The sequence below is a fragment of the Toxorhynchites rutilus genome, chromosome 3 (assembly GCF_029784135.1).
Source record: "Toxorhynchites rutilus septentrionalis strain SRP chromosome 3, ASM2978413v1, whole genome shotgun sequence".
NCBI classification, from domain to species: domain Eukaryota; kingdom Metazoa; phylum Arthropoda; class Insecta; order Diptera; family Culicidae; genus Toxorhynchites; species Toxorhynchites rutilus.
In genome coordinates, this window is record NC_073746.1 from 215909472 (window position 1) to 215981560 (window position 72089).

The window sequence follows — 72089 nt, forward strand, 5'->3', positions numbered from 1 at the left end:
TCACTTTCCTAAGAAATGGAAGATCCAAAAGTTAGTGTTGCTGCCAAAACCAGGAAAGCCCCCGGGGGTACTAACATCCTATAGGCCTATATGCCTGCTGGATACGCTCGGGAAACTCTTGGAAAGGATTATCCTCAACAGACTGACGAAATGTACGGAGAGTGACCATGGTCTGTCAAAGATGCAGTTTGGATTCCGGAAAGGCAGGTCCACCGTTGATGCTATCCGGACAGTGGTTGAAAAAGCAGAGAAGGCATCACAGCAAAAGCGGAGGGGCGACCGACATTGTGCTATAGTAACGATCGACGTGAGGAATGCTTCCAACAGCGCTAGCTGGGAAGCCATCGCCGAGTCCCTACACCGTATGAAGGTTCCTGGGTACCTGTGCAGAATTCTAGGAAGCTACTTTCAGAACCGCGTCCTAGTCTACGAGACGAGCATGGGGCGGACAACGTTGAATATAACTGCCGGCGTACCACAAGGCTCTATCCTGGGCCCAACGCTCTGGAACGTAATGTATAACGGAGTACTGAATCTGAAGCTTCCCAAAGGCGTGGAGATCGTGGGCTTCGCGGATGATATCGCTCTCACAGTGGCAGGCGAGACACTCGAAGAGGTGAAGATGCTTGCAATCGAGTCCATCGTCTCAGTAGAGAACTGGATGCAAGCAGTGAAACTGCAGATTGCTCATAATAAAACGGAAGTATTGTTGGTGAGTAACTGCAAAGCCGTGCAGCGAGCGGAAATTACAGTCGGGGAACACGTGATACCTTCTAAGCGTAGATTGAAATACTTGGGGGTTATGATCGACGACCGGCTGAATTTCAACAACCACGTCGACTACGTCTGCGAGAAAGCAGAGAAGTCCATGAGCGCGATAGCGAGAATAATGCCGAATAACGCAGGACCTTGCAGTAGCAAAAGACGTCTTCTGGCTGCTGTATCCTCGTCCATACTGCGGTATGGAGCACCAGCCTGGTCTGCGGCTCTCGAAACCCATCGGAATCGTAGAAAACTGGACCGTACGTTTCGGCTCATGGCGATGCGAGTGGCGAGCGCGTATAGGACGATCTCGTTGGAGGCAGTCTGCGTTATCGCCGGCATGATCCCGATTGGCATCACTCTGGCGGAAGACGGAGAGTGCTACAGACGGAAGGAAATCAGAGGTATCCGGAAAACAGCGAGAGTAGAATCACTCTTGAAGTGGCAGCAGGAATGGGACTCGGCGGAGAAAGGTAGGTGGACGTATGGGCTCATACCGGTACTATCGACCTGGCTGATAAGGAAGCACGGGGAGGTGAATTTTCATCTGACACAGTTCCTGTCTGGACATGGCTGCTTCAGGCAATATTTGCACCGGTTCGGGCACCCAACGTCGCCACTCTGTCCGGAGTGTGAAGACGTGGAGGAAACACCAGAACACGTGGTATTCGAGTGTCCCAGGTTCACCGCAAGACGCGAGGGGCTGCCTGCCCTTCATGCCGGGAACATAGTGGAGGAAATGTGTCGCGAGGAGGGCACCTGGAACGCTGTGAACAGTGTAATCGTGCACATCATGTCCGAGCTACAGCGGAAGTGGAGGGTCGACCAGCGTGGTAATAACCCCTGACCGTAGAAGAGAAACAACTGCGAGGGCTGCTGCAACGGACTGTACCCCACGAGAGTCGCTGTGACGGAGTGCGCGTCATGTTGGAGGGCACGCGTCAAGTTGGAGGGCGCTTCCTAATCGGTTCACGTCTCGACAGGTGAGAAACCCCGCGAGGGTGGCTGTGACGGGTTGCGCGTCAAGCTGGAGGGCAATTCCTAATCGGTACACGTCTCGACGGGTAAGCGGAATCTGGAGAGCATGACAACAAAAGGCTGGCAATGCCTGTTGGTGGATTGGATGGAGGAACACTGCGAGGGTCGTCTAGACGAAGCGAGCGCCTAGGAGGGCGTCATCAGATCGGTGTGTACCCCACGAGAGCTGCTGTGACGGAGTGCGCGTTATGTTGGAGGGCACTGCCTAATCGGCGCTCCGTTGGGAAGAGAAATCCTGCGAGGGTGGCTGTGACGGGGCGCGCGTCAAGTTGGAGGGCGCTTCCTAATCGGCTCACGTCTCGACAGGTGAGAAACCCCGCGAGGGTGACTGTGACGGGTTGCGCGTCAAGTTGGAGGGCAATTCCTAATCGGTACACGTCTCGACGGGTAAAAGGAATCCTTTGCAACGGATGTGCGCGGCGGAGTACAACGGATTCGTAAATGAGATATACAGAGAAAAAGGGAAGGATCAACGCTAGTTAGCGTTGAAAACTCGTGAAGTGCATGAGCACAGCCGCCCCCTGAAGTAGTCGCCTAGATGTGGTCCCGGGGGGGAATGAGGCTACGAGTAGAGGGCTTGGTTTTTGTGGGTGCGATCCCCACTCGACGTCTGGGTTATCCCTTCCCAGATAAGGCTGGAAGAGCGTTCCTCACCTCTATAGAAAAAAAAACACACACACACACACACATACACACACACACGCCCGTCTGTCAAAGATGCAGTTTGGATTTCGGAAAGGCAGGTCCACCGTTGATGTTATCCGGACAGTGGTTGAAAAAGCAGAGAAGGCATCACAGCAAAAGCGGAGGGGCGACCGACACTGTGCTGTAGTAACGATCGACGTGAGGAATGCTTTCAACAGCGCTAGCTGGGAAGCCATTGCCGAGTCCCTACATCGTATGAAGGTTCCTGGGTACCTGTGCAGAATTCTAGGAAGCTACTTCGTTTATTGTCTATTCATCAACAGGCTGTGAAGGCCCCAATGATGTTACTTATATCTAAACATGAATGTTACACTACATAAGTTCGTCACATAATAAAACTAACATCGAAACTAAAAACCTATGGTAAATTAAACTAGTTCAGAAAAAAAAGAGCTAAACCTCCGGCGAAGAAGCGTTCGGGATAAATGGAAGTCGTACAACATGGTCACTCTGTTGAATAATCTTTGCAAACCACTAAATCCACCAAACATGCTGTAGTTCGTACGTTGTACGGGCAATCTTAGCATCGCATTATTTCGGAGAGCTCGAGGTCGGACGTTGATATTGATGTTCTCCAAGAGAACGAGACAGTCGATGCGTCCTTGCAAAACATCAGCTATGAACAGAGCTCTGGCTGTATCTCTACGGACCGATAAAAGTTCCAGGTTAATCAACTGACAACGACTCTCGTAACTCGGTAATCGGAAGGGGTCCGTCCACGGCAATCTGCGGAGTGCATATCTCACGAACCTTCGTTGAACAGACTCAACTCTTTCGACGCCATTGTTGTAGTGAGGAGTCCAAACTGCAGAACCATACTCTAAAACAGAGCGAGATAGAGAGCAGTAGAGAGATTTGAGGCAGTAGATGTCAGTGAAATTTTTGGCAATTCTGAAGATGAATCCTAGAGTTCTGGTCGCTTTATTGACAATGAACGAGATGGGCGGTTTGAACGAGAGTTGCGTGTCCAATATTACCCCTAGGTCTTTGACTTCACTAAAGCGCTCGATTTCTGAGTCACGCAAGACATACGTATACAATATGTTCTTTCTCGTGCGCGAGAACGAGATGACGGAGCATTTAGCGGGGTTTACATCCATGCGGTTGAGCATACACCAATCGGCGAAAGCATCCAACTGTCTCTGAAGGAAGTGACAATCTTCAATTGAGCAGACCCGAAGGTAAATTTTCAGATCATCTGCGTATGACAGTCGTGGTCCTTCAATCACCAAATTTACGTCGTTAAAATAGATCAAAAAAATCAGCGGACCCAGATGACTACCTTGTGGTATGCCAGAAGTAGCAGCAAATAGAGAGGATTGACAGTCGCCAATAACGACGGCTAGTCGGCGGCCAGTGAGGTATGATTGGAACCATTGCAGAAGGTTGCCGTTAATCCCAAGCCTGTCGAGTTTGGCAACAGCTATACGGTGGTTCAATTTATCAAAGGCCGCAGTCAAATCTGTAAAAATGGCGTCCGTTTGAGCGTATTGTAACATAGAATTGGTAATGTAGGAGGTGAGACACAGTAAATTTGTGGTGGTGGAGCGACCCGTCGTGAATCCGTGCTGGTCAGTGCTAATGTACGGCTTGCTGAGAGCGTTGAGCGGTTCCATAATAACGAGTTCAAACAATTTAGCCAAAGCGCAAAGCGAAGTAATGCCACGATAATTATTGACGTCCCGTCTATTTCCTTTCTTATATCCCGTTGCGTAGAGGCCACGATTCCATTGAATGCCATAGACGATGGCAAACCGGCTGAATGGCGCTGCTCGTTGACAAATTTCCAAAACTGTTTGGGATGTGATATGAGTTTTCTCTGTACACGACGCTGATAATGTAGGAAAGATTGCTTCGCAACACGTTTATATTCGTGGTTGATTCGCGCATATTGATATTGAAGAATTTGTGTGCGGTGTGTGGTGAAATTTCTCAAGGCGGCCCTCTTCATTGATTTCAGTCGTCGAAGCACACAGGTCTGCCATGGTTTGCGGGGTCTGCCATGGGTCACAGTCGGGGAACACGTGATAACTTCTAAGCGTAGGTTGAAATATTTGGGAGTTATGATCGACGACCGGCTGAATTTCAACAACCACGTCGACTACGTCTACGAGAAAGCAGAGAAGTCCATTAGCGCGATAGCGCGAATAATGCCGAATAACGCAGGACCTTGCAGTAGCAAAAGGCGTCTCCTGGCTGCTGTATCCTCGTCCATACTGCGGTACGGAGCACCAACCTGGTCGGCGGCTCTCGAAACCCACCGGAATCGTAGAAAACTGGACCGTACGTTTCGGCTCATGGCGATGCGAGTTGCGAGCGCGTATAGGACGATCTCGTTGGAGGCAGTCTGCGTTATCGCCGGCATGATCCCTATTGGCATCACTCTGGCGGATGACAGAGAGTGCTACAGACGAAAGGAAATCAGGGGTATCCGGAAAACAGCGAGAGTAGAATCACTCTTGAAGTGGCAGCAGGAATGGGACACGGCGGAGAAAGGCAGGTGGACGTATGGGCTGATACCGGTACTATCGACCTGGCTGAACAGGAAGCACGGGGAGGTGAATTTTCATCTGACACAGTTCCTGTCTGGACATGGCTGCTTCAGGCAATATTTGCACCGGTTCGGGCACGCAACGTCGCCACTCTGTCCGGGGTGTGAAGATGTGGAGGAAACACCAGAACACGTGGTATTTGTGTGTCCCATGTTCACCGCAAGACGCGAGGGGCTGCCTGCCCTTCATGCCGGGAACATAGTAGAGAAAATGTGTCGCGATGAGGGCACCTGGAACGCTGTGACCAGTGTAATCATACACATCATGTCCGATATACAGCGGAAGTGGAGGGCCGACCAGCGTAGTAATAACCCCTGACCATAGAAGAGGAACAAATGCGAGGGCTGTTGCAAAGTGTAGTACCCCACGAGAGTCGTTGTGACGGAGTGCGCGTTATGTTGGAGGGCACTGCCTAATCGGCGCTCCGTTGGGAAGAGAAATCCTGCGAGGGTGGCTGTGACGGGGCGCGCGTCAAGATGGAGGGCGCTTCCTAATCGGTTCACCGGCTGAATGGCGCTGCTCGTTGACAAATTTCCAAAACTGTTTGGGATGTGATATGAGTTTTCTCTGTACACGACGCTGATAATGTAGGAAAGATTGCTTCGCAACACGTTTATATTCGTGGTTGATTCGCGCATATTGATATTGAAGAATTTGTGTGCGGTGTGTGGTGAAATTTCTCAAGGCGGCCCTCTTCATTGATTTCAGTCGTCGAAGCACACAGGTCTGCCATGGTTTGCGGGATGCATGGTGGCATTTCTTTTTCGGCACATATCTATCGATAACATATGCCAGAACGTTGGAGAATGTTAAAGCTGCAGATTCGACGTTAACGGTGTCTAGTATATCGTCCCAGTTGAAGCTAGAGAGTAACTGGCTGATACCACAATGGTCGGCATTACGAAAGTCATAAGAAATTGCTACAGGTGAGATATCGAAATCCTGTGACAACTTAGTACCAACGGTAACCAGCAGAGGTGGATGATGAGGAGTGTGCTTAACAAGAGGAGCAGGAGCTCTGCATAGGAATGGGGCTGTGTCCTGCGCACTCACAAAGCAGAGATCCAGACTACGGTCATTCTGATTGGTAACGTAATTGATTTGCGAGAGAGTGGCTAAGCTGTAATTGTCAAGCAAGAAAGAAGCATTGGGAGGGATGGTCGAATGAGCCAAATCCGGATAAAGGAAGCCGTTGCAGGATTTCTTCCACGAAATTCTTGGAAGATTAAAGTCGCCCATTAAGATGACTTCATCTGTTGCTTTAGCGGTTTCCAAGACAGAGAAAACCGACTGACAATGTATCTCAAAGAGCTCGCGTTCTCGTATTCGGTCGGGAGGAATGTACAACGCACATAGAAATAAAGTACGGTCGCCAAGTGTGATCGCCGTCCACACCTGCTCCAAGCAAATCCATTTTTGATTATCTACAGCTCTCGCTTCGAGTCTGGAGTTCACGGCCACCAGAACGCCTCCGCCTCTAGCCTTACGGCTATTATCAGCATTCCTATCACATCGAAAAACTTCATAATCTTTACCGAACATCTGATGCGAGAGCGTACGTGAGTCTAGCCAAGTCTCTGTGAGAACAACAATATCGTAGCATTGATCCGATACAGCTAGCCGAATATCATCGACATTTCTGTTGATGCCGCCGACATTCTGGTAATATACGACGATTTTCTGATGGCAATTGAACGAGAGAACGTTGGATTGCGAGGTAATAGACGCAGATGGTGAGATCACGGTGATGGAACTGGAATTCAAGGCGGTATCAGGCGACGAAAACACTGAAGTGTGACGGTACTTGCCTGCTGCAGCAGACTGGAAAACCCCCGGTCTACCTCTGCCATCAGGTCCGAGACGACTATGGTGAACATTAACTGGAATAGACACGACTGAGGCAGAGGAGACGGGGGCTTCCAAGATGCAAAACTTCCAGAACCGCGTCCTAGTCTACGAGACGAGCACGGGGCAGACAACGTTGAATATAACGGCCGGAGTACCACAAGGCTCTATCCTGGGCCCAACGCTCTGGAACGTAATGTATAACGGAGTACTGAATCTGAAGCTTCCCAAAGGCGTGGAGATCGTGGGCTTCGCGGATGATATCGCTCTCACAGTGGCAGGCGAGATACTCGAAGAGGTGAAGATGCTTGCAACCGAGTCCATCGTCTCAGTAGGGAACTGGATGCAAGCAGCGAAACTGCAGATTGCTCATAATAAAACGGAAGTATTGTTGGTGAGTAACTGCAAAGCCGTGCAGCGAGCGGAAATCACAGTCGGGGAACACGTGATAACTTCTAAGCGTAGGTTGAAATATTTGGGAGTTATGATCGACGACCGGCTGAATTTCAACAACCACGTCGACTACGTCTGCGAGAAAGCAGAGAAGTCCATTAGCGCGATAGCGCGAATAATGCCGAATAACGCAGGACCTTGCAGTAGCAAAAGGCGTCTCCTGGCTGCTGTATCCTCGTCCATACTGCGGTACGGAGCACCAACCTGGTCGGCGGCTCTCGAAACCCACCGGAATCGTAGAAAACTGGACCGTACGTTTCGGCTCATGGCGATGCGAGTTGCGAGCGCGTATAGGACGATCTCGTTGGAGGCAGTCTGCGTTATCGCCGGCATGATCCCTATTGGCATCACTCTGGCGGATGACAGAGAGTGCTACAGACGAAAGGAAATCAGGGGTATCCGGAAAACAGCGAGAGTAGAATCACTCTTGAAGTGGCAGCAGGAATGGGACACGGCGGAGAAAGGCAGGTGGACGTATGGGCTGATACCGGTACTATCGACCTGGCTGAACAGGAAGCACGGGGAGGTGAATTTTCATCTGACACAGTTCCTGTCGGGACATGGCTGCTTCAGGCAATATTTGCACCGGTTCGGGCACGCAACGTCGCCACTCTGTCCGGAGTGTGAAGATGTGGAGGAAACACCAGAACACGTGGTATTTGTGTGTCCCATGTTCACCGCAAGACGCGAGGGGCTGCCTGCCCTTCATGCCGGGAACATAGTAGAGAAAATGTGTCGCGATGAGGGCACCTGGAACGCTGTGAACAGTGTAATCATACACATCATGTCCGATATACAGCGGAAGTGGAGGGCCGACCAGCGTAGTAATAACCCCTGACCATAGAAGAGGAACAAATGCGAGGGCTGTTGCAAAGTGTAGTACCCCACGAGAGTCGTTGTGACGGAGTGCGCGTTATGTTGGAGGGCACTGCCTAATCGGCGCTCCGTTGGGAAGAGAAATCCTGCGAGGGTGGCTGTGACGGGGCGCGCGTCAAGATGGAGGGCGCTTCCTAATCGGTTCACGTCTCGACAGGTGAGAAACCCCGCGAGGGTGACTATGACGGGCTGCGCGTCAAGTTGGAGGGCAATTCCTAATCGGTACACGTCTCGACGGGTAAAAGGAAGCCTGTGCAGCAGATGTGCGTGGCGGAGTACAACGGAAACGTAAATGAGATGTATAGAGAAAAAGGGAAGGATCAACGCTAGTTAGCGTTGAAAACTCGTGAAGTGCATGAGCACAGCCGCCCCCTGAAGTAGTCGCCTAGATGTGGTCCCGGGGGGAATGAGGCTACGAGTAGAGGGCTTGGTTTTTGTGGGTGCGATCCCCACTCGACGTCTGGGTTATCCCTTCCCAGATAAGGCTGGAAGAGCGTTCCTCACCTCTATAAAAAAAAAAAAATAAAAAAAAACACACACACACACACACACACACACACACAAATACACATCAAATTCTAGCGCCCGCTTTGTCTCCGTTCGTTCTAAGCAAAGCATAAAAACAACAGCGCGCCTCCATTTGAACCGTATGCGCTTGTGTGATGAAAAATACCTCAACAGAGAGAGAGCAATTCAGATTCAAGCGCGCAGTATAGAAATACGGCGCAAATTTCAGCGTAAAACTCAGCTTAAAACTTGGCGTAAGAACGGCGCTGACAACCAAACATTTCATCTGTGTTTCAGAGCGTGCTCATGCGCCAGAGCACATGTCTGCACAATGAGTGGGAGCTCAACTGGGTACAAAAATCTTGTTGCGCATCAGCACCGAGTTGCATTCTGAAGACTGATACCACATTTACGTATTCACGGTTGAAAAGGAGGGCGCTCTCTAAGCAAATATTTATCACACTAATCGCTCGCAAGAAACGTTGCTGAGCAAAGTTCGGTAGTATATTGAGTCCCACAACCCTTTTTTTAGTGACGTTACCCAGCTATAGGCTGGAATTTATTTATTTATTAATGGTTGAAATAAGTTTACGGATGGGATGAAACGGACAGCTGCCAGTGCAAATAAGACGGACCGTAAAATGTTTTGTAACATCTGTTTATTCTATTTCTAAGTAATACATTACATCTATAAGATCACCGAATGTAAGATTGCCAAATGTAAAAAATTACTTGACTTCGGAGATACGAGATAAACATGTTCTGTGGTACGAAAAATACATGGTATCATTTATGTGTAGATTAATTTAGTTGTCGAATATTTAACGGACATTCAAAATGATTTCATACCATAGTTGAATAAAATTATCCATCTCGTGAACGGTCGTCTTCTACGAATAGTATGTTACATTACCTATTCGCCATATCCCCACCATATGTCCGTTTTACTTGCACCACAAAAAATGTTCAACTTTCCGGTCTGCTTTCATTCCAGTAACATTGGAAAACCCTTTTTTTTTGCGACATTTGACAGATTAATTCGGAAAATAGTATGGTATAGTATAGTTTCCACAGATACAAGCAAAGTTCATAACTTGTCCGTATTCCCCCCTGTTCCCCTACATCTTTTCATCGAGCCATCGGATTTGAGAATACAAGATCTACAGATCTACAGATTTGTAGAAATATTCCCAATCGATTGATGCGAAATGGTCAAATTGTAATCGTTCAAAATTCTCCATTATTTGCTGCATGTTTAGTTCTTCAATGCTCATTTTATACCATATATCGTAATGCTTCAGAATACGGACGGCTTTTCATTCCGGACACTTTATCATTATATTCAATACTAGCTGACCCGGCAAACTTCGTCCTGCCCAAAATTTGTTTTTTGTTATCAATACCTTCAAACATTCACGTTTTCTTACTATGAGCAAGTTCATGGGTCCAATCGCAGAACTGTTCATTGATTGATCTTCTATTTGACCCCGTTGAATTTACCTTTTACTATAAAATTTCTAGTATTTCTAACAAAACTCATCATTATAATATCAGATTATTTTCAGACACAATTCTCGTTCAAGATTTTTCAACCACTTGCACATAACATGTTTCTCCGTTATATGGACTAAATGTTTTATACAGAAAATATGATAGAATAGAGACAGCCCTAAATCGGGCAATTCCTTCCTCGAGTTCTGCTATTATCAACACATCCGGCGATCTTTTTTTGGTATAGATAGAAGAAGATATAGGAGTGCGTTTCATCACATTAAAATCCATTTCCAGTTTCCAACAAAGATCAATTTCGCTAGCGCAAACATCAAATGGACCAACAGCACTTGTCACAATGTAATTGTAGAACATATGGAAATTTAATTTTCCAAATTTTCCCTTTTCCTTCAGAGTTTTCCAAAAATTTTCAATTGTCATGTTTGGTTGGAATGTTTTTGGTTGAAATATATGTAATATTTTTATGGGACCCCGTCTCCATTCCAGAGGAGGCAGGGGTGTCATACCATTATAGAAATATTTCTCATACCCAAAACCCTCACAACCCAAATTTGGCTCCATTTGGTTGATTAGCTCTCGAGTTATGCAGAAGTTTGTGTTTCGTTTGTATGACAGCCCCCTTTTGAGAGGGGGGAGGAGTGTCCAATTTGGTTTGCTTTGCTTTATTGATTCTCGTGTAATGCCGAAATTTGTGTTTCATTTGTATGGCAGAAAACCCCGCCCCCCCCTAAGAGAGGAGGGAGGAGTATTTTACCACCGTAAAAATATTTATTGCACCCTAAAACCTCCACATGTCAAATTTGGTTTCATTTGCTTGATGAATTCTCGAGTAATGCAGGAATGTGTGTTTCATTTGTATGGCAGTCCCTTTAGAGAGGGGGTGGAGAGTCTAACCACCATAAAACATTTATTGCACCCTAAAACCTCCATATACCTAATTTGGTTTCATTTGCTTGATTATTTCTCGAGTAATGTAGAAATTTGTGTTTAATTTGTATGGCAGCTCCCCCTTAGAGAGGGGGAGGGGTCTCAAACTATCACGGAAACCTTCCCCGGCCCCAAAAACCCCTACATACCAATTTTCATGTTGATCGGTTCAGTAATTTCCGAGTCCATAAGAATCAGACAGACAGACAGAAATCCATTTATATATTAGGCTGTCAAAAAAGTCCTGCGGTATTTTTTTTGAATTTTCATTTGTTCATAAAATTAGTTACAATCATCTGTTTTAAGTCAAATATGCGCCGTTTTGTTCGATGACTTGTTCCCAACGAGATGCCAACTTCATAATACCCCTGTTATAGAAGCTCGCTTCCTTATTGGCAAAAAACTCGGATAGCCAATTTTCACAGGCCTCTTTTGTGGCTAACTTCTGACTACCTAGCTCGTTCGCCATGGACAAAAACAGGTGGTAGTCACTTGGTGCAAGGTCCGGACTATACGGCGGATGCAAAAGAACCTCCCATCCGAGCTCCCGGAGCTTCTGGCGCGTCACCAAAGAAGTGTGTGGCCTGGCGTTGTCCTGATGGAAGACAATGCGGCCTCTGTTTATCAAAGATGGCCTCTTCTTCATGAGTGCTACCTTCAAGCGGTCCAGTTGTTGGCAGTACAGGTCCGAATTGAGCGTTTGGCCATAGGGAAGCAGCTCATAATAGATTATTCCCGGGTCTGGCAAACCACGGAGAGGCACAAGATGAGAACGATGTGTCACACCAACGCTACATAAGAATATCGAATAACTTTTCACGGTTGGAACACTTCCTACGAAAAAAGATATACACTTTGCGATAAGGTTTACCAACAGACATTGCAAATAGTTGTAAAGTCAAAGTTCAGTAGAAAGGCTCCAGAGTTTAGAAAGTAATTTAATTTCGAATTCAAATAATTTTCTGACACTGATGTGACAGTTGCTTTCCTACGTGATAGCATAATGAATAAACTTCGATTCTGGAATGCGTTACAATACGAAAGGATATCTGCTTTGAAGAAAAGGGGGAAACACGGGAAAAAAGTTTTGACATACTGGATTTGTTTCTATTACTTCCAATCTGCTTGTGGAGCAGTACCTGTTCTCCAAAATGTGAAATCCATACGCACTAATTAGAAATGATGTGGACATTCGTGATTAAATTAAAATTTGTTTCCCAAGACATCAAGCCATTTTTAAATGCGATTCGTTTTCTCTCCTGCATAAACCCTCAATTTCGCCCATTCTAAGATACTAAGATACTACATTGTATCTTGATTCTTGCTTCAACCCGTTTTGATAAACAAACCACGTTATAAATTCATTAATTTTGTGTCACGTTTCCTATAAGCACTCCGTATTGACATTACCGCTGTTGAAATAAATTGGGCGAGCAGAGGTCGGAAAACAAAACATAATGGCTTTTCTATTACCGGTGAGGGCGAAGGCGAGGGTGGGTCCGATGGATATCAGACGTTAAACCAAAACGTGGTGGAAAAGGCAAATAAATCACTCACTTCTTTTGTTCTTTCGATAGCTGCCATCTACTCGAAGCAATTTTTCTCTGGTTTTCAATTTCTTCTCCACTCCCCCGAGGTGGAGATGAAGGAAATGTCCATCCTAGCTTACATTCATTTAGCAAACGATTTGCAATACATCTTGGGTGACACAGGAAAAAAATTGTGTAAAACTAAATGAAAATAAATTATCGTTTTTGAGCTGGGGGGTCATGATTGTTTAATTGATTTACAGTGTTCATAGGACAAAGTTTTTACGAACATACCAAAGTTGTAACAACGTTACAAAATAGGATGCGATGTTTTTCATGCAGCGAATGAGAAGATACTTTATTCTTGGCAAAAGCGTTCTAATTAATCAATGTCATGTGGAAGCACGAATTAACAACTAGTTGAATCAACATCAGAACTATATTATTAATTATTCATCATTTATTCGGAACTGAAAAAACTGGTATGTTTGCACAGACTACGATGTATTCAATCTTACAGTAACCTAATACTCAAACAACAGTATGTTAGGTAAACTTAAACACTAAAACAATATAATTGCGTTATTCTCCAGATTTTCGATGCATAGGATGAAGTAAATAGAACTCGATAATTTTTTTGGCAACATATTTGAGAGATTTTCAGCCTCCTAGGTTGGTTATTCTGTAATTAACTACCTATATAGTGCCGCGGGATGTACCTACATTGGACTTATACATTACAATACTTGGACAGTTTTACCACTGATTTACAATTAACAGTTCCACATAACAAAAAAAAAAATACAATTTTTATCACAGATAAAATGTTGATTTTCCTTTCTTGTACTGTTGCTCGATGGAACTGCTTTCTTCCAATCGTTTGACGAGGATGTCCGCCGACCATGGCCCAGACCCAGGGGAGGGGGACACGTGCCGTTCGAAGATGCCGACTGTTATTGTTCCCTCATACGCAAAAGGGAAGGAAGAAGAATCTTCTTTGTATTATATCCGCTGTTTGTGGTTCAGATTTTAAAGTAGGTTGCAGTTACGGAAGGTTATCGCCTAGGACATTACGTATGCTCTCGTTGATTCTGAAGTTCTCGTTCTTCGATATACACTGATGAAGTTTTCGAACGATCTGGTACAGGTCGCAGAGTGAGTGAAAAGTCCCTTTGATGAAGTTGTGTGACACATTGGCTCTCAATTTGGATAGAATTCTCTGCTTCTGCTGGAATCTCAGATCAGCTTCGATCAACTTACATTCCCCGTATTTTTAACCGAAAGTACTCAAAAGTCAATTGCATGAATAGATACTTCACTGATGGGTCTCGCCTCAATGGATCCACTGGCTTCGGTGTTTTCAATGAAAATTCGAGCGCCTTCCGTAAACTGCAGGAACCTTGTTCCGTTTATGTTGCTGAGCTGGCAGCAATCGACTTCGCATTGGGGATGATCTCCAACAAGCCTGCAGACCATTACTTCATTTTCTCGGATAGTCTCAGTTCGCTTGAGGCTCTCCAGTCGATGAGAACTAGTAGGCACCCATCTTATTTCTTCACAAAAGTGAGGCTGCAGATGAGTGCACTGATCGAAAGATCTTATAAGATAACCTATCAACAATGATCAATATCAACTTTTTTTTTTCCAGTGTTCGTCGTATGTAAACAACGTTGTTTTTCGATCGTGATTTCCATCGCTGTTTACGTGTTTATTTTATCGTCTTAAATCTAATTTCCGTGTTGATATCGTCTAGTGGAGGTCTGTGTTTGAACAGTTACGTTTGTGGATCGATCCGTACAGTTGTTGTGTAGCATTTTCTACTTCCCGCTAGTTTGTGTTTATTCGGTGGAACAAAACAACAAAGGTGCTTTACTCTCCACGTCGATTTTCTGGCTCGAAGCGACATCTACTGGACTCAAACTCAACCTCGCATCTGGTCGAATTTTCAAAAGCTCGGCACGCGCATTGTACTGCATACCCAAAGGCGCATTATCATGGCAAAAAACTGCGCTAAGTGCTCTAATGCTATTTCGGGCATCGATTATGTCGTTTGCCGCGGCTATTGCGGTGCGTCTTTTCACATGAATGCATGTTCCGGTGTAACTCGTGCGTTGCAATCGTACTTCGCATCTAACAGAAACAACCTTTTCTGGATGTGTGATCAATGTGCTGAGTTATTTGAGAACTCGCATTTTCGCGTCATCTCACGCCAGGCCGATGAAAAATCTCCACTATGCACGCTCACGACTGCGATTACTGAGCTGCGGTCGGAAATAAAACAACTGCATTCTAAGCCCGTTGCCCAGTTCTCACCCGCTACAAGCACGCACTGGCCAGCACTTGAGCAGCGCAGAGCATTGAAACGGCCTCGTGAGATCGATTTCACAATCCGAGCTTCTGAGAGTTGCCAAATAGGAAGCAAAAAGCCGATGGCAAATGTTGCTTCTGTGCCAATTTGCAATAATGATGCTGATCATAAATTCTGGTTATACGTATCAAAAATTCGCCCAGACGTCACCGTGGAATCGGTATCGACTATGGTTAAGGCTAATCTCGGGACCGAGGATAATATTTCAGTGGTCAAGCTCATTCCAAAAGGCAGAGAGTTGGATTCCCTCACTTTTTTGTCCTTTAAAATTGGACTGGACCACTCGTTCAGGGAAAAGGCACTTGACCCATCTATATGGCCCGAAGGATTGCTATTTCGTGAATTCGAAAACTACGGTTCACAAAAATTTGGAGTTCCAACGAAGTACAAGAAGTCTACAACGCCGTTGATGCCACCAGAAACGGTATCTTCTCCGACCGCGACTATCATGAATTTGAGTTAGTTCACTGCAGCCCGGGACGCAATAGTTTGAGTCATTCGGAAGGCCCCTCTCCTCCCATCCCAGTCGTGCCCCTCACGCCGTCGGTCAGCAGTCGTCCCGGACCTGCGTTTGGGCTTGGAAAAGGGGTCTTCCAGCCAGTTTGCACAGGCAAGTACAGTTCCTCTGGATCTAATTTCGTTCCTGATTCTCGGTACGTTTTCAGTTGCATTTCTTCAATAAGTATGACAATGTCACATAGCCATTGCCCATTCGGCCAACCGCGGTTACTCCCAACGGAATGCACACAGAACAGCATGATGGAAGCTCCCAAACCGCCCGGCACAGTCGAGCACCACTGTCGTCTCTCCGCTGACTGCTCCTGCCACTCAAGACATTCCGTTCCTGTGTTCGGAGCTGGTGAGGGAGTCTTCCAACTTGCTACCTCAGGCAAGTACGACTACAGTACCGTTCCTTCGCTTTCTGAAATCCGCCCCACTAATAGTGTTGCCTACATCGACGGTGCGGCTGATACCGCACCTTACTCTGATGCTCCCGTCGTTTCTGCTGTTTGTCGGTCATCATTCACCGAATCAGAGGATACATCGTCACCGTCACCGCTGACCGTTTCCAGCCGTCTGTGGTTACTTCCAACGGAATGCGCGCAAAATAGCATGATGGAAGCTCCCAAACCGCCCGGCACAGTCGAGCACCGCTGTCGTCTCTCCGCTGACTGCTCCTGCCACTCAAGACATTCCGTTCCTGTGTCCGGAGTTGGTGAGGGAGTCTTCCAACTTGCTACTTCAGGCAAGTACGATTGCAGTACCGTTTCTTCGCTTCCTGATATTGGTCCCATTGATAGTGCTGCGTACATCAATGGTGTGGTTGATGCCGAGCCGAACCTCGATGCTACTGTTGTTCCAGCTACCACAACCTCGCATTTCAACGCTCTTTCTTCCAACCGTCATCAGGAAATTAGTGTATATTACCAAAACGTTGGCGGTATCAACAACAAGGTCGACGATTTCCGGGTAGCTGTATCAGACCAATGCTACGACATAGTAGTTCTCACGGAGACTTGGTTGGACTCACGTATACTCTCTCACCAAGTGTTCGGCTGCGATTACGATGTTTTTCGTTGCGATAGGAACGCTGATAATAGTCGTAAGGCTAGAGGCGGAGGCGTTTTAGTAGCCGTGAACTCTAGACTTGAGACGAGGGCTGTAGAAAACCAAAAATGGTCTTGTCTAGAGCAGGTATGGACGGCGATCACACTTGGCGACCGCACTTTATATCTATGCGCATTGTATATCCCTCCTGACCGAACACGAGAACGTGAACTTATCGAGATCCATTGCCAGTCAGTTTTCTCCGTTCTGGAAGTCGCTAAAGCAACAGATGAAATCATCTTGATGGGTGATTATAATATCCCAGGAATCTCCTGGAAGAAATCACGCAACGGTTTCCTTTATCCGGATCTGGGTCACTCAGCCCTCCATTCCAACGCGTCTTTCATGCTAGATACTTATAGCTTAGCCACTCTCTCGCAAATTAATCACGTCACTAACGAGAACGGCCGTAGCCTGGATCTTTGCTTTGTGAGTGCGCAGGACACAGCCCCATTCTTATGCGAGGCTCCTGCTCCTCTCGTGAAACTTACCCCTCATCACCCACCCTTGCTGGTTGCCGTTGGCACAAAACTGTCACAGGATATCAATATTTCACCTGTAGTCGTTTCTTACGACTTTCGAAATGCTGACCATCGTAATATCAGCCAGTTGTTCTCTAGCTTCAATTGGGGCGACATATTAGATACCGCTAACGTCGAGTCTGCAGCTGTAACATTCTCCAACGTCCTGGCATATGTCATTGATAGATATGTGCCAAAGAAGAAGTGCCTCCATACGTCCCGAAAACCGTGGCAAACACGCGAACTTCGACGAATGAAATCCATAAAGAGGGCCGCATTAAGAAAGTTCACCAGATACCGCACACAATCTCTTCAATGCCAGTATGCGAGAATCAATTACGAATACAAACGTGTCGCGAAACAATCTTTCCTGAATTATCAGCGCAGAATACAGAGGAAACTCAAATCCCGCCCAAAACAATTTTGGAATTTTATCAACGAGCAGCGCCATGAAGCTGGCCTGCCATCGTCTATGACGTTCAATGGAATTGCGGCCTCTACTCAGCAGGATATCTGCAACCTATTCTCAGAAAAATTCGCCAGTGTTTTCACCGATGAAACATTAACCGACGACTATATCAGGCATGCGGCTAGCTACCTCCCCCGTTCTAGCCAAACTCTGAGTAGGTTCGACATCAATACGGAGATGATTTCAAGGTCATTCTCAAAGCTCAAAACGTCGTTCAACCCGGGACCCGACGGTATTCCTTCAGCTTTTCTCAAAACGCACATGAATGACCTATTGATCCCGCTGCTCCACATATTTCAACTCTCTGTAGCCACCGGTGTTTTTCCGACCTGTTGGAAAATATCGCATATGTTCCCAGTCCATAAAAAGGGAAATAGACGAGATATTAACAATTATCGCGGCATCACTTCGCTTTGCGCTTTGGCAAAACTATTTGAGCTCGTTATTTTGGAACCGCTAGACGCTCTCAGCAAACCGTACATAAGTACTGACCAACACGGATTCATGACGGGCCGCTCCACCACCACAAATTTACTGTGCCTCACTTCTTACATTACCGACAGCATGTTGAAGCATGCCCAAATGGACGCTATTTATACGGATCTGACTGCAGCCTTCGATAGATTAAACCACAGTATAGCTGTCGCCAAACTGGACAGGCTTGGGATTAACGGCAACCTTCTACAATGGTTTCAATCATACCTCACTGGCCGTCGACTAGCCGTCGTTATAGGTGATTGCCAATCCCCTTTTTTCGCTGCTACGTCTGGTATACCACAAGGTAGCCATCTGGGCCCCTTGATATTTCTGATATACTTTAATGACGTAAATCTGGTAATTGAAGGTCCACGGCTATCATATGCTGACGATTTAAAAATTTACCTTCAGGTCAGCTCGATTGAAGATTGTCGCTTCCTTCAACGACAGATGGATGCTTTTGCCGATTGGTGTATTCTAAACCGAATGGAGGTTAACCCCGCTAAATGTTCTGTCATCTCGTTTTCGCGCACGAGACAGACCATATTGCACAACTATGTCCTGTTCGGCACGGAAATTGAGCGTGTCAGCGAAGTCAAGGACCTGGGTGTCATTTTAGACGTGCAACTCTCTTTCAAACCGCACATCACATACATGGTTAATAAAGCATCCAGAACTCTGGGGTTCATCTTCAGGATTGCTAAAAGTTTTACCGACATCTACTGTCTGAAGTCCCTCTACTGCTCCCTCACTCGCTCCATCTTAGAGTATGGTGCAGCTGTTTGGACTCCACACTACAGCAACGGTGTCGAAAGGATCGAATCAGTTCAACGAAGGTTTATAAGATATGCTCTGCGTAGATTGCCGTGGACTGACCCCCTCCGATTACCGAGTTACCAGAGTCGATGTCAGCTGATCAGCTTGGAAACTTTGTCGGTTCGTAGAGACACAGCCAGGGCTTTGATGATAGCTGATACCTTACAAGGACGCATCGATTGTCCCGGTCTTCTGGAAAAAATTAATTTCAACGTTCGACCTCGGGCTCTCCGAAATAACTTGATGTTACGATTGCCCGCCCTACGTACAAACTACGGCATGTTCGGTGGATTAAATGGTCTACAAAGACTTTTCAACAGGGTAGCCCAGCTGTTCGATTACCATTTATCCCGAACGCTTCTTCGTCGGAGATTTAGCTCTTTTTTTACTGAACAAACAGTCACGTGATTATTGTTTTTAAGTGTATCTTTAATATGTGATGACTGTAATTTGATGTAATCAGTTGTAACACGATGTCATTTGATTCATGTTTAGATTTAAATGTAGATTTAGAATTTTATATATCCTTAAGCACATCATTGGGGCCCTTACAGCCCGTTGATGAATTGACAAATAAATAAATAAATAAATAAATAAATAACCTTTGTATGGGTCCCCTCTCATTGCTCAATTCCTGGCAATGAGAAGGCGGACACTCTAGCAAAGGTGGGTGCCCAGGAAGGCGAATTGTTTGATAGACAGATTTCATACGATGAATTTTTCCAATTACTGCGTCAGAGTTCCCTCTTGAGTTGGGAAACCGATTGGGACACTGGAAGTCTTGGGCGGTGGTTATATTCAATTATTCCAAATGTTTCTTTGAGAGCGTGGTTCAAAGGTTTGGACGTAAGTCGTGACTTCATTCGTGTAATGAGTAGACTTATGTCCAACCACTACTCGCTAGATGTGCACCTCCACAGAATAAATCTTGTTCAAAACAATTGCTGTCGGTGTGGAAACGGTTACGATGACATCGATCACGCAGTTTGGCAATGTACGGATAATTACGCAGCCAGAGAGTACCTTTTGAATGCCCTTGAGGTCCAAGGAAGACAACCCTATGTTCCTGTTAGAGACGTGTTGGGAACTCGCGACATCTGCTATATGCAGTTGATCTATATGTTTGTGAAACGGTCTAGTATAAGAATTTAATGCTTTTGTGTTTTTTTTCTTTTTCGTTATTAGTTTGTTTGTCTTGTCCCCTCATCTCACCGTCGCCCACCGTCGACAGCTAGTCGAACACCAGATGCTATCCCTGGTCATTATGCACAATGCTACAGTGCGTGCGGCAACCCTCGGTTGAGACAATGATACCTCATATCCATATCCCTAACCTGACCCGTCCCACAAAAATTGTTGCCCCTCTAACCTCGAGTAAACCGCGAGTAATCGGTCGAAACCTACTAAACATAGATTTAAGATGAAATTTTTGTATAAACAAAACTTGAGTTAGCGGCTACGCAAAGCTTATGCGATTGAGCCTTACAAATAAACGAATTGGAAAAAAAAGTGTTCTCATAATTGGGATGTTGCAGTCTTCAGTGCTCTGTACGTGTGTCCGACATGGGATACTTCATATTGGGATGCAGATGACCGTTAATCAGCAACGCTCCCCTAGTCTGCACCCCATATCTAGCGTGGTGCGTCTTTCTCGACTCGAGGAATCCAGGATAGAATGATCACTAGCCGGCGCAATCATCAGCTCGTGTAGAGTTGTCATGAGCGGTACAACCTTTGGCTCTTGTTGAATCATCAGTGGACAACCTTCAGCCCGTGTATCTGTAAAGAGTGTGTGTATGTATTGCCGCGACTAAGTAGAAGTTTATCGATCGGATAGGAGGGATATGAAACAGGGACACAACGAAGGAAACATCATTAAACGTTGACATCGGCGTCTCTGAGGAACAGGTATAGATGGAGCAGAAGATCAGGATCACGACTACCTAAGATATCCCGGACGGGGATATCCGATTGTCTGCCTTATGCCCTCAATGCTCTGGAGAACTGAGAGCGGATACACGACCAGACAACATGCTCGATGTCGTGGTAGCCATCCCGACAATCACATAGATTGCTTGCTGCGAGCCCAATGCGATAAAGATGCGCGTTTAGGTTGTAGTGATTGGACATAAGCCGAGATATCACGCGAATGAAATCACGACCTACATTCAATCCCTTGAACCATGCACTCGTCGAGACCTTAGGGGTAATCGTGTGTAACCAACGACCGAACTCATCTTCACTCCACATGCGCTGCCAACTTACGAGCGTGTGCTGACGAGGAATGTGGAAAAATTCATTATAAGTAATTTGCCTTTCAAAAAGTGGGCCTTCTGAAGCGCCCACCTTAGCTAGCGAGTCCGCTTTCTCATTCCCCGGTATCGAGCAATGAGAGGGAACCTATGCTAAGGTAATCTTGAATAATTTTTCGACCAAAACACTCAATAGATGTCTTATTCTTGTTAGGAAATAAGATGAGCGTTTATTACCTTTCATTGAGCGGATTGCCTCTATTGAGCTGAGACTGTCTGAAAAAATAAAATAATGGTCGATGGGCAGTGTTTCAATGATCCCTAGAGCATAGTATATCGCACCCATTTCAGCGACATACACGGAACAAGGATCTTTGAGTTTGAAGGAGGCACTGGAATTTTCATTGAAGATGCCGAAGTGTATCTTCAATCCGTTTATGTATGAACCGTCAGTAAAGAACATTTTATCAGATATAACTTTCCCATATTCTGCCGAAAATATCGGCGGAATAGAACCGGAGCGTAGGTGATCTGGGATTCTATGGATTTTTTGTCGCATGGACAGATCAAAAATGACAGAAGAATTGCAAAAGTATGGGAAGCAAACTTGGTTGGAGATGCCTGGTGAAGGGTGCACGTCGTGGGTAAGGTACTCATGGTATAAAGACATAAAACTTGGCTGAGGAGGAGTCAGTTGGAGTAGATTTTCGAAGTTATCGATCACCAATGGATTCATGATCTTGCAACGGATGAGAAATCTGTAGGATAATTCTGTGAACCGAAGAGTAAGTGGGGTTACTCCTGCCAAGACTTCGAGACTCATCGTATGTGACGAATGCAAACACCCCTTGGCTATACGCAAGCAACGATATTGTATCCTCTCCAGCTTGAGAATATGAATCCTGGCAGCTGATCGGAAGCAAAAACTGTCATATTCCAACACTGATAATATAGTTGTTTTGTACAACTTAATGAGGTCTCTTGGATGAGCGCCCCACCATGTTCCGGTAATTGTTTGGAGAAAATTGATTCTTTGCTGGCATTTCTGTTTCAGATACGCAATGTGTCTTCCCCAGGTACATTTAGAATCAAAATATACACCCAGGTATTTGAAAAACTTAGAGTGCATGATCGTTTTGCCGGATAGATGGTGTAGTAATGTAGTGAAGTAATTGTAGTAAGTAAATCTAGATATAAAGTAAGCAATCAAATATAATATTTTCTAGTAAACAAATGAGTATTTTTTGATATTTCATTATTTTTCTCCACAACGAACAATTTCAATGGTACAGATTTTTTGAAGAAAAAGTATAGATGAGAAAGATTTTTCCCTTCTGGTACAGATTAAAATGTGGCAACACTGGTTACCAGTTGATAGAGATTTTCCAGCATGCTGGTTTCGTGCTCAGGAAGTGTACAACAAATTACGTTCTCTCAAGTGTTTCTTGTCAGTTGTAGAAAATCTCGCCAGAGCTCAAACTCGCTCGAAATTGGGTGCATTCATACATCCGAAACGGATACATTCAAATTCAAAGCTTCAATCCTACCGCAGCTGGTCGCCGCTACCAAACGTCTTGTCGTGTCTGAAATGTCCCAGTATTTCGATCCACTTGGCCTCACCTGTAGTGATAAAGGCTGAGGTGCCTGTCTGAGTGCTCTGAACAGAACACATATTGTGGGACGAAGTACTGTCCTTGAAATATACTAAATGGTGGACATCGTACCAGGCTGAGCTCAGTCTGCTTCAGTCGCTCTCCATAACCTCGTTTTTGCTGCAACCGCTTGCACATCGTTCATCGTATGGTCAACATGAGCCGGTCACGGAAATGATCAGAACCTTTTCATCCGTAGAGCAGTTTTATGACTTTGGAGAATCATCACTACGCTTCAGAAACCGAATTGAGAATCCCGATGTATTTAATGTTATGTTTTAATGTTATGTTTTTGTTCGACTATTATACTAATTTTTGTTCATTAAGCCGATTTTGTCAGATGAATGTTATATCTAAACAAATAAACAAATAAACAAATAACACGAACCGCCAGTACAGTCAGCCAACGTCTGCTGCATATAAGTCGTGTCTCGTGATAACTTCTGACTTCTGACATCTGTTGACGTTGTACCCGGCACGGAAATCCATTCCACGGTTGGAACTCTGTGACGTGTTGTTCGGTAGTCAACTCATCGACAATCTGGATCAAACTATCGAGTTCGTCGAACCCGCAATTTTTTGGACAGATTCCAGCATCGTACTTCACTGAATCAAATCGCAGACAAATGTCAGACAGGGGACAGGGGAGGGTTTTCATCTCGAACCGCGTCGCTGAGCCACAACGAAGCCTCTTCATAGGCTGCATATGGAGACACGTTGAAATCTGCGTTGATCGCAATTTCAAGAGGGGTGATGATCGGTCTGATCTGTAAAGATGATTAGTGGTGGCATGGCCCGAGTTTACTCAAAGACCCTCTTGATTTTTGGCCCGAGTGGTTTCGAAGTTCAATGTTGGTGTTCAGGAACTACAGAGAGAAGCTCAGCAAGTAGTTCGCCACATACATCGATTGCGACTCGTCAGAACTCCCGTCAGTTTGGTTGGAAGATGCTTATAACGACAATTAAAATTTTGAAACCATGGGTTCTTCGAGTAGAGAGACGCGCCACGCTAGATATGGAGTACAGACTGGGGGGGGCGTTGCAGATTAATGGTCAGCTGCATCCCAATAGGAAGTATCCCGTGTCGGGCACGTACAGAGCATTGGAGACTTCAACATCCCAATTATGAGAACACTTTGTAATACTAACCTCTAGCCAACCGCTAATTTTATTTTATTTATTCATTTCGTCAAACAAATGTAGACTACACACTTATACACTAATGTTACAATGTTTTCTTAGGTTAAATATTATTTTTGCGGTACATGTTTCTTTTTAGCTGTTTTTTATTCATTGTTGTGTCAATTATTTCGCAGTGCTGATTGTATATACACATCATGCGATTGATAGGGTCGTTATTTGCATAATTTGTTCTGGATGTTTTGGTTAGAAACAGATTTCGTGTTCTTAGTTGACGCCCAGGTACATAGAAATTTAGTTTTTCTAGTAATTCAGCTGACTGTACTCGTTGCGAAATTAGGTCATTAACAAAAGAAAGCATTGCAAATTCACGGCGTTCTTTTAGTGTTTGGATGTTTATGAGTATGCAACGTGCTTCATATGAAGGAAGTGGAAATGAGGTCCAGTTGAGTTTACGAAGTGCAAATAGAAGAAACTGTTTCTGGACTGACTCAATGCGTTCTTCATGTACGACCATATACGGGTTCCAAACGATGTTACAGTATTCCAGAATAGGCCTTACATATGTAATATATTTCCAAATGGTATTGTGTCTTTTTTATTGTTGCTATAAAATTGGACTTTCCTTGTTCCCCTAATTTATGAACTACTGCTGTATTTGACTGAAAATAATGTTCAAACATCTACTGTTCGGAATATGAATCATGCGTCGAAACTTGATTCAAATTCCGAACACTACTTTTACACTAATATGAATGATGCTTTCTGCATAAAAGATCATTTTTTTCATCCATTTATAGTATATTCGTATCTTATCTGGCACTTAACGTGAAAACAGCAAACAATAACTGAAACAATTACAAAAACTGAAAAATTAACGATGCTTGTTTTTCACGAAATTTCCTATCGCAAACATTTTGTCACTGGTTTGACTGTCACTTTTGTTTAGTAGTGTTTAGTATTGTAAAGTATAGACTGTATAGATACCTGTAAATGATGTTAAAATGTAGCCTGTACCCCAAAGAATGTCGGGGCTTCCATTATTCAATTATTTATAACAAAAAGTTCAGTAAATTTACATTCAAAAATGAAGTGTTCGGAATTTTCGACAAAACGGTAGCTGTCGACGTCCAAAACAAAACATTTTCCGTAATATTTCTTTTATCAACCAGCGGCATTGGGATTTCAGCATCGGAATCTGTTCCTCAGTATATTCCGAGGCTCTTTTTTTTTGGCACCTTATTCTGACTCTTTTCAATGTTTGGCAGATGCAGGGTAACACGGGGTGAGTTGGACACACGGGGTGATTTGGACCACCCTTTTATCTCAAAAAGTACGGCTCAACTTGAATTTTTTATAATATCTACTTCTATTGTTGAACCGCATTTAGACGGTCCAAATCACCCCGCATCAAGTTTTTATGTCCAAAAATCATCTCTTTTATTTTATGGCATATTTGGTAATTCGAAGCTTGATATAATGATTAAACATTATTTTATTACAATTCATTTATTTGTAAGGCTCAATCGCATAAGCTTTGCGGAGCCGCTAATTCAAGATTTTATATACAAAATTTCAACTTAAATCTATGTTTAGTAGGTTTTGACCGATTACTCGTGGTTTACTCGAGGTTAGAGGGGCAACAAGTTAAACATTATTGATTGAGAGAAAACGAGTGTAGCTCAGTATACAATGTGACATTTTTTTTATTTAGACCGTATTGGTTTGGAAATATTAGGTGATTTGCTTAGGAGGTACGAATTCCCCCCATTTCTCCTACTGGTGAGAACAGTTGAACTTTTACTTTTTTGAAGGTACGAGAAAGAGAACGAAGTCCTTTTGCTTTTATAATTTTGGTTAGTCTTCCACTACCTTGCTTGCGAGTAGTTGTAGAGGATCTTAGGATATTGTATTCTGCTAGTTGTTGTTGAGTTTATTATCGTCTTCGTTCAATTATGTTTTCAAAAACTTTCGTTGGTATTACACGTTCTTCGTTCCTCACAACAAAACTACTACTTTTAAATTTTTTTAAACCCATAACATTACGATTTGACGAGTACTGATCCTACTAATCCTATTAATAAATAACTTCAACTGTAAAAGAAATGTCAAAATGTGTAGCACTGCGTCAGTTTTAAGTGATTGTTAATGCTTGATCCAACATAAATTCATATTTTTCCTAAACAACACACAGAAAGATTTAGATTCAGTCAAATATATCCCGGGAATTTATAATTTTAAATATTTCCGCTGAACATTTTTATTATTTTTTTTTTATCTTAATGTTAGTTTTGAACGCGAATGCGCGATCTGTCATTCACATTTAGTTTGTTTACAGTCTATTGTTCAATTCTATTGGTCAAAGATATTATGTTAAATTTTGTATTGCAAACTAAATTTCTAGTGCCGTAACGTTGGAAATAACGTTGGTGACTCAACTATGTCGAAAAAAACGAGTGTATGAATGTTATTAGATGTTCAAAGACGGCCGAGAAGAGATAAACGATTTACCACGTCAAGGACGACCATCCACCTCTTCAACTGATGGAAACATCGACAAAATAACAGGAATGGTGCTCCAAAATCGTCATTCAAGTTTTAATGAATTAAATTTCTCTCACGAGACCGTTCGTCATATTTTGATTGATGTTTTGGGCATGAAAAAAATAGCAGCATGGCAAGTACCAAAAGAGCTCAATTTTCTTCAAAAATTGCATCGCAATCAAGTTGCTGAAGACATGCTCGAATGAGCAAATTATGATCCCATGTTCATCCAACGCATAACTACTGACGACGAGACATAGGTCTACGAGTATAACATGTAAACGAGACAACACTCATCAGCATGGACGGCTGCAAACCAGTCGAGACAGAAAAAAAAACACGTCAAAGTCGATTAAAAGTGAATGTAATGCGGACTGTTTCCTTCGATATTCGTGGTGTTGTCCATTTGTAATTTCTTCTGGAGGCCCAAACCTTGGCGTAATGGACCGTTCGAAAGTGAAGAAAATTCTTCGCAAACGGCCAGATTTGTGAAAAGATAACACACTTGGATTTTGCACCACAATCGATCATTTTCACCAAAAATGGCACGAATGTGATTGAACAAGCACCGTACTTTCCAGATATGGCTCCATATGACTTTTTCCTATTTCATAAACTCAAACTACCGCTTCGTGGGACTCGTTTTGACAGCATTGAGGACATAAAAACGAATTCGCTTCATGAAATGAAGGCAATTCACGAAAACAGTTATTAAAAGCCATTAAATGACTGGATTGTTCATTGAAAAAAGTGTATTGCTTCAGAAGGGTCCTATTTTAAAGTCGATAATATTAATTTGGACAAAAATAAAGTATTTTCTTTGAAAACACATATTCCCGGTATATATTTGACAGAATGTATGTACGTTCATGGTATGCAAAGTGCTTGGTTTTCAGAAAACGTGGAGAGTAAATTAGAAAGTACTGCAGAAACTGTCAATGTAGAGAAGGTAGAAATATGGGCCGAGTTCTACGAATGAGTGATTTCAAATTATCTATTATATGATTCGAATGTGTTCATTGAAGACAATAATTTCCTTATTATACCCTCATGCACCCTCACGAAAATTTATCCAAACTACGAGAGGGGAAGAACATTCAAGCACATGTATTAGATTACTTTTATGTTGTTACAACCAGAATTCCAATGGGACTTGTTCGGAAAATAAAACGTTCTCAGTGACGATCTCATTTATGGGACACCCGTTCCAATTCCTAATCGTATTTTCCTGCGTCAGTGTTAATAGTATTTGATAAGCTCATGGGAACGTTCTGATATACCTCTTTTCGTATACACACGCACATGCCTGCTCCCGGCTCCCGGCTCTTGGCTCACGGATCTTGTGTACCTAATGTGGACAATCAATTTTGCTTAGCGCAGCATCTAACCGGGCAGTTCAATGTTTTTCTTCCAAATGTGCCATCAGTCTTCTACGTGTTTGGGAAATCAATTTTGTCGGTCAGTCAAATGAGTCCAAATCTCATTTGGTCTTCTCTGCACATTCCGATACAATCAATATCAATTTGCCTTTTGGGCGGCATTAAACGAAAAGTCCGTCAGTAACCTAACGGAAGCAAAGGAATATATAAATAAGACGAGGGCTCAAGCCCAACTCCAGAATTGTTTGATCTGTTTGTTTCAATATGTGGAAGAGTTGCAGATATATTAAAACACAACGAATAGATGAAAATCCATTTTTTATTTAGATTTTTTGTGCACGAAGTATTATCTATAAGTGATATCATAAATAATCAAACGAAATGTATTCAACTTGCGGCAATGCCGCAAACGAATTCTGTTATACTCTTGTTTAGGTTTTGAAAATTAGTAGACCTGGACAGTTATCTACTACATTAGCTACCATTCCATCGAGTGCAGGTGTTTTAATCGATGTCAGCATAAAATGAAAAGCTCATTACTTTGATCAGCGAGCTGCTTCCGGGGGGTTGATGCTGGCAAGTGATGCTTACGTGATAACTTCCTTTAGGAATTAGCTTCAACATAGAGTGGCCATCTTCGAAGCTGAAATCATTCACGGTGTAGTGACCCTGGAACAAAAATTGTGATTTTATGAATGCTTGATTGAACAATAAATATAATTAATATAATATTGCTTCGTATCATACTACCGCGTTTATAAAGCTCAATAATAATTTACAGTCAAACCTGTTTTGTGTAATGTGTTTTTGATTCGATGTTTCACATGTATTTCATCGCAGTTATTGTGTCAGTCAATTACCAGTCTCGTGCTTTGTTCTGTTTGTTATGACGTGTAAGTAGGAGCTTATTGAAGGGAGCGAATAGTTGGGTTCAGTTGTAATTGAATTGAATCATAAATTGTTCGTAGCTGGCAGTGCGAAAGGAGCAAGTTTGCATCCAATTCTTCCACTCCTTAAATAATTCCCATATTTCCATCAAATGCAATATGTTGTGCATGACACGATTTCTAATAGCAACAAGTTTTGACATACAGCAGAAAGCACAGCAAGTTTCAACGCGCAGTTTTGTACGACTTTTTCATGCGATTTTTTGTGCGGTTCCCATCTCTCGCCCGAAAACAGGCTTACATTTTCTTTCCATATGTTTCTATGTTTCGAATCCGAATCAATTACTTAACTCATCCTGTATGGAGTCTCATGGGAACATGGAATCATTGAGAAACATTATTGCCGGTCGCATCCCCGGATAAATGAACAGCGTTAGAGTGACTAGGTCCAATCTCGGTGAAATATTGTTAAGAGCAACTTAAGCTTAGGGATAAATTCCAGAGGGACTTAAAATGTGCTGTCGCAGATGAAACCTGTATGCTCCACTCTCCACAATAAAAGCCGTTGGTGTAATTTTGATTATTGGCGTTACAGAAACCCCTATCTTCAAGAATTATGTTTTTTCGTTCTTCCGTTTTCTGGAAAATGACGAAAAAACGAAAAATCTCCGAACAAATACTTTCGCCAAAATCTACATTTTTGTTCCTGAATGAGGTTCAATCTAATGATTTTTTCCTACATCACAATGTGTGATCTTTTATCCAATTGAGACTGTAGAAAACTTCACATATTTTTGAATTTTATAAGGTTTTGTTTTTTGTTAGGTTATGTGAGGTTATATACTTTCCGCACATAGTTGCTTTGAACCGATTTTTTTGCCCAATAAAGTTATACAAAATGGAATGAAATTGATAGTAAGTGGTAGCAAATTGTCTAAGGTTAAATTTGATGCCAAAACCTCACCGTTTGGTTCCTCTCCAAAGCCATGAAAAATTACCAAAGTTGATGTTCGATCTCCCGAACGCTAGGCATAAAATGGGTTAATGTGAAGCTCTGGCACAATGGAATATTGTTTCTCTAGCTTCTTGTGGGACGCAAATGAAGAAAAAGAAAATAAAAATAGAAGGAAAGGACGAAAACATAGCATTAATGGTTCTAGTCGAATAATTGAAGGGAAGGCAGGTATCTGTTCAGTTACTAGCAACACCTCAAGTAGCCTCAAGCCTATTGGATATGACGCAGACACGGACACGATGCACTACTCAACACCTAGCAGGATCTCGAGCGGCTTCAGAACGGCTAGGTACGAGATAATTTAAACGCAAATTCAGATCGAACAGTCTAAAACGGCCCTGCGGCTTAGTTTAACCAGAATTGAATTAAGGGTAGCTATTCGATATCACTTTGACTCGGATCGTATTGTTGACAAATATGTCCCTTTGCTTCGCAATTGATTTTATAGATTTGAATATAAAAATATGAAGTGGTGTTCTAGGCTCCGAACCGATACATATTATAGAGACATGTCACATTCAGATCGACAGCATGTACTTGAAATGTTCAACGAACTGGTTGTGGAGTACAGGATAATTAAATACATTTCACGAGATTTTTGGCCAGAAGTTACCGATGTTCAAACTCCACTATGACGAGAACAATCCATCCCCTTGTTATTGCATCTCACAGGGGATGTGTATAAATTGCCCGAAAACCATTCACCCGAAAAACATTTACCTGAAACACATTTACCCGGATGTAACAAATACTCGAATGCAACGTTTATCCGAATGAAGAAGGAAAAATTTCGACAAATCAGATTATGGGTACAGAATACGGTATAACATAAAAAATTGTAATGACGAAATTTAAAAATGATGTGGGAGACTTTGCTGATTGATTTTTAGAAATTATTGCAGACACGAATAATATGGCTTCTTTTTTCCTCCTTTTCGTATTGCTCTTTGAGGGTAAAAAATAATTCATAAATTTACATAGGCTTTGGAACTTTTTTTTCTGGAAAATGTAGCAGGTAGTATCAACATAAAATAATTAAAGCATAAATCTCCTGAAAATGTGAAAAGAATTGGTAAGAAAAATAAATATTATTTTACGTTTATATTTTCGCTTTAAATAACTCAATTAGATTTACCAAATGTATGTATTTGGATTCAATAATTTCAGAAATTATCCCTTCTTTGACAAATTGGCTTAACTTTCACGTGGTGCTCAAATGAATCTATTTCAATATATTTTTCTCATTCGAGATTGTTTATCATTCGGATGAATATTCTATCCGGATAAACGATATTCGAGTGACCTTGTTTTATGTGAATGTTCTAGAATTTCACTATTTTTTTTTATCCAAAATATATATTTTTATTAAGGCTCATATGGCGTCAACCTGACGGGGCCGGGAGCTCAATATTTCGACAATGATTGCCTTATAACTATGTTAGTAATATGTAACCGATTACTCGCGGTTGGCTCGAGGTTAGTATTACAAGTGTTTTCGTAATTGTGATGTTGCTGTCTCCAATGCTCTGTACCTGTGCCCGACACGGAATACTTCCTTTTGGGATGCAGCTGACCATTAATCAGCAACGCCCCCTAGTCTGTACCCCATATCTAGCGTGGTGCGTCTTCTCGACTCGAGGAATCCAGGATAGAATGGTCACTAGCCGGCGCAAACATCAGCTCGTGTAGAGTTGTCATGAGCGGTACAACCTTTGGCTCTTGTTGAATGATCAGTGGACTGCACAACCTTTGGGCCGTGTATCTGTAAAGAGTGTGTGTATGTATTGCCGCGACTAAGTAAAAGTTTATAGATCGGATAGGAAGCATATGAAACAGGGACACAACGAAGGAAACATCATTAAACGTTGACATCGGCGTTTCTGAGGAACAGGTATAGATGAAGCAGAAGATCAGGATCACGGCTACCTAAGATATCCCGGACGGGGATATCCGATTGTCTGCCTTTTGCTCTCAGTGCTCTAGAGAGCTGAGAGCGAGCAGCATGGAACCGGATACACGACCACACAATATGCTCGATGTCGTGGTAGCCATCGCCACAATCACAAAGATTGTTTGCTGCGAGCCCAATGCGATAGAGATGCGCGTTTAGTTTGTAGTGATTGGACATAAGCCGAGATATCACGCGAATGAAATCACGACCTACATTCAATCCCTTAAACCAAGCTTTCGTCGAAACCTTAGGGATAATCGTGTGTATCCAGCGACCGAACTCATCTTCACTCCACATGCTCTGCCAACTAACGAGTGTGTCCTGACGAGGAATGTGAAAAAATTCGTTATAAGCAATTTGCTTTTCAAAAAGTGTGCCTTCTGAAGCGCCCACCTTAGCTAGCGAGTCCGCTTTCTCATTCCCCGGAATCGAGCAATGAGAGGGAACCCATGTAATAATGAATAATTTTTCGACCAAAACACTCAATAGATGTCTTATTCTTGTTAGGAAATAAGATGAGCGTTTATCAACTTTCATTGAATGAATTGCTTCTATTGAGCTGAGACTGTCTGAAAAAATAAAATAATGGTCGATGGGCAATGTTTCAATGATCCCTAGTGCGTAGTATATCGCACCCAGTTCAGCGACATATACGGAACAAGGATCTTTGAGTTTGAAAGAGGCACTGGAATTTTCATTGAAGATGCCGAAGCCAGTGGACCCGTTTATGAATGAACCGTCAGTAAAGAACATTTTATCAGATTTAACTTTCTCATATTCTGCCGAAAAAATCGGCGGAAAAGAATCGGAGCGTAGATGATCTGGGATTCCATGGATTTTTTGTCGCATGGACAGATCAAAATTGACAGAGGAATTGCAAAAGTATGGGAAGCAAAATTGGTTGGAGATGCCCGGTGAAGGGTGCACTTCATGGGTAAGGAAATCATGGTACAAAGACATAAAACTTGACTGAGGAGTCAGTTGGAGTAGATTTTCGAAGTTATCAATCACCAATGGATACATGATCTTGCAACGGATGAGAAATCTGTAGGATAATTCTGTGAATCGAAGAGTAAGCGGGGGTACTCCTGCCAAGACTTCGAGACTCATCGTATGTGTCGAATGCAAACACCCCATTGCTATACGCAAGCAACGATATTGTATTCTCTCCAGCTTGAGAATATGAATCCTGGCAGCTGATCGGAAGCAGAAACTGCCATATTCCAACACTGATAATATCGTTGTTTTGTACAACTGAATGAGGTCTCCTGGAAACTCACTATGTTATAATACTGTTTTCCTATATCCGATTGATTGAGTTCAAATTATTGAGTTGTAGGCCAATTTACTGTTGCTATGATTCAATAGTTAATTTTTATCAATAAATAAAATCATTTTCACGTTCTTTGTAGTGAAATAGAATGTGTCGTTTTATTGGCCGGATGAAATCCACAAAAGAAAAGGGCCCAACGGAAATAACAGAATTAAGTGTGATGAGTGTGAGTGTGAATATGAGTGTGAACATTGTCAACATATCCTTAAATCACTTCATTTTCCTGAAGAAAATATGTCACCCTTCTAAACTCGAGTAGACCGCGAGTAATCGGTTTTCTGCTTTATTAACATTAGAATTAAGGAAAAATGTTTATATATACTAGTAAAAATTCAGTTAGGAGTTAGCTCATTTAAACTTATGTAACTGAGCCTGTAAAAATAAACAATTTAATAAACAAAAAAACGGAAATAACCTCACAGATAAAACATAATGTCCCAAAAGCCTACTAGAAATAATTCCACGCGGAAAAAAATCTCATGGGCGTAAATGCAGCACGGAAAAGCGCAAGTTTTGACATAGGACAATGTCTTTGATTTCTATATAGGGGGGTCACTAACGAAAAATGTAACGATTTATTAAGAGTTTTCAAACGCATATTACTCAAAATGGTTATTGCGACATATGTTGTGTTATATATCATTAGACAAAAAAAAAATTATCCAAATTATTTTTTGTTTGAAACATGAATAGTGAATATGGTAAAAAAAGTTAACAATTTGACGATTTAAGTGCGATTCACATACAACATACACGTCACGTTCACGTCCCGTCACGTCACGATACGTCAATGATTCTACAATGCAATTCTCATGAAAACATTCACATACACCAGCAACGTAACGACCCGTCAGCATACGTTCAACGAAAACGACCGGCAGGGTTTGTAGAAGAGAATAATTGACGGAGGCGGACGGCTCGTTTGGTTTTTGTCTGGGCTTTGTGTCTCGGCTTTTGTTTTGATTTGGTTGTACAGTAATTTACATCTACATCGACATTAAGCTAATTGAACAGATCTGTGATGCAACACGTTTAATTAGACATTTTTACCTCTAGTTGGACATTTTTGTAAACATTGAGTTCGGGGCCCAAATTATGGCCCCACATTGAAAGTCGCCACCAGTCGCAAATGTCCAATTACCGGCCAAAACCGACTCCAATGCGACACTGAGTGGTGCCTCAGCATATCGCTTTATAAGTAACTTACTGTACCTTTTATGCCAACATATCTCTTAGCTCCAAATTTCGGAGTGGAAATCATTCGCGACTAGTTGAAAGAATTATTCTATTTATTATTATTGTTGCATAAGGGTCGGACTACGGGGTTTAAGCATTTAAATAATTGAATTCAATGATTCTCATTGAATTTTTCAAAATTTAGAACTGATTCTAGGCATGCTGATTTGAAAGAGGGCATTGCAATTTAAAATTGTTGTAGGTGGCGACACCATGAATAAAATTAAATAAATCATTCGTTTGGCATTTGACGTGACGGTGCTGGTGGAAGCATTGACTGCATGTGTGAATTGGTGGAGACGTTGACGGAACGTAGACGTTCTTCTCCGTAACGTGCTATGTGAATCGCACATTAATTGGATATGTTTTCTTTCGATTGCACTATTCACTCGCTTCCTCTCCGACGCAACGAGCAATCTTTTTGCCTAAATTCGGGCGTTAACTCATAATTTGAGTTGATGCGTAAAATGAATTATTCTCCATTTACCGATAGTTTTATATTATATTGTATGTTGTCCAATCAATTTGTGCTCAATTCATGTTTTTATCGTATAGGTCACACTACTAACAATTTGTGTAATTGTTGCCCAGGATGTCATAATATCGAGTATGTTGTTTGGTTTTGTAAAAATGCAATAAATGAATTTAAATGGCTGCTGATTTAGAAGATCGAAAGGGTATACCCACGTAAATCAGATTATAATAGCTTGAGTAGTCGCGATCTTACAGGGCTATAAAGTTATTACAAACAATGTTCCTCACAACGTGGTAACAAAGGAGATAATGCTATTTTTATCTATAATATATTTTTGTAGTCATAGATTGATTTGACTTAGTGTAGCTTATGTAGGTCTTAACTATTTAGACTTGTGTTTAAAAATGACACATGATGACTCTTTGTCTTCTTCTGCATGATTGAATAAACAGAAGAAAAGGTTAGTAATGGCTTTAATGGTATTTTTGTGTACATTTTTGAACAGAATGCGGTACCGAATTCTACCACGTTATGTCATATAACCCGGTCGGTCGCCAACCCGCCGTCGGAAGCGGCGATCTCTCGCAAGTAGACTTACTTAGGATACTGGGGAGATGACGCTTTAGTAAGGTTCGACCTAGCTTCAGCGAGCGTCGGTCTGCATACGCTTGCCTGTTGCGTTACGTATACTAGGTTGATTTTTGCTTTGGAGAATATCATTCATTGCAATTCAAAACTATTGCTTCATGATCCGAAGAAATTTCCACAGTTATAGGTACTTCGGTTTGGAAATTTAGTTATTTTTGGAAATGTTAGTTAATAAAAAAATTGCGCTTTTTCCGTACGGCATTTATACCCATGAGGTTTTTCCGAGCAGGAATATTTCTAGTAGACTTTCGTGACATGACACTTTATCTGCGATTATTTCCGTTGCTCTTTTTTCTTTTGCTAGTTTTCCCGGGAATACTCAAGAGTTTAGTTGCTTTGGATTTCAAAGAATCACCGTTCGAAATTATGGTATCATTCGAGACAGCTATATTGGAAGTATTTTTAAAAAATAATTTAACTAAACGCAGTAAAAATGTAGCCTATTTGCAACAAGTATGTCAAAATGTATTTTTTCCATTTTCAATTTTATCCATATTCCACTGAGACTTTAGAAAAATTCCGGTATTAGCAAAATTCCATCAGAATTTTAGTTAAATCTCAGCTTGACCTCAGTTAAATATTTGACTACTTTTCACTCAAGTTTCATAATAAGAACCCCGATTTCCTTTACTCCCCCCTTGGGTGATTTTTCGATTTTCAAAAAACTCAAACTTTGACCGCAAAGTGGTTCTTTAAGTTCAATTGAGCTGATGTTTGGCATAGTGTGTTTTTTCGAGATGGTGAACTTTTTTTTTTTTAAATTCGTGATGACCATTTTCATTGGCACCCTAATGAACAACCTTAACCCACATCGTGTCGAGCTGTAATATTTATGTTTTTGACGAAAGCCATTTGTGTAATTTTGATCACTGGCGTTAAAGAAATCCCATTGTACAAAATTTTTGTTCTTCCAAACTTCCATTTTCTGTTTTGTTATTAGTTTTGTTATTATTCATATTACGACTTAGCTTCACGAACTAAAATTCGTATTCAAAGTTATTTGCTATTTGCGAAACATGTGATTTTTTTCGGTGCATTGCAAAAAAGAAATCGTGGGTATCAAAAATCTGCGAATTTAAAAAAAAATCTATGGATTTACACAAAACAATTTGTCGTCCCTGTTCGCGATACGTTTGGAGCATTCCGATAGAATATTCCACACATTTGCGTTTTGGATCGAACGAAGTTGTAAACAAATGGGTCAACAAAAGGTTTATACGTGCGGTATCCGAAATATATCTAACTAACAGCTGAATGTAGTGTGTGGGGCATTTATATAATTCATCTAAACAGACTGTGTACATTGACATTGACTTTTCTGGAAAACTTTCTTTAAGTAAACTAAAAATATTGCGAAAGTCGATAAACATTTTTGGAAATCAAAACATTCACATATATTGGTTGGTAAGAAAGTTTGGACATCTCTTCAAACCGTTACCGAAAGTGGATTAAGATGTAATGAAAAACTCACCGGTTCATAGGGGCACTTCAATCCGAAGGTGACGAGTTTTTTCACTTCTGCTGAAATGAATCGAACCACAGGATTCTCGGCCGAGCTGGGATCTTCTTTACACGTGTCCAGTTTTATATCAGTGAGCGGTATGTAAGCATCTTTGATTTTCTTCGAGAGAATCGGGGTAACCTGTAATGTTGTTGATAAGTTTTTCACTGGCTGCAACAGTAACTTATAGCGACGCTTTATTTTTAACTACTTACCCAAAAGTTACCGTCAATTTTCTTCAGCAGATCGGAATTCATTCCAACCGAGTACACTCCATTATCCATTTTAACATTGACTGTCCCCTTGACGTAGTCCGAACTGAGTTCGTATGATAAGTTGGTAAAACGCACAGATCCGATAACCTGAAATCGATTATTCTTTGAATGTTGCTCAAAAAAATAAACACCCAGCTTGTTGAGTACCGTTCTGATAAACAGGCCAATAAATATAATCAAAATATTTTCGCCCCTCATTGTTGCACTGTTCACTTTTCACTAAATGCTTGACATAAGGTGGCCCGGTTTCGGTTTTATAGAACTTCCAAAGATTGTATCACTACTAATTGTTATATCAGCATCGGTAGCTTGTTTAATTGGCATCCGGTTGGGTGGTAATTTTGTTTGACCATCATTGACAAAATTTAGCGTTTCATGTTGCATTTCATCAGATTCAACAATTTGTCATTATGGGCCATGACATTACCTCAGTTTATATTATGGTTCCGTTTTACACTGATAATATCGCTTTAAAAATTAATGACCTCCCATGCCATCTGACGACAAAAGCAATTACATTGTTTCGGTAGATTAATGAATGCTGTCATTGACCTTGCCACTGAAACACAATACTTCGACTTTGGTAGCCATCCATTTAGTCATAGCTCACATTCCGAGTGGTCTGCGAACAGGAATAACACATTCGCAGAGCCTCTCTTCGGTTTCTTCTCTCGTTTACCTTTATTTTATAACCGCAGCCACGCTCAAGAAGAGGAAGCTACTCCGAAGAAGAACCACGGCGTAAACAAAGCGACTGCAGCTGAGATTGTGTTTCGGGATTCCCTTCGTTCATTAATATCAATCTAGCCACTTCAAATCAGCAAAATTAAAACGACAAGGTGAGCGGAGAGACGTGCGGAAAGTCAAAACAATGGAGGTAAAATATTCTTTGTCCATTATTTTCACCTATATAACCCAGGTATTTTAGTGTGGAACGTTAGCTTACATTGTTAGGAGATGAAAGGGATTTCTTTTCTGCAGCAGCATTGAGATTCGGTTCCGTCGGAGTGTTCACAATTTTGAATTAACCAGTCGTTGAGAAACACTTGTCCTTTTACTTATTGCGTCCCGGTATGATGTGGTTTGTTTATATTACATTACATTGTTTTTATCACATCCTCCGGAAGCTGCAGCTACCTGCAGTTTTCTCCTATTCTTTTCCGTTTCATTCAAATAGTTACCATTGGAAATATTTCTTTGAGCGGATATGTGTAACTCATGGTAATGTATCATTTGCTACAATTGTAAACAGATTATATTTTTCAAGGAACATGCCTAATTTTATATATTCAAGAAATGGTATCTTTGAACATTTTCTTTTGTTACGCATCTATGATATAGTTTTAATTTTACACCGAATCGATTACATCAACCAACAGCTACTGTTAACACGTTCGTCGCCACGTCACCTAGATATGTGTGACACTTTTCTCGTTCAAAATAAATAGGATTTACAATGAATATTTGATTAAATTGGCACCTAAACACAAATAGAATGTGCAGTGAATTAAAAAACAATAAAATATCAAAATATGATGTTTATACTAATCTTTTTATTAATTTATATTTCGGATGGTTGTTTCTTATGAAATCCATATTACAGGTCTGGTTACGGTTACAGGTCATATTACGCTCTGAATCATATTTCGGACGCTTAAGGCATTTTGGTGCAGAAAACAAATCTAAACTTTATGCACAGGTTGATATTTTTAATAACTTAGTTCAATATGCTTTTGAGCTTTCTACTATGGCACTTATTCGATTTAAAACATCACAAAATACCGTTCTGAATCATATTTCGGACAACATCATATTTCGGACACTTTGTTCTAATATCTTGAAATGCTTCATACACTGATGATATAACTATAAATTTAATATCACAATTGCTTCTTTAGAGTGATCCCTTGGTTTCACTATCACTTCATTTGAGAATAACATTTGAATTATTACATGGTAGGAAAAAATTCAACAGCACCACTCATTATCGTTTGTGTTTGACGTTTGTTTTGCGTGAGCACGTAGAATTTACCCGTTCATAAATGTTTAAATTTCTCCCGTGTTTCATCAGTTCTCATCATCGTTAACAGTTTACTGTGATTGCTTGGTAAGTGTTTCGCAGTTGACTATGAAATATATTCAAGTGTAATGTAATTTTCGTCCTTAAAATTACAAAATAAAGTGTCCGAAATTTGAATTCAATCTGTCCGAAATTTGGTTTAGTGTCCGAAGTTTGATTCTTATTCGCTTCTTTTGGAAAGCATTTTATTCGATGATTTTCTTATGTTTTCAATCAAATAGGTACCAAAGTAGAAAACTTAAAAGCATATTAAAGAGGAGGCGATCTGGCGTAGCGGTAACATCCATACCTCTCATGCTAAGGGTCACGAGTTCAATTCTCACTCCCGACATTCTTCCGAAATGGAAGGTAAAAGTGACGAACCAGCCAAATGTGTTGAAAATCACTATAATACAGAAAAAAAAGCATATTAAACTAATTTATTAAAAATATCTACCAAATAATATCTATGCATAAAGTTTAGATCTGTTTTCTGCATCATATGCCTTAAGCGTCCGAAATTCGGAACGGTATCGAATAAAAATGTTTTTCAATTGAAGCGAATAAGTATCAAACTATTTATAAAAAAAAAATCAAATTTCGGACAGAGTGAATTCGAATTTCGGACACTCTGTTTGCATAATGGTTTCTTATGGTTTTAAGCTCAATTTATATTTCTGTGCCATTACTTATGTAACAAAAAGATCAAACATGCGAAAATAACAATGACTTGGCCTGTTTAAAAGTGTACTGCAACCTGCAATTGTCTTAAAAATTGTCAACAACCATTGATGGCTTGTAAACTTGTAATAGAACTTTTACCACTTGTTTGTTTTTTAATTAACTTGAAATAATTGACAACAACCTCATATGTGATATTTGCAAGCATTTACTCCTTCCCTATTTTTTCCCAAAATGTTTGTTGTTTATTGATGTTTCTTTATGTTGTTGTTTCATAGTTTAAAATACCGTAAGAGTAATACTGTTTAAATGATAATTATATATTCGAATTCAAGTTATTTGTTGTTCAAAGTAATAAAATAAATCATGGTTATTCACAGAGCTTGAATCTCGCTTCTTAATTTTTGTTACATAGTATCATTTATTTTGTCAATATCCTTTTGTACTAATTTATCTAATTTTCGTCAATTTATACATTTTTTTGCTTTTTTCAGTTTCAACTAAGTTTTCATTTTCCTTTTCTCAAGTTTTTGGTGCTTCGTTATTTCAATCATCTTCTTCGCAGGTTCTACAGGGTCTTTCAGATTAAACGCTCACGCAAAAAAAAAATCGAATAGTTTTTTTTTGCTCCGTCGATGGTAATACTGCATTCCCCACTTCGAGATGTTAAAATTCGACTACTCGTTCAGTCTGATGAGATGGTTTTTAGTGTCAAGATGTACAATTTACAAGAACGTGTGTTTTGTGAGAAATCGTATTACTCGAGCAACCGAAGCCTTAAAAAAACTTTGTCCTCTTATGGTAAGAATTTAAACATTTCTCGTCGTCGATTACTTCCTCTGGGGGTACGTGAAGGAACGTTGCTATGTTAATAACTACAAAATTTGGAGGAACTTAAAGTAGAAATAACTCGGGTTTTCAACAGCATCGAAGTCGTAATGTTAGAGTTGTGCATGAAGAATTTTTTTCACCGTTTAAATCGCGTTATCGAAGAAAGGGGTGGTCACATCGAAAATGTCCTGAAATAAGCTTTATTTTGGTTAAAAAAAAAAAAGAAATCGGTTCACTTCCGTAGAAGTAATTTAAATTTGTTGCGTGAGCGTTTAATCTGAAAGACCCTGTATTACTCTAGAAGTGCATTTGATACTGAAAACATTGTCAACTAATTAGATAAAATCGAGCAATCGATGTTTATGTTTTTTTTTTACGTTGTGCTTTGTTTTACGGGGTCCAAAAATTGAACATGTAACGGAAAAATAAAAGATGTCGAACACTTATAACTTTTGTAACTCTCATGAAATTTTCGGTCGAAGTACATTGCTATTGGTTAGGTTATGGTAAAGATGGACAAATTTAGTACTGGATACAAAAACAATCGATACTGGATACAGGAGTAAAAGATTTTAAGTGGAATTCATTAACACCTAGAAGCCGAAAAATTTAAAGTTAGTGTTTCCTTTTGCGTTTTTATCTATTTTATCCCAAAAATTCAGTATGAACTGGATTATTTTTAACAATCAAATTGAAGCTAACTAACTATCTAACATCCGTTCTTTGTCACCCGACTCCTATCTTTTTTTTTTATTTTCCTACAATAATATTTGAAACACTTCCAAATTCAATTAGAATCTCCAAAAATCATGATTTTTACTCCGTTATGTTGCTAAAAAATAGTCGGTTAAAAGAAACCATGTTTGAAACATATATAAAACAATATTGTATATAATCGGATCCGACCTGTATTTTGATTCCTTATACAGAGTAGGAAGAGCCTTTGAAGCGTTATCAGATTAGACACTGCATTTATCAATTTTCAAGCATTTTTTTCTCACATTAAATAGGAATAATATGCAACAACCCTAAAAATTATAGCGCTTCCATGGCCGGGTGTGTGGTTAGCATGACATATTATCATGCCGAGGGTTCGGGTTCGATTCCCGTTTTGGATTCGTCAGAGATTTTTTTTTCCGAATGGCACTGTGGTCACGCGTATTCTATAGCTTGTCACTCAGAGAACATCCAAGGCGTGTTATTTGGCATATGAACTCTCAACTAAGTACTATTACGAAAATGACGCAAGTAAAACATAATTAGCTAATTGTAGAACATATGGGAATTAAATTTTCCGGATTTTCCGATTTTTCTCTCCGCTTTATTGATCTACGGGAAGAGACGAATACAACGAAATATGGATGATTGAAATTGAACCATTTCTTCCTCGGGTTTTGCGCTTACCAACACATTTGGCCTTCCATTTTTATTCATAGATTATAGAATTCATATTCAAAATTCGGCTGAGTTTCCTGTGGGACCTAACTTGCGGATAAATATTATCGAATGAAGGTCGAACTTACCCAATACCCAATTCATGTGAAAACTAAGTCAAAATGTCAGTGGGATACTCGATATGTTGGTTCCTGTCAGTTCCTGTAGTTTTGACACACTAACTATATGATTTTTTTTTGCAAGAAACTTACTCTAAGTCGCACCAAACTTGGAAACAACTCGATGGCTGCTAATGCGATACGGTTAATATACACTCACATATCAATTGATCTTCCATACCTCCGCGCGTTCAGAAATGCCGCCTAAACGCGATACTAGAGCAGCTTCCGTTACGGTCGCTGATCATGGTGTGCTCGATTCGGTGACTCGACTTTACTGCCGCCTCCGCTTCAACTGTCTCATGCTCCGGTAAAGTACCCCACCGGTTGTCGTCGTCCCATTCGCAATGGAACAGCATTTGCGGCTTCGAATTTTACGCGCTGTGGCGATTTGTATTGTATTGCTCTTTGCTATGTGCTCATTTTTTGCCCGTTAATGTACCAAATGTGATATAGTGGAAATTGTGAAAGACAGACAATGAACAGATATGTATATAGCATAAAAAGCGAGACACAAAATAAAAACAGAAAAATTAGAAAAGCAAAACCCCTTTCTGTGTAACGCTCCACATTGCATTGCTTTCCGAGCGTTGCGGCTAGAATGCAAGTCACTACTGGAGATAGTTTTATGGAAATTGTTGTCGGTACACGTTTATTACGTTACATTCATTACGTTCATTTTCGTTACTTTTGCTCCATATTTGCATGTTGGCCTTTTTTTTGCTACCTTTCGTAACATTCTTTTCTGTGGCGTGGTTTTTTATTCATAATAATTCTAATAAAATATATAATCATTTATATTTTTTACTAGCTGACCCGACGAACTTCGTCCCACCCAAAATAGATTTTTTGATTTTAATACTTTCAAACATCCACGTTTTCTTACTAAGTGAACGTTAGTGAGTCCAATCACTGAACTCTTCATTGATTGATCACCCTTTGACCCGTTACAATTTCCTTTTACTATAAATTGTCTAGTACTTCTACAAAAATTCGTCCTTATAACATAAAATTATTTTCAGACACAATTCTCGGTCAATATTCTTCAAGCATTTGGAAATAACATGTTTCTCCGTTGCATGAAATACCTGTTTGATACAGAGAATATTACAAAATAAAGACAGCTCAAATCGGACCAATCCTTCCTCGGGCTTAGGGCACACCAACACATTTGGCCTTCCATTTTTGTTTATATAGATTGTTACCGTTGAAATACGGAACAATTAGGTGTCACCGTGGTGGATTTTGTTTTTTTTGTATAAAATCTGTTTTTGGACTGGTGTTTATTATTATTGTAGTTAGAATTAAATTGAAAGTGAAATTGTATTACTAACCCCACTATGGTAAGCCCACTGTGTCACAAGGACGGCGTAACGCCTGGGCGAGATTATAATTCCCGCCAAGCTGTCACTGTCACTAGTGACAGTGACCGGAACAGGAAGGAAGGAAGGAATAGAAAGGGGGGGGGGGGAGGAGGGAGAAAACGGTAAGGGGAGTGAAAGGAGGTTTGAAGGAAAGCAAAAAGGATGGGCTCGACCATTAATACCAGAGATAGAGAGCGAAATAGACGGAAAAGTTTGAGAAAAATTAGAAGTAAGTGAATAGTGGTGTGGTAAAAAAAGGAGTACAAAAGGAAGACATCCGCTGATAGCCTTGTACTCTAGGAACGTTCCGGTACACACTCCGCTGCTCTCAGGTGTGACCCCGGAATTTAATCTCTGGCCACACTTGTGAAACCACATCGTTAGGATATCCGACCCAAATACCGCCATTGTGGAGTTTGGCTGAATCACGGAATTTTCCAACACGAGACACCTGGACCTAGAACGGAAGAACGGCCTGGACAGGTAATGGACGAATCGAGAGCAACATTTCGCCTGCCACCAACGAGAACGTTATAAGGTACGCCACTCCTTCCTCCTCCTCCCAACGACCGACGACGAAGGAGCACATTGGGCTTACTAACCAGATAAATTAATAAAAAAAATATATATCTTCATTAAATTCCATTTATTATTCATCTCATCAGTCCTTTCTACTTCGGTGGTGTTTAATCGGTTCTTTCGAAATTCGTGCGTCTTTGTATGAGTCCTCCCGAGATAGGAAGCCGACCCTGAGAAAAGAACAGGTGAGCTAGCTGGGCAAAGTAGCGAGCAAAAGGTTACTTTCAATTGGCGATCCGCGATAAAATAAAATATTCCAATCTTCAATTGGAATATTTTTACCGAACCTCGGGGAGACTCAAACCAAGTTGTCACTTGTCTTGATACGATTTCCTCTAAAATACTTACCTCGGAAGAGTTAACCTGGAATAGAGTGCTAAGGAGTGGAACTACGATATTACTATCGAGTGTGAATTGTCGATCGCGAGGTGCAAGAAAAAGTCAGAAGGTGATTGATTATTGTAAAATACTTCTTTGACTTGATTGTGTGATAACTAGGTACGCGATAGTTGTGTGATTTCCGCATTCTGCTAACTATTAGTGCGTTCATTCGTTTGGAAATAGTTGAACAAAATGGAATCAGTTGAACAATTTTCATTACAAAACCTCGAGAGACGTTATCTAGAAATTAGAGCAGATTTTCTAGACGGAGATGAATTAGATTACGAGCTAGGGATCAGGAATATAATTCTGACGGGAGATTTATCGATGTCGCGACGACGTCGGGTACTGCGAGAATCGCTTAAACAGGAGAGAGAACATTCCATAGTCGAAAAAGTGTTAGCTAACGATCCGGAATGTGAACTGACCATATAGCACCGAAGTGCCAAACCTCACTTTTACACGTGGCGAATAGATTATTGATTTTGAGTAATTCTGCTAATGATGAAACGACGAAACCAAAAGTGTCAAAGTTATTGAAAAAGGCGATTGAGCTTCTCAATCTCCATTTTGGTGAAGTACTTTTTGGAACAATGGCATCTGGCATAAATGAAGTTGGAACGTCATCCGAGAACGTAGCAACATTATCAACGTGTATAAATACTGTAATCAATCAATCAGATAATGTGATTGGATCAATAAATTCTTCGAAAATTACCGATGCAGAAGTAGAGATGATTGATTGTTTCAAACGAATGGGTCTTATGAATGATACAGTAGAATCCGTGAATGCAAATAGTTTCAAAGTCGCTCTTCTAACTCTCGAAAAAGAGCTCACAAAGCTGAGAAAAATGCAGACACAGTCAGTGTACCAATCTGTGAATTTATCATCAAACGATAATCCGCAGATGGCGCCCAAAAACAATACTTACTTTCAAGATTTTTCCCAGTATAATTCAGTGACTATTTCTAGTGATCACCTGGGAGCTATTCCAAAAGCAACGGTTTCATCGAGCGTTAACACAATAGTGGTTACACAATATTCGAGACCAATTTCTATGACTTCAAAAAAACCCAGAACCTCAATTTATTCAAATATTTCAAATCTAAATTATCCTACCGAAGATACATACGCTTTTCCGATACCTACCACAGCTTATTACGCTGGCGCTGAAAACAAATCACAATTTTCGATGAATCACTTCAATCAACGACAACAAACCGAACCTCTATTGTGTCGTGAAAACAAATATATCAGTGCCAATTCCAATTCCCTAAATCCAGTTCCGGATGTGACATCTAGAGCAACTAAAATGAACCATCATGATCGTTTTCTTCCACGAAATTTTGATCCAGGTCACTCATTTCAATTACCAACACCACTCACGAACAACAGGCCACCAGAACCGCGATTTCAATCTGTGTCTCATAGGACGCTAGCAGTTTCGCAATGGAACATTGACAAATATACTGGTACCGACCAGGGAATGAAGTTGAACCAATTTCTGTCCATAGTAGAGCAACTGTCGCTTTCAGAACGTGTATCGGAACAGGAACTGTTTGACTCAGCATTTCATTTATTTGAAGGCCCCGCAGCGAACTGGTACATGTCTATGCGCTCTGGTGGCAGGTTATTGAACTAGCAACACTTAATTTACGAATTGCGAAAAACATTCGTTCATCCCGAACTCGATACACTCGTTCGCTCTCAAATATACCAGAGACGCCAGCAGAGGAACGAAACGTTCCAAGATTATTATTTCAGCATGGAGAAAATGTTCAGGTCCATGAGTAACCCCATGGACGACAGGGAAAAGTTAGACGTGTTAAAACGAAACATGCGAATCGATTAAAAAAGGCTCTATTGTAGAAGCCAATATTCGATCTTCCACAGCTGATAGAAGCTGGACATCTAATTGATGCTTCAAACTTTTCTCTCTACCAAAAGATATTTGGAAACGAGAAAACGGTTAACGTTATTAAAGAAAATCGCCCATCTTTTGATAAACCATCGAACTACAAGAATAACACTAACCACATCGATAATTGGAATTCGCCAAAGCTCCGATCCGAATAATCAGTTAGTTTTCGAAATATGTCATCATCTATGGAAAACGAGAAGAAAACAGTAGAGAATAGCCGACCCAATGATGATCCTAGAGAGGGCCCTTCCAAGCCACGGCGAACTTTGGACTATTTAGTTGCGGGTTTTAATCCTCCTCCAGCTAATGTGTGTCTAAACTGTCGCCAGTCAATCCATAAGATTGGACAATGTCATACTCTTAGAGGATTAATATGTTACATTTGTGAATTTAAAGGGTTTGATACTCAACATTGCCCGTATTGTCAAAAAAACGGGTTTCAGACGAACGAAAACCGCCGTTCGTCCGGAAACAACACGTAAACTTGAGTTCACTTGAAATCCTCTTACCCACATTACAAGACCATCGCCCCTTTGCATGGGTAAATATAAATCGTCATCGCATCAAAGGGTTACTGGACTCAGGAAGCAATCGAACTTTGATCAGCTACAAACTATTCAAACGCTTACGCAGTTTCAAGTTAAGAAGTCCGATAAACGCGATAGAACTTCGTTCGGCCGAGAGAAACAAATTGAATATTATGGGTGAAGTTTATCTTCCTTTTTATTTCGATGGAAAGATAAAAGTTGTTCCAACTCTAGTAGTGGATGGCTTATTAGTTCAGTGTCTATTAGGAATGACATTCTGGACTCAATTTCATATTTATCCTCAAATCAGAGAGTGTGCGTTAGTGCAGGAAGCCGAGGAAAATGCCCCGATCTGCGAACAAAATTCTTCTACTCTTTCACCGAATGAATTGAATGCCCTCACAGAAGTCAAGCGATCATTTAAAGCAGGCACCCCGGGTTGCTTACCGACCACCCATTTAATAGAACATTCGATTCAAATATCTGACGAATGGAAGTCTAAACCCCCAATTCGTCAATATCCGTATACCATGTCTCCAAAAGTGAGAGAAAAAGTAGCCGAAGAATTAGACCGAATGCTTCAAGTAGGTATACTCGAAAGATGCCATTCAGAATGGTCCCTGAACGTAGTGCCTGTTATCAAGCCTACGGGAAAGGTTCGACTTTGTTTGGACGCACGTAAAATTAACGAACGCACCGTACGAGATGCTTATCCCTTACCCCATCCTGGACGAATTTTGGGACAGCTGCCAAGGGCCAACTATTTAAGTGCCATTGATTTGTCCGAGGCTTTTCTACAAATTCCGCTAGAAAAATGCTCTAGAAAATATACGGCTTTTAGTGTTCAAGGGAAAGGGATGTTCCAAATCACCCGTCTCCCATTTGGTCTGGCAAATAGTCCTGCGACTTTGTCAAGGCTAATGGATCAAGTGTTGGGACACGGTGAATTGGAACCAAACATATTCGTCTATCTCGATGATATCATTGTAGTTAGCGAATCGTTTGAAGAGCATCTTCGGTTGCTTAGGGAAACAGCGCGTCGTCTAAATAAGGCGAACCTTTCCATCGACCTGGAAAAATCTCGTTTCGGCGTTAGTGAATTGCACTTCCTTCGATATCTATTATCAGTAGATGGCTTGCGAGCCGATCAAGAGAAAATACGACCAATCGTGGATTACGAAAGGCCCTGCACAGTCACTAAACTGCGAAGATTCCTAGGAATGGCAAATTACTATCGTCGATTCATTGGAGACTTCAGTGGCCTTAGCGCGCCTCTGACCGAATTGTTGAAGACAAAAAGCAAAGTTCTCAACTGGAACGAAAGTGCTGAGCAAGCCTTTCGTGTAATCAAGAAAAAATTGATAAGCTCTCCTATATTAATGAGCCCGGACTTAACTAAAGAATTCGCCATTCAAACCGATGCTAGTGATGTGGCTGTGGCAGGTATACTCACGCAAATTCAGAACGAACAGGAGAGGGTAATTGCTTATTTTTCACACAAGCTGACAACTCCACAAAGGAACTATCATGCTTGTGAGAAAGAAGCACTTGCCGCTCTCCTGTCCATCGAGGCATTCCGTGGATATGTTGAAGGGTCTCATTTTTCCCTTATTACCGACTCGTCTGCGTTGACCCATATTCTCCAAGCTAAGTGGAAGACATCATTACGATGTAGTAGGTGGAGCCTAACGCTGCAACAATATGACATGACAATCATCCATAGAAAAGGGAAGGAGAACATAGTTCCAGATGCATTGTCACGTTGTGTAGCTGTGGTGTCCGCTGTGACTACTTCATCGTGGTATGATGACCTAAAACGAAAAATTATGGATCAACCAGACAGGTACGTAGACATTCAAATTAAAAAGGGAAATATTTACAAATTCACATCATCCCGTAGCCAGCCATACGACTTTCGCTATGAATGGAAGATGGTTATTCCATGGGAAAAAACGAGATCACATTCTAAAAGAATGCCATGATGATGCGATGCACATGGGATTTGATACGCTGGCTCGAATTAAATAAAAATATTACTGGCCCAGAATGGCCATGGATACTAAGGATTATCTGCAGAGATGTACAATATGCAAAGAGACTAAAGCCGTTTCAGTTCCTGTTGTACCTGCAATGAGAGAACAAAGAGTTACTGACCATCCATGGCAAGTCATTGCAACGGACTTTCTAGGACCGCTACCTAGGAGCAAAAAGGGAAACCAATATGTTTTGGTCACAATGGACCTTTTCAGCAAATGGGTTATGCTCACCCCAATGAGGAAAATAGATAAGACCACACTGTGTGCAAGCCTGAAAGATCACTGGTTTCTTCGCTGTTCTACACCAGAAGCTATTATCACTGATAATGCTACTGTGTTCACTTCCCAAGATTTCAAAAGCCTTCTTGAACGATTCGATATCCAGCATTGGTTGAATTTGAAGTACCACTCTCAAGCAAATCCTGTAGAGAGAGTAAATCGGACAATCAATGCTGCGATACGAACATATGTTCGAGAGGACCAAAGACTTTGGGACACAAAATTATCGGAAATCGAAGTCATTTTAAACACTTCCGTTCATTCCGCCACCGAATTTACGCCGTATTTCATCATTCACGGCCATGAGGCATTTTTCAAAGTATCCGATCACAAATGGTTCCACCAGCCATCCAACATACGTGTCGAATTTACTCATAACAGAAGACAGTTGTTCGAACGCGTTTATGACCTAGTTCAGGATCATCTCAAGCGAGCACACGAAGAAGGAAAACACCGGTATAATCTAAGACACAGAAAATGTGCAAAACCCTTTCAAGTTGGCCAAGCGATTTATAGGCGCAACATGAAACAGTCCAACGCAATGCAAAATACGGACCATTGTACTTGCCAGCACGGATTAAAAGGATTATTGGCACGTCCTCTTATGAGCTAGAGGACGGCAACGGAAAATCCCTGGGGGTGTGGCCTGCTGCTCACCTCAAACCAGGGTAATGTATTTATGTTTGAACAATTATACATTACGTTGTAAATATTCATATGAAAATGTTGCAGTTTTGGTTACCATCGATAGCAGCATTCACAAAACCAATTGTGGTGTCGAACGTCTTCCATAATGCCCTGGAACTGAAAAGCTACAAATAATATTGAAGTCGTTCTTTGCGGAATTTATTTTTAACTCACTGGAATAATGAATATGTATTCCCAGGTTGTCCTGCAGTTTCGCATGCCAAATAATTTCTCCGAAAATTAACACAAACCTTGGACTTATATGATCATGTTCAAGTTTTGATGCTCATATTGTGACGACGCTTTCTCTTCAACATGTCGGATGCCAGATTGTTGACAGCTACTATTGTTCCCCATTGTTTTTTTTTCTGAACTGTCTAATGGATAGGCTCACATCTCTACATCCTTGTAGAAATAAATGGTAAGACATGTTTGATTTGTTTGGTTCAAATGACCGATTCTCACAATTCAAAAATAGGGTTATAAATGACTCAACTCTCGAGTACGCGATTCGATTAGTTAGATGTTGATTCTATTTAATTAGAGAATTACGTGAAAAGCTTTTTAGTTCTAATACGAGTTTTTCGCTGAAGACCGGAGTCTGAGGACGTTGATGGTCAGTAGCAGGCAGTTGCCCTGGAGATAGAGTGGAGTCTACTTAGTAGATGATGATGCCTAATGACCCCGAATAGGCTCAAGCTAGAATTCATAAGCTGACTAATTACAAACGGTATGCGGTATAGTAAATGATTTAATCCCATCCGTAAAACTTCGAATTTGTTTCCAGTTAAACTTAAACGGTAAACAAACAAGTAGATTAAGAAACATAGAAGCGAATGGATGAATGAACGAAGATGGATGTTTCAGTTTTAGGTGCCCGGGCAATGATTAGTATGAATGAGTGCGGATGAATGAATGGAAGAGAGGAAGGAAGCGTAGGTTTAATTTCTGTAGTCACCGAGGACGTGAACCTTATTTAGTTAGGAGCAATGAGGGAATCACGTGGCTGTCCAGCCTGGTGAAGCATGGTTGAGAAGGAGTTGTATGACGTAATAGTTGAAAGCTGGAAAGCTAACCCGTATCTAGCGAAAGATAAGCCACGCACAATGATTTGGTAGCTCTATTCAGGTGAACTCGGAAAAGGTGTGTGTCAAGGAGGTGTTGTTCAATATGAATGACGAAAAATTGACTATGCAATTTTTCAACTTGGCTCCGGGAAGATTGTTACCGTTGAAATACGGAACAATTAGGCGTCACCGTGGTGGATTTTGTTTTTTTTTGTATAAAATCTGTTTTTGGACTGGTGTTTATTATTATTGTAGTTAGAATTAAATTGAAATTGAAATTGTATTGCTAACCCCACTATGGTAAGCCCACTGTGTCACAAGGACGGCGTAACGCCTGGGCGAGATTATAATTCCCGCCAAGCTGTCACTGTCACTAGTGACAGTGACCGGAACAGGAAGGAAGGAAGGAATAGAAAGGGGGGGGGAGGAGGGAGAAAACGGTAAGGGGAGTGAAAGGAGGTTTGAAGGAAAGCAAAAAGGATGGGCTCGACCATTAATACCAGAGATAGAGAGCGAAATAGACGGAAAAGTTTGAGAAAAATTAGAAGCAAGTGAATAGTGGTGTGGTAAAAAAAGGAGTACAAAAGGAAGACATCCGCTGATAGCCTTGTACTCTAGGAACGTTCCGGTACACACTCCGCTGCTCTCAGGTGTGACCCCGGAATTTAATCTCTGGCCACATTTGTTCTGGACCTACTGTTAATGGCCTAGAAAGTGTGGAAACCACATCGTCAGGATATCCGACCCAAATACCGCCATTGTGGAGTTTGGCTGAATCACGGAATTTTCCAACACGAGACACCTGGACCTAGAACGGAAGAACGGCCTGGACAGGTAATGGACGAATCGAGACCAACATTTCGCCTGCCACCAACGAGAACGTTATAAGGTACGCCACTCCTTCCTCCTCCTCCCAACGACCGACGACGAAGGAGCACATTGGGCTTACTAACCAGATAAATTAATAAAAAAAATATATCTTCATTAAATTCCATTTATTATTCATCTCATCAGTCCTTTCTACTTCGGTGGTGTTTAATCGGTTCTTTCGAAATTCGTGCGTCTTTGTATGAGTCCTCCCGAGATCGGAAGCCGACCCTGAGAAAAGAACAGGTGAGCTAGCTGGGCAAAGTAGCGAGCAAAAGGTTACTTTCAAGATAGAAGATATAGAAATGCGTTATTCTGTCTGAAAATTCTTTTCCACTTTCGAACAAAAATCAATTTCGTTAGCGCCAACATCAAATGGACTAACAACGCTTAGCTAATTGTAGAACATATGGGAATTAAATTTTCCGGATTTTCCGATTTTTCTCTCCGCTTTATTGATCTACGGGAAGAGACGAATACAACGAAATATAGATGATTCAAATTGAACCATTTCTGCCTCGGGTTTTGCGTTTACCAACACATTTGGCCTTTCATTTTTATTTATAGATTATAGAATTCATATTCAAAATTCGGCTGAGTTTCCTGTGGGACCTAACATGCGGATAAATATTATCGAATGAAGGTCGAACTTTGTTTGTAGATCTTTTAAACGATCTAGCAATATTTTGACTCAGAACTACGTATTTCATTTCTGTACCGGGGTGTAAGTTCAAAGTTTAGAAAACGAGAGCGTGACACTTAAAGTGCAAGGTTTTGAACGTTAATACCTTTTTGCCGGCTGAACGGAGTGGTATGATAATCACTTCATTCGAAAGATAAAATATCCAAGAGTTATATGTTTCAATAGTTTAAAAATTGCTTTGAAAACAGTCTATTGAAATCACACAAATCTGTATATACAGCCATTCCATGCCAAACCGATATACTGGTTCTCAGATTTTCGTGAATAGTGGTAATTTTGTTCTTTACCGCAAAACATTAGAGCCGTATTTTTCTATTTTTGCATTAGGGTGACCATTTCCATTTTAGGGTGATCCGAAAAATCAACTTTTTTCCCTGCTTTCCAAAAATGACTCTTTTCAAAAATTCATAAGTTGTGAACTACTGAACCGATAGATGGTAGACATATCGAATTAAAGCTAATAAGCTAGTTACACTTGAAAAAAATTCAGGTAATGGTTTTGTCATTATCGATTGTATATGTTTTTTATAGTTTTCATGGTCTTCGGGACCAAGGACACTATATTTTTTTATATTTTTTCTTGAAAGCTGAGGTTTTTTCACACAACATACCCGATTTTCAGAGAGGTGTCTTTTTTCATGTATGAGTTATGATTTTTCAAAGTTAACATGTTTTCAGTTTTCTTTCAATATTTCAATGTGACTATACTATATATATGCAACTAAAATCCAATTTTTACGGAAGTGTGGTGAGAAAACCAACTCATTGGCTTCAAATTGATATATTGATCATCTGAATCGGTCCAGTTTTTCAAATGTTATGAATTCTTGAAAAAAGGGGGAAAATGATTTTTCGTACCATCGGTTAACTTTGAAAAAGCCATAACTTAAGAACAGAAAATAATGCCTTCTTGAATTTCGAATATGTTATGTAAAATATCCTCAGCTTTCAAGAAAAAATATAAAAGAATGTAGCGCCCTTGGTCCCGAGACCATGAAAACTATAAGAAACAAATACACACAATAATGACAAAATCAAAACCTATAATTTTTGCAAGTGTAGCATTTTTCCAAGAAAGACTAGCTAATTAGCTTTAATTTGATATGATTAAATCGATTCAGTAGTTCACGGGTTATGGACTTTTTTTTATTATTCGTTTATTTTTTCAGCCTCAGTTACATACGTTTAAAAGAGCTGAATTCTTAATTATAATTTTTTAACTCTATATATATATATATATATATATATATAAACAGTTTTCTTACATCTATGGTGAGTAAGATGGAAAATCGGTTACACGCGGTGTACTCGAGTTTTGAAGGGTGACATATTTTTTAGGAGAAGGATGGGATATAAGGAAATTGTAACAATGTTGATGAACACTCAATTCTCAAATCTATTGCGTATTTACATTTCAACTTAATCTACTGTTTATAGCAAGGGGACGAATTACTCGCAATGGAAGAAAAGAGGGGTATAAGGATATAAGGACAATTAGACACGAAGATCGATAGCTTCCAGGAAAACATATATATGGGACATGTAATCAAGGTCTAACCGAGCCAATACATCTTTCACCGGCACATTGGGCTGTCTTCCTCGAGCCCGAAGGGAGTTTTCTAAATTCGATCTGGCGACAAGATACACCTTGTACGACCAAACAACATGCTCGATATCGTGATAACCTTGATCACAAACGCAGAGATTGTTGCTGGCAAGATTAAAACGAAAGAGTAGTGCATGTAACGAACAGTGATTGGACATGAGTCGAGAGAAGGTGCGAATAAAGTCCCGACTCAAGTCCAGGCTTCTGAACCACGGTTTGAGGCTAACCTTAGGGGTAATCGAGTGAAACCACCGACCCAATTCATCTTCGTTCCACTTGCGTTGCCAGTTAGTGATTGTATTTTTACGGACTAAAGAGTAAAATTCATTGAAGGCGATTCGACGCTGATAAATGTCGCCTTCAATCGCACCCACCTTTGCTAATAAGTCTCATTACCCGGAATTGAGCAATGTGAAGGGACCCAGACAAAGGTGATGACATAACAGCGTCTGGATAAAGCACTCAAAATTTCTCGTATTCTCTCAAGGAAGTACGGCGAGTGCTTTTCCGGCCTCACTGATCGGATAGCTTCGACAGAGCTAAGACTATCCGTTACAATGTAATAGTGTTCAACAGGTCGTGAGGCGACGCTGTCCAGCGCCCAATGAATTGCTGCCAATTCAGCAATAATCACTGAGCAGTTATGAATTTTCGAAAAAAGTCATTTTTGGAAAAAAAAGGGGGAAAAGTCGATATTGAAAAATTGAAAAAATACGGGTCTAATATTTCGCGATAAGGAACAAAACTAGCACTTTTACGATAATCTGAGAACCACTATATCGGTTTGGCATGGAATGGCACCCGCTCGGAAATCCACTCAGTTATGATTGCGCAGCGGTTGATGTATCACTGGAATCCGTGTGTTTCTCTAACACAAGTCTCAAAACCAATGAGCCCGGAGAAATCGGCATTGCAAAAGTGATGCAAGGTGCGGGTACTTCTGTACTCGCATGCATTTCTGCATACCAGAATGAGTTTCCCCAACACAGATTTTAAAAGCATGGAGTCTGGGGAAATGGGAATTGCAAATATATGGAAGGTGCGAATACTTTTATACCCGCGTACATATTTTTGCACTCCGTTTTGTGCGCGGACTTCAAATCGGTATCAACACAACGTTTTGGCTCAGTTTTTCAAGACTGCATTGAAAAATATCCCTTCATTTCTTCAGCTCACTCAAATTCTACGTATGCAGGTTGGCAAAATGTTGAGAACAATTTGCTGCGATAACGTCGATTGAACAATATGCGTCCATGTCCAAATTAGAACTGAGTGCATGAAGTTCAACAAATCAAGCAAATTTGCGGTTCGAGAGGTGCGTACACTTGGGAGATGCAATAACTTCGAAGGGAAATGTGAAATACATTGATCGTTTAGCCATTCTTCCGTTTACATATTTTGAAAGTCCGCGATAAATGAATGAAATAAACAAGGCTTCATGCCATACGTCAGACTTGGAACGAAGAACCTAATCTATCCTGAATTGACCTGAATTGGGATTTGTCCGCAATTGAATTCGGAAATTGTTTAAATTGCTTTCAAAACAGGCTATTGAAATCACACCAATCGGTATACAAGCGAGTACCACTCGGAAATCCACTCAATTTTGATTGCGCAACGATTGAGGTACGATCGCTGGAATTAATTATGTTTCCCTAACACAGACTTCGAAACCATGGAGCCTGGGGAAATTGGCACTGCAAATTAGATGCAAGCTGCTGGTAGTTTTGTACTCGCTTGCAGTTTTGCAAACCGGAATGTGTTTTCCCTATACAGATTCCGAAACCAAAAAGTTGGGAAAATCGGCACTGCATATAAAGTTTGCTTCATTTAATATTGGAACAAATTCTTTTGCTCATTGTGGCGCTCCTAGTGGACGGATTTGGAAACTTTTTTCACCCACGTGTCGGGAAATTCATTACCTTTCACCATGTATTTATGTCATAACACCAAACGATAGCATTTTGTAAACAACCGCCATGGAAGCCGAACGGAGAGATAAAATTGTGCACAGTTTTCTTGAAAATCCATTGTTGTCGGCATCTAAGCTAGCTAAACAGTTTAAAATGCCCAGAAATACCGTATGGCGTGTTATAAAGCAGTACAAGGAAACATTGACGACGGCTCGGAAGCCGCATTCGAAGCGTCGGAGTGGAACTGTCGACCGGAAACTGCGTGGGAAAGTCATCAAGGCCGTCAAGAGGAATCCCAATCTTTCAGACCGCGATTTGGCCAATAAGTTCCAGGCCGCTCACAGTACGGTGCGACGAATTCGTCTCCGGGAAGGAATAAGGTCATTCCGAGCCAGCAAACAGCCAAATCGGACGCTGAAGCAGAACAATGTGGCCAGAATCCATGCTCGAAAGCTGTACGACCATGTGCTGACCAAGTTCGACGGATGTATTCTGATGGACGATGAGACCTACGTGAAGGCGGACTTTGGGCAAATCCCAGGCCAAAAATTTTATTTGGCGACGGCTCGGGGGGATGTACCTGCAAAATTTAGGTTCGTGTTTGCGGATAAATTCGCCCGCAAGTACATGATTTGGCAGGGGATATGCAGTTGTGGACAGAAAACCAAAGTCTTTCTCACTGACAAGACAATGACATCAGAAGTCTACAAAAAAGAGTGCCTACAGAAACGGATTCTGCCGTTTATTCGTGCCCACGACCGTCCAGTAATGTTTTGGCCGGACCTCGCAAGCTGCCATTACAGCAAAACGGTTATGGAATGGTACGCAACGAACGGGGTCAGCGTAATACCGAAGGACCTCAACCCCCCAAACTGCCCCAAGTTCCGGCCGATAGAGAAATACTGGGTAATCACGAAGCGGAGGCTTAAGGCAAAGGGAAAACTTGTTAGGAACATGACTCAAATGAAGAACTGGTGGAATCAAATCGCCAAAACGGTGGACGAAAAGGGTGTGCGCCGCCTAATGTGCCGTATTACGGGAAAAGTACGAGAATTTCTTCGAAACAGCAATGAATATTTTTTTCCAATATTAAATGAAGCAGACTTTATACCAAGTCGGCAGTAATTTTATACCCCCATGTATTTTTACACTCTGGAATTCATTCTGCTTACACGGTCTACAAACTGAGTTGGATGATATCACTTCATGTCGCCAGCTCACTGCACTTCTACGCATACCGTTTGATGATTAGGCAAAATGTTGATAACTATTTGCTGCCATACCATAATGAATTGACCTAAATTGGGATTTCTTTACAATTAAATTCGTAAATTGTTTCATTCATTCACTAGTTTGATCAATAACTCAATCAATACACACAAAAGATAGCTCTGGGCAGCTGCAATATCGTACCCAATGAAGAACAACGGCAGTCCTACGTCAACCTTGCGGTTATACACTGCGTTTCATAACAATAGAACCTCTCCAAGTCGGTTGAATTGAAGTATATAGTGTAGAATAAAATAACACTAACTTCATTTATAAGAATGGTCATTTGAATGTTATTGTTGTGTTCAGGTGCAAAACATTAAAAAAAAAACTAAAATTCCAGTGTTTTATTATTCTACAACCGGATGGAAAAACACTCACTTCTTTACAAAATTAATGTCAATTTCACATGGATTATAATAAGTTTCTAATTCGTAGGTCATCTTTAGTTTCCAATCAGTTTAAATAACCCATTCGGGGTGGTTTCGACTAAGCTGCGCCATGTTGTAGTGTGTATCTCGTCGTTCTACGCAGAGGATTCTGCTCGTTTGAGCTCTTCAAATTACTTATACTGATTGTAAGCTGCATCTACTATTCGTACGATCTCTCCTCATAAGTTCTTGATAGGGTTTTGAGTGATAAGCAAGCTGACCAGTCCAGAATCTAAAGCCCCTATTCATTAAACCAGTTTTAAAAAGTTGCGCATACATTCAATTTGTTGCTATTTGCAAAATTGGATGCTTTTGTTTTCTAAATTCGCTCATGTTAAGAAAAATCTCATGTAAAATTGTATTTTTTTTTCAAAAACGTTTTCCATAAATTGCTCCTCATACGATTTCTTCCAGTAGTTAATAAAACGGCATCACTGCCAGCGATTATGCAGTTTATGATGACGGTTGAAAACGATTACATCGCGTTTGAGTTGCCTCAATGTGCAGAGATGCGATTGACATCGCCAACATAGATCGGGTTGCGGTTGCCCAATGTGTAGGAGGCCTAAAGATACAAGTTTACCTTAAGCTAATACGCGTTTTTGAATGCTTTTTTGTTATATTTTTTCCATTTTTTTGCTGGGTTGTTCATTTTAAATTTTAATATAATTTTTGATGAAAAAGCACTGTGAAATTCACGGTGGATCCAAAGAACACAAGCTCATGTTCTAGTGGCGTTCACGAAAACCGGCAAGCCAATCTTCTCCGGCCAATTTGGATGTTTTGTCGAAAGAGTGAACTAAATTATTTCACTCTGCGATTTTATACCCTAGGTTCGGGATGTCGTGTGTTGTCAGCCCATAAAATAACTTCTGCATATTAAGGATGTGACTCACGAGTTACTCCTCCTGTTGTTTAGAAAACACAGTTTTAAGACGGCCTAACTTCTGCACATATTTGGCCAATGTTCTTCTGGGCAAACTATATTCCTCCGTAGCTCGTCTCCATGATTTACAGAATGTACGGCAACAACCATAGTTTCCATCTGCCACTGGTTTCGGAATGAAATCCGTTCATATTTACAAACCATGCCCACAACAAACACAACCACGATTACACTATTTGCGTTTGACAGGTCGAATTCGACGTTACGATTATGGCATTTTTACCCCGATAATAATGACTCCTTTTGCCCCGGAAGTTGAAAGATAACAAATTTATTTTCTATTGAAATAAATGCGTACGACTTAAATTAGTTCATATATTAAGTTGAAGAAAAATGATTATTCTATTTGTATTTATGGGTGGAGTCATGCAAACATATAGAAACTGAGGGTATTTCGTGTAAATTTGCGCCTGTGCGTTCTTATATAGATTGCAGTTGTAAGAAGCTTAGTTAGTATTTATCTGTTTTCCAAAAAAAAAAATATTTAAGGTTCTGGCTGATAATATGTGAGATATATGCAGTATCTGTATAAAACAAAGTTCTGTAGTTTAATAATTGTAAAATATGGAAATAGGCAAAATAAACAGATGGGCACTCTTGCCTCGGGTTCTCCTACGTTATAACGAGGGAACGTTATATTGAAGTTCCGCTGTGTATACAGTCTCCAATTTGTTTTCACTGTACATACAATCAAAAATTACAAAAACAAGGTTTTTCAAAAAAGATTGATTTCTCATTGGGCCTTACTTGATATGTCAATCATCTGAATCTGTTAACCCATTAACGACCAAGCTGTAAAAATTATTTTTTTGACGAAAGTAATTGGTGTAATTTGGATTATTGATGGTAAAGAAACCCCAATGTTCAAGAATTATTTTTTTTCCATTTTCCATTTTCTGGGAAATGGCTGTTCGAAAAATCGAACATTGGCCGAAACCCGAACTTTTTTTTGCAAGCACAAAAATACCGCGAACTGAAAATTAGTTCAATTAGCAAATATACGGTATTCACAAATGCATCAGTTTTATATTCACGTACGAACAAGCACAGGAGGATAGAGGTCTCTAAGTATAATATGAACCTAAGTTAATCCACCTAAGATGAGATGTGACATTTCTTATTTGATGTAATTTCAACTTATTACTGGCAGGCATATGCTGTTGTTTTCTTTCTTTCTAAGTATCCATTTCCCGAAAAAAAACATTTTCCAATACCTGCAAAGTACCAAAATGAAAAAACAATGGAATCGAGGATTGGGTGGTTATTATTCGATCCGGCGAAAGAATATTCACACCAGCAATCTCATTAAAATCCTCGTTATATGTACTGATCATTTCCAGCTCCTCTACACACGAATCCTACGGGCCACCATTACCTAAGGTTATTACGGACAAAAAATCATACAGATTTTCAATAATATTTACTGAATTAATTGATATTTGCAAACATTCACAAATGAGAATGCAAAAACAAATGAAGAAAACTTCCGTCTTCCAAAGTAAATGAACCAAACCGCGCTGCAGAGGTTAGATGTGTTGGTATTAATTCATCAGAAAAAAATGTTCGTTATGGCCAACGTTCGATTTTTCGAACACTCAATTTTTCCGGTTGTTATTTTCCTGTATAAGGCTCAATCGAACGATTTTTGCCCCATATTGCAATGTATGTTCTTTTATAAAAGTAATACATTAGAAAAGTTCACATAATTTTGTATTTTATTGGATTTTTTAGTTGAAATTGAAAATACGTTCCAAATATACTTGCTTTAAATCGAATTTATTGCCCAATAAAGTTATACAAAACTGAGTGAACTTGATAGTAAGTGGTAGCTAACATATTAAGCTATCTTTTGATACAAAAGCATTACCATATGGTAGCTTTGTAAAGACATGAAAAATTATCAAAGTTGATGTTCGATTTTTCGAACGCTTGGCCTAAAATGGGTTAAGTTCTTCAAAAGTTTTGAATTTTTGTAAAAAGTCATATTTGGCAAAAAAGGGGAAAATTGAGTTTTGGGACCTTATGAAAAAATTAAAAAAAATACGATAATACGAAATAAGATTTTGCGATAAGGAATAATAGTACCAATTTTCACGAAAATCTGAGAACTACTGTATCGGTTTGGCATGGATTGGCTGCTGAAGATTTTCAACTTCATGAACAGATCAAATTGTGAATCCGTCAACTTTATATTCCTCTCTTTTCTGCACGGCGAATGACTCGAGATGGGTTAAGTCACAATGTTCCCGATGACGAATGCACAATGGTCCAGGAGATGCATTTAAGTGGAAATTAGCATGTAGAGCTCGACAGTTATTCTCTAGACAAAAACTATCTTAGACAAAGTTGTTACTCATGATAGAGCACTCGTTTTTATATTGTCAAAAATAGGGTGACCAGAATTGTCGATGAAATAAAAAATATAACTTTCTTATCTGTAGAGATAGAGGTAAACATAGTTGGACAATGCTGTAGCTCCAATCATTTGAGAAATCTTTGTAGAACAAAGTTTTTCTCTATCTCTTGAAATAACCGATATAGCGCCTTTTTTCTATGTTACGTTAGGGTCATCATGAAAAAAAAAACTGTTTTTTGCCCTAACTGTTATAAAGGGTGTGTCACATCAAATTGCATCACGGAAAAAACGCTGTAGAAATTTAATTTTTAGGAATTATATCTTCAGCTTTCGCTTATAATCAGATAAGAGTGTATAGATCACGTTGACCATGCTTCACTGTAAATTTTTCGTAAATTTGGAAAAATGTCGTCGAAATGAACCCGCCCAACGCGCCGGAGCTTCGCCCAATAGAGAAATATTGGGCGATTATGAAGCAGGCCCTCCGGAAGAACCCAAAAGTTGTCAAATCGGAGGCGGACTTCAAGAGAAAATGGATTTCTGTTCAAAAAAAACTACAACCTGACGTTGTACAGAACCTTATGGACGGGGTAAAGAGGAAGGTGCGAGCATACGGGCTTGGGCTCGAAGTATGAATAAAAAGAAAATGCCAAAAGTTGTTTAATAGTTTTTATTTTACTGTCTAAAATTTTCAAAAGGATCGGTCTACTGGGCGAATTTATACATCGTTTTTTCCGTGATGCAATTTGATGTGACACACCCTTTATTTTAAATTCTACGTTCAAACTGTCTTCGAAAAACCTTTAGATCTTACAAATACAAACATTTTTCGATGCAGAACTTGTCAATATCTCTTGTCTTGTCTTGAACTTGTCAATATCTTAGACAAAGTTGTTACATATGATAGAGCGCTCATTTTTATGTTATCAAAAATAGGGTAGCCAAAATTGTCGATGAAATGAAAAATCTAACTTTCTTATCTATATATATGTGGATTTAAACATAGTTGTAGCCCCAGTTATTTCAAACAACTTTGTAGAACAAAGCTTTTTTCTATCTTTTAAAATAATCGATTTAGCGCTTTTTTCGAAGTTACATTAGGGTGACCATGAAAAAACATGCTTTTTTCCTGCTTTAACTTTTATATTTCAAATTCTATATCAAAACTGTCTTCGTACGACTTTTAGAGCTTATCGATACCAACATTTTGCGATGCAGAACTTGTCTATATCTTAACCCTACTCAAAGTTATTGATGGTTTTATACCCAAAAACTCATGATTTCAATTTTAATTTACTCAAACACGAAAAATAACATAGTTTTGTAGAGTGTAGAGTGAATATGCCGCCAATAAACTTTGTTTACGTTTGCCCCAGAAAGAATGACAAACAATTGAAGAGAGTGTATTTGGGAAGGGAAGAAATATCAATAACTTTGAGTGAAGTTGAGATATCGACAAGTTCTGCATCGAAAAATATTTGTATTTGTATGCTCTAAAAGTCTTTTGAAGACAGTTTGCATGTAGAATTTGAAATATAAAAGTTAAAGCGAAAAAATAGGTTTTTTCATGGTGACTCTAACGTAACGAAGAAAAATGGCGCTAGATCGATTATTTTAAGACATAGAGATAAACTTTGTTCTATAGAGATGTCTCAAATACCTGAGACTACAACATTGCCGAATTATGTTTACGTCTATCTCTAAAGATAAGAAAGTTAGATTTTTTTATTTCATCGACAATTCTGGTCACCCTATTTGTGATAACATAACTTAACATATCATATGTAACAACTTTGTCAAAGACAGTTTTTTTTTTTCTAGAGAATAACTGTTGAGCTCTAAATGCTAATTTCCACTTAAATGCATCTCCTGGACCATTGTGGAATGGCATAAATGGCATGGAAATTTGAGGTCGTCTCCTCTAGAAATTTTAAAAGGGAGCTGAAAAGCATGGTGGTGAAAAACTTTGTAATCTAACTTCACTTGTTGCGCTGAAAACCTCTAATTATGGCAAGACCCTCGTGGCACCCTTTCGGCGGCAGATCACCGGTTTTTTTTTTTTTTTTATCTTCGCTTATTTTTCGTCGGCCTATTTCCGCCACTTTAGTGCCAATCACCGACATCAGGGAGGCGACTCCACCTGTTCCTACCTATCAGACTCAACAACTCATGAGCCGGGCCAACTTCTTTTACTTCCGCTCCGAAGGAAGACGTAACCAGAGATTTTTCGCCTCAGAAAATCCCAACGACGCCAGCTGGGAAGATCACCGGTTGGGAACCACTGTTTCACATCTTATTTTATGATGTATTAAATTAGGATTGTAGATTCAGCGTTCAGCGCATAACATTGAAATCACGAATTTATTTCTGGTCATAATAAGCCTAGCGCTAATTTATGACAACGCGCATTTCCGCTAATGCAATACATAACAACAAAAAAAAAGGGGAATGAATCACACCGGCTTCATGAATGAATCGAATGAGGAGAATACACGACTTTAGCGAGAACCTTTTGTTTACGTTTTCGTAGTTGGATTCGGCGCCGGTGAGTTGCAGTAGAATCCAACTCCCGTAGCACCACGCTACGGCTGTGGAAACTGTTCGGCTCTCACTTTGTTTGGTTATGCGTTATGCTCCGATGATCCGAGCCAGCCGTAATGTGAACGTCCGAATTCGCCTCCCAAACATCTCACCCACAACACAACGAGCGCGCTTGCCAAATACAATCTCGAGTCCACGTCTCGCAGGCTGATTTCGTTACACATGCATGCTTCTCTCTCAGTTTGGGGCCTCTTTTGCGCGCTCTTGGGCTAACAGTGGTGCATATGGCCGTTACATCCGCGGAGAGAACATTATGGTTTTGGAGTGTGATATACCCGCTCTTGAATTTCGGAATCTTCGCATGCCCTTCCAATGCATTGACAGTTTTCCTTTGTACAGCGCGTTCCGTGCGACCCAACATGATGCTTTTCGGAATCCAATGGTTCAGTTGACTCTTCGCGGTCGATGTACGTGGACACGTTTCCAGCACCGGGTAGAATTTCGGCGACAAGTGGCCACCTCCAATGTGTTTTGTGTTTGATTGGGTGAAATGAATGAGAGAAAAAATAACTTCCTGTGAGAGAGCCTTATGAGCACAGCAGCATAAGCAGAGGAGCGTTGATCGCCGCTTGAGTTCGAGGAAAATCCAAGTGATCACATTGGTTCAGAGCTTATCTGTCACTGATAAATGGAAAGTGGAAATTAGTGAGGCAATTCAGGATTTCAACCGTTGATGATTTCAATGTGGTGTGCACAGTTTGTGGGCGATCAAAAATTTTAATTGAAGCTATTGTGATTCGTCAATGTTGCAGTGACGAAGATCGCATGCTGAAAGATATATTATCCTGTATTCGTGTTATTCAATTTGAATCAATAGAAAAAGTTATATATTACAAAGGCGGCAAATTTCATGTTCATTATATGGTACCACCTAGTGTTAGAAGTGTTCAAATCTCGTGCAAATACACATAAATTGTCGGGTGACCGGAATAAATCGCCACAGTAAACAACTGCAACAGAAACAACCGCTTAGAAAAAGTGTAGTAGGCTAGAAATATTTGGCGCGGGAAAAACATCATGTGCCTCACATTTCTATTATAAATTTATTCTCTTGTTCTCGTTTTTCGAAATTTATTCTGAGGACAATGTAATGGGGACGAAGTCCCCATTTGGCGAGGATAAGGAATCGAGGCGGCCCATGCCGCCAAGATGACGCAATCCGAGTCCACCGCCGACCCGCCGTCGGAAGCGGCGGTGTCTCGCACGCAAACCTGGGATCCACTGATTGCCCGGTTAGTTTGAAACATAGGATACGATCCTTTAGCAATGTCCGACCGAGCTCTAGCGAGCGTCGGACGGTATACGTCTGCCCGGGGCGTTACGTTTGCCTGGGGCGATACGTTTGCCCGGTTAATTCTTGTTTTGAAATACAATACCGCGCCACAATATTTATAGCCTACTACACATTTTATAAGCGGTGGTTTCTGTTGCAGTCGTTTTCTGTGGCGATTTATTCCGGGAACCAAATTGTCGATACGTTGCCAACCGGGGAAACATAGCAATGAAAAGTGAAGTAAATCATTCTACTATAATCAACGAATTGAAAAATATCGAAAAATAACAAAAGGCTCTGCCGTGGCTGAAAAGCGATAATTAGTGAGCATGAAAATGTGCAAAACGGGGGTGGAAACGGAGTGCTAGTGAAACGGCCACACAGAGTGAGGAGAAAAATTTTACGGAGTACAACTGGCGCAAAAAGAAGAAAACAGAAAAAAACTTAAACCAGCTGGATTAAAACAAAGGAGCATCGAATAAATCACTCGTTTGCAACGGCAGCCAACGCGCTGGCGAAGGAATAAAAAGACAAAGTTAGTATAATTGTGTCATCAGGGGAAAAACAATAAATGATTGTAATTAACGATATCATTTTTCTGGATGCTACGGTTAGTACTTTTCTGGATTGAAGTGGTTTGTGACATAATTAGTATCGTGAAATGGGTCCTGACGAAAAAGGAATGATAATGTTCGGACTTTTTTTCGCATCTGTTTAATTTGCATTGTGTTGCGACGTAATCCACTCGCCAAAAAAAGTGTTGAATTGTATTTCTCTGAATGTATAATTTAAATGCGTTATTCTCGAATTCATCAGAAAGTGATGTTTTTTTTCACAATTCGGATAAATCATTAATGTTATTTGTTAAGACAAATTGTAAATTTACCAAAACTAATCGCACGAGAACAAAAACAATCAGTTGATTGATCAATATCCTTAAAAGGCTGAAACTTTTTTCCCAACTTTTTTAGTTATAGTTTTCACTAAGCTAGTGGATACTGTTAAAATTACTGCGTTTTTCATGTTCAAATTTGCGATCAAACGAAGAATGCGTCCTTCCACAGAAATTCATCACGCTAATATCTTTTCCGGCGGGGGAGATGTTTTGATACGCGAGATATCTTGTGGCAATGAGCGTTAAGCTGGCACTAGTTTGTTTCCCATGTTACTCGAACTCATTCGACGTCCGACCGGCGTATTTATTGATCCTTTCATAACGTATTGAGACACCGGAGACGACACCACCGTGGGATGGTACAATTTCTCCTTTCTAATCAATCATGCTCAAGCTCATGCTTATTGGATTGCCGATAAATGATGTTGGCAGAAGGATCGAGCCCGGCAGTTGGAAGTAGAAATGATAGAATACGTTGCACAAAAAAAACTACGTTTTCTATTATATTTATTTTCTTTATTGTTTCCATCCCATCCCATTTACATGTTTCTGGTTATTTATGGCACATCCAATCGTTAATCTTGTCGGTCACGGTGTCTTCCAGGGACATCATAATTCTTGTCACGTATGGATAACAAATATGTCACAAATTATAGTGAACTCTAACGACTATCACCACCATTGAAACACAATGTTCCCTTTGATAATAACATTGAGGGTTGAGGATTTTTCGTCCTATTCTACAAGTTCCTTCCGGAGTCAACAGAATTTTTACACAATAAGCGGCACCAGGTACCTTGTCACTGAGGCTCTGCCAAAAATTTCACGGATAAAAATAGTTGGAGTCGACTTATTGCTTCTAACGCCACAGCGCATTTGTTGAACTGGCGCAAAAATGTATATCGAAGGAAAGCCACCATTAATCGCCACCGCGTTCAGCTTGATAAAACTTTTACCGGAAGGCGTCAATAGTAGAAACAAGTGTGCCTGTGACCAACATGTTTACCAATCGCGATCTGTGTGACAATCGAAGATACCACAAACCCGCCCACAAACACATACACAGTGCGAGAATTCTTCAAAGTTCAGCTGAAGTTTTCATTGAAATTGATGAAAATGGGATTGAACCTCTACAAAACATCAATTTATCATCATCGCTTCCCCCGGTTTTTTTCCGCACAAATTGACTGATGGCCAAATATAGAAAAGAAAACAAAACTTCTTGCCCAACATTGAGACTGGGGAAAAATGTGTGTGTGTGCTTTACATACTATCCAGTAAACAAGCTTCAAAGCTCAGATTAGTGGTGAATCATCCCCTATCGACGAAGAAAGTCGTTCGCCGATGCAGCGGACACATTGTCACTCAGCAAGCAATAGAAACTAGTCCTTTAATAATTTGTTATTCATGAGATGTTGACAGAATGACACAGAAGTGAAATACAGGTTTGAATTAGTCCATCAATGGATTTCGCCACTCAAATGTGCTTTCCTGTAGGTTCTTTCTGGTTTCTAAGTTGTTTGCGTTGGCAGCTGAACAAAACAATGTTCAGTTCGATTCTTGAGCGCGCTAAACTTCGAGTGCAACTTGTTATGAACATGTCCCCATATTTCCATGTTTATAAGGGTTCTCATAATAAAGACGTGAATTTTATCACTGCACTCCCCGTACCATGTGCGTGCGCGAGTGTTGATTGGGGGGTCAGTGCGTGATTAAGGTGTATAAATCAACACGTTTGAGATATGTTAATTGTTGTTTCATGCCAACACATGGAGGAAGTGAGACTTACCAGTTTCGAGGTGTTCTCGAGGCACTCGTTCGTTCCTGGTTATGCAGTGAGATGTCAACTAAAAGTACCATTAAGGGGTTTAGAACACACAGGAAGTTTCTTCTAAGTTATAAGTAGTATTAGAAGAGTGAAACTGGTGTATCTGGAATCGGTAAACTGCTGGTTGGAACTTAGAATTTAGTATTAGTTATGTATGCATTTCGTTTTATCTTTTCATGGTATGGAAGATTGATCTTTCAATAACGCCGATGAGTCTGAGCAAAATCAAAATCTTATAAGGTCTGAATTTATTCCAACACAAGAAACCTATTATCAGTCCATGTCTGCAGTAGCACCAGAACAAACATGGTTTCAGAATAAATTGCATCTGTCTAATGGCAAACGATTACACGTTCAACGAAAAATATGCACATTTGGGAGAAGACTCGAAACTCCCAGTTGAGAATAACATGCAATCATAATCCCAATGTACATCATGCAGTGACCCATTCCAAAGAACCAAATTACATTACAACGAAAAACTAGAAAACATTCATCTTCAGCAGAATAGATGCCTTTTCGTGTCCTGAAGCGTCAAATGAGCAAATAAAATTATCTGTCTCAAAACCTTTGAGCAGTCATCTATTTCTTTTTTTCTTTTTTCCTCTTTTTTGGGATTGTACAAAAAAAAAAGTCCATACAATGTCAACGGGGATCGAATCAAGGCCGGCTAGAATGTCAGGCTGTTTCACCCCACCACGCTATCCATATAGCTACTAGCGCTGTTGTATAAATATCACACCTCATTATAAAATGAAGTTGAAAAGTGTTTTCTAAGAGTAAAAAGGAGAACATAAACAGAAAATATGTCTTTCTCGGTCTAGGCCTGGTATATGACAAAGTACGCGAAAAGTTTTATTTCGAGCATATTTGCAATGTGTATCTTGTTTCGCTCGTTCATATTATCTCATAATGCCATACCATATCTTATTACAAATTCTATACAAGTATTTGAGAATAGTACATTTTTTGTTATTTTTAGGGTCATTTGATGTAATAATTCGAGATGCCAAAACATGTGCTAAAAATTAATTTTGGGTGTAGTTTAAGGATAACATTGCAAACGTTATTTAAATAAGCACTAGTTAAATAATAAATTATTTGAAACGAGATTTCGCTTAACCGTTCAATGACTATATACTTTATACTTTAAAACTTGCTTGAAGAGCCGTGAGTAGACCTAGGCTTCATTTTGAAATTTATGAGAACCAAACGTTTAAAAAAACAGGTATTTTGAAGCGGTTCCACGTCACAAAAATAGAACATTAATTTAATTTATCAGATGAACCTAAGTTCAAACATTTTTATACTTGGGTTTCTCTGAGCGAACAATGAGGGTCAACAACCCACAAAATTTGGTTAAGATCGATCAACAAATAAAGGAGTATCAACTGTCTCAAGAAGTTGTTGTCACGTCACGAAAAGTATATGATCCATTCTGGCGTGACGTAACAACATTTTGACTCACTTCAAACATTTTATTTTACGTCTTCATGTATAAATCCCGTGGCCGAGTGGTTAGCGTCAAACCTAACATGCAGGGGGTTCGGGTTCGATTCCCGTTCTGGTCGGGGAAATTTTTCTTCAAAGAAATTTCCTCTGACTTGCACTGTGGTCACGCGTATTCTAGAGCTTGCCACTCAGAATGCATTCAAGGCGTGTTATTTGGCATAGAAATCTCAACTAAGTACTAATGAAAATGACGCAAGTAATACTACGTTGAGACGGCGGAGTTCCTCTAGGAACGTTAGTGCCATATAAGAAGAAGAAGATGTATAAATCACACAAAATTAAACGATGTTATAGTAAAGTTAAGAAAATAATCCTACAATAATCAACAGTCTGAGAATATTTTACAGTTGGATTGGCTTGTTGTCAGTCAAACACAGCAGATAGGATTTGAGCGAGAGGTAGATAATGTTAGAGTGGGATGAACATAGTGTTAGAGCGACGCATGTGGAGTTAGACAAAAAAAGTTCACATACGTTTGCACACGAATATGTCAACGGTCAAAGTCAACGTTAACGTAAAATTCATCTTCAACACGCAAACATGAAAGCCCTTGTAAAGGTACGCGCACATGTACATGGATGCATACATAGAGTTAATCAAAATTTTCTGATAACAAAATCAATGGCGTTCCCCCTGATAGTGAGCGCCGCTCGATGAGCCAGGCTTGTGTGAGCCATTGATGGCAAGCGCCAGAGTGAACGTGTTAAATAATTACGAAGTGAAAACTGAGGGTCGGTCCAGGACCACCCCGACTTTTCCCAAATGACAGCATGTTGTGTACTGCAGGTAACAGGTAGATTCAATTTATACCATAAGCAATTCAAATTGCCTTGTTTTGTAATGTTTCGCAATCAAAAAGAACGTTGAACTAATTTTCCATACAAGTTAAAATATTTTTACTTTGTTTTTAATGCAATAAAAACGCAGACTGGCACTACAACGCTAGAATGAAAAGAGCCCGAACAAAGTCATCATATTATCAAATTGTCAGCGTGGCACCTTTTATTCGACACTGCTTAAAATATCGATAAGAAGCACCGTTCCTGAGATACAAAAGAGGGTAGGTTCAGAACCATTGGTCGGGTTACGATCATATTCCCCTATAGGATGGACCTTTGGACCGGGAAGCGGAGATCTCAGAGAAAAGTGAGAAGTGTTCAGAGTGATAAAAAACATTAAAATTGCTACAATACGGTGAAGTTCATATTCAATGCAAGTTATTGGTTTTGTGACGTGATAACGCTTCGAGGAGACTGTCTCTCTAATCAAGCAAATGGAGCCAAATTTGGCATGTGAAGATTTTAGGGGGCACGGAATGTTTTTAAGGTGAATAGACACTCCTCCCTTCTCTCTAAGGGGAGAAGAGGGACGGAGTCTGTCTTCATTCTCTTATATTTTCAGTATCAAACATTTATTCCATGTAACGGAGAAACATGTTATTTGCAAGTGGTTGAAAAAAATCTGATATCACAATGATGAGTTTTGGTAGAAGTACTAGAAATTTTTTTGAAGGTATTGATAATAAAAAATTAATTTTGGGGGCACGAAGTTTGCCGGGTCATCTAGTAAAAAAATATATTAACATAAAAAAAAATATTTCATTGTTACAGTATCGTCACCATAAACACCATTCACAATTCCAGCGGCTATTTTGTATTTTCACATTTTAAAAAGAAAAATTGTAAAATGTACCGAATTTTATCTTTGTTGACTTCCATTGTTAACACAACTGAATGGAACAAACATATTACAGCAAAAGTTTTTTAGTATGAAATATAGTATGCGCGACATCGATCACTACAGCCAGCTACCGAGAAAATAATGGATTTATTTTTCTCCAACCTAATATTTATATAATATTCGGTTCGGCATTTCGGGAAAAAAACTAAACCTTGCGCTGGTGTTTATCGGACTCGGCGCAAAAATAATTACATTATTATCGACAAACTGTTTTCCTTTAACAAGATTTAGGCTCTTCCACACATCAGTCGGCGGCCACACACACGCACAAAATTTATTCGATATTTGCTCTTCCGAAAATAATGACCAGCATAATCTCCCTGTCTTAACCCGTGCGATTACTATGCATGAGAACACATGCTAAGTAAGATGGAAAACAAGAAAGGACACATGATTGGATTATTCAAAATAAGTTTGGCTTGGGGTGGACTGCATGAACACATCGTAGAACGAAATGTCTTCAGCACACAAAAACAAACAAGGTGAAGGATTTGAATTTGATTCATACAGCTTAGGATATCGAATGGAACAATTTAGAATATCGACCAACAATTTATTGTATGTTTTTTTTATTATGATTTAGTGTTTACGTGATATTTATTTTTATGTGCACGTGAATGTCTTAGCTCCGACAACCTTCAGTAATGGCTGAATAGATCCTCGTTGTTTTCTCGTTATAAAATCTTTTAATTGTTATTTTTTCATGGCAAATTCGACTGCTCTAAGTCTCGATAAATATTGTTTCGTGTATTAGCTGCGGGATTTTTTAATTTATATGAAAAAAGCTTGGAATGAAATTTGATATGTTTAACAGTTTGAAAAAATGTTTCACACCTAGGGGAAGTGCGATAAAGATTGTTCGCAAAGACCTTGGTGCAAGAATACAAGAATGCCTTGAGTGCTGTTCGCAGTGGCCCTGACCGGATATAG

At 40.4% G+C, this 72089-nt stretch overlaps 3 protein-coding genes across 11 annotated transcripts in view; 2 read left to right on the forward strand and 1 right to left on the reverse strand.

Annotated features, from left to right (window-relative positions):
* The first annotated feature begins 14700 nt into the window (after positions 1-14700).
* On the forward strand, positions 14701-15537 carry LOC129773928 (uncharacterized). Its single transcript, XM_055777596.1, has one exon. The coding sequence runs from the start codon at positions 14701-14703 to the stop codon at positions 15535-15537; it is 837 nt and encodes a 278-aa protein (XP_055633571.1).
* Positions 15538-28273: 12736 nt separating this feature from the next.
* LOC129775048 (uncharacterized) lies at positions 28274-37898 on the reverse strand. The gene is made up of 4 exons (XM_055779232.1): positions 37401-37898; positions 37194-37340; positions 36949-37119; positions 28274-28601 (listed from the first exon to the last, which is right to left on the reverse strand). Exons 1-4 carry the CDS (start codon positions 37449-37451, stop codon positions 28437-28439), a joined length of 534 nt encoding a protein of 177 aa, XP_055635207.1. The 5' UTR covers positions 37452-37898; the 3' UTR covers positions 28274-28436.
* A 26415-nt stretch (positions 37899-64313) lies between these two features.
* LOC129775044 (irregular chiasm C-roughest protein) overlaps positions 64314-72089 on the forward strand; it is a 354255-nt gene continuing 346479 nt past the window's right edge. Inside the window, exons 1-2 of one of the 9 annotated variants that reach the window (XM_055779220.1) lie at positions 64314-65143; positions 65345-65719. The gene's annotated coding sequence lies outside the window, so the exon portion shown is untranslated. Of the gene's footprint in view, positions 65795-72089 lie in introns of all 9 variants that reach the window. The other 8 variants (XM_055779221.1, XM_055779222.1, XM_055779224.1 and 5 more) reach the window with 8 other exon arrangements.

What these genes read in the sequence shown, in the direction of transcription:
- LOC129773928 (XM_055777596.1), top strand. Translation starts at nt 14,701, where the DNA reads ATGGCAAAAAACTGCGCTAAGTGCTCTAATGCTATTTCGGGCATCGAT.
- LOC129775048 (XM_055779232.1), bottom strand. Translation starts at nt 37,451, where the DNA reads ATGAGGGGCGAAAATATTTTGATTATATTTATTGGCCTGTTTATCAGA. An exon ending in AAATTGACGGTAACTTTTGG is followed by an intron (nt 37,120 to 37,193) that starts GTAAGTAGTTAA and finishes ACAACATTACAG; the next exon opens with GTTACCCCGATTCTCTCGAA. An exon ending in TGAAGTGCCCCTATGAACCG is followed by an intron (nt 28,602 to 36,948) that starts GTGAGTTTTTCA and finishes TTTTTGTTCCAG; the next exon opens with GGTCACTACACCGTGAATGA.